Below are 72,089 nucleotides of genomic sequence, written 5' to 3' on the forward strand. Positions count from 1 at the left end.
TGCAAGGGGGTGAGGTGAAAGACTGATGGACATCGGCTGCAGGTGCCAACTGTGGTCTTTCAGCAGGAGACTGGGTGGGAGACAATGTGAAGGAACTGGATCCACTGTCAGCAACCCAATCTACTATCGCCTGTACTTGTTCAGGCCTCACCATTCGTAGAGCAGCATTAGGCCCGACCAAATACCGCTGCAGGTTTTGTCGCCTACTCGCACCTGAGGAAGGGGTTTCACTTGTGCGTGTAGCTGGCACAGATCGACCACGTCCTCTCCCTGCAACAGGAGCTCCACCAGCAGCGCCACGACCTGGGCCACGTCCCTTATTTGACGTTCTCCTCATATTTTTCCTAAATGGGTGTTTAATTAATAGTAGAATAGAATGACAGTATGTAAAGGGTATATCTCACATGGCCTGAACCAGACTAGGCCTCAATTGAAGATTTCTTTCCCCAAAATGTCTGTATTTCAAATGCCTGAATCAAACCCCTGTATGTAGAGGGTGTATCTCACACCGCCTGAACCAGTGTAGTCCTGAAGTAAATATATCTTTGCACTAAATGGCTGTATTTCAAATCACTAAATCGAACCCCTGTATATATAGGGGGTATCTCACATGGTCTGAACAAGTGTAGGCCTGAATTAAAGAATTCTTTCCCCAAAATGGCTGTATTTTAAAAGCCTGAATCAAACCCCTGTATGTAGAGGGTGTATCTCACATGGCCTGAACCAGTGTAGGCCTGAATTAAAGATTTCTTTGCACAAAATGGCTGTATTTCAAATGCCTGAATAAAACCCCTGTATGTAGAGGGTGTATCTCACATGGCATGAACCAGTGTAGGCCTGAATTAAAGATTTCTTTGCACAAAATGGCTGTATTTCAAATGCCTGAATCAAACTCCTGTATGTAGAGGGTGTATCTCACATGGCCTGAACCAGTGTAGGCCTGAATTAAAGATTTCTTTGCACAAAATTGCTGTATTTCAAATGCCTGAATCAAACCCCTGTATGTAGAGGGTGTATCTCACACGGCCTGAATCAGTGTAGGCCTGAATTCAATATTGGTACACCAAATGGCGGTATTTCAAATCTCTGAATCTAACCTAAATGTATTAAGGGTGTATCTCACAATGACATCTGCATCAAAGGCTGTCAACAATATTTTTTTTGCCCAAACGAGTGTTTGTTTAACAACTGAATTTGACAGCAGTATATAAGCCTGTAATTTCACACGTGCTGATGCTGCAAGGCCTGAAAATAGTGGTTTTTGTAAAAAAAGTGTGTTTTTAAAACCCCAGAAAATGATGTGTGTATTTCAAGCTTAAATTGCACACTGACTAATTCAGATGTTGTAAATTTCCAAAAAAGTGTTTTTTTTGGTAACAGAATATGAAAGCTGTATATATTAAACTTGAATTTAACACTAGCAGATCAGGAAAATACAGTTTTTTGGCAAAAAAGTGTGTTTTTAAAACCCCAGAAAATGATGGGTGTATTTCTAGCTTAAATTACACACGGACTAATCCAGATGTTGTAGATTGCCAAAAAAATTGTGATTTGCAATGTCCCAGAAGCTCAGATGCAGTGCTGGTGCACTGAGCTTGCATAAAATGGCCGCCGCCACCGCCCACCTAATTAACAGAATTATAAAAGTTATTTTTTTTTTGGTCAATGGGCTCAGGGCAGGGCAAAACAATTATGCCCTGCACCCACATTACTATTTCTATGTAGATCGCTGAGTTAGATTCTCTCCTATTCTCTCCCTGAAATCACAAGTCCAGCAGCATCCGCTCCCTACACTTGCAACAGCAGAGTGACGTGCAGCGTTATGTGACTCAAGCTTATATAGAGCCTGGGTCCCATGCTGCTCTGGCCAATCACAGCCATGCCATTAGTAGGCATGGCTGTGATGGCTTCTAAGGTCAGACAGTTAACCGCTTGTTGATTGGCTGCTCTGCAGCCTTTCAAAAAGCTCCAAGAAAGAGCCGAACACCGAACCCGAACTTTTACTGAAATGTTCGGGTCCGGGGTCCAAAAATTCTAAAGTTCGGTACGAACCCGAACTTTACAGTTCGGGTTCGCTCAACCCTAGTCAGAAGCTTATTGATGGTTATAGGAAGCGACTGATTTCAGTTATTTTTTCCAAAGGGTGTGCAACCAAATATTAAGTTAAGGGTGCCAATAATTTTGTCCAGCCCATTTTTGGAGTTTGATGTGACATTATGTCCAATTTGCTTTTTTTCCTCCCTTTTTTGATTTTGTTCCAATACACACAAAGGTAATAAACATGTGTATAGCAAAACATGTGTTACTGCAATACTTTTCTGTGAGAAATACTTCATTTTTTTGAAAAATTTCAGGGGTGCCAACATTTACGGCTATGACTGTGTGTGTGTGTGTATGTATATGTGTATATATATATATATATATATATATATATATATATATAGTGATAGTGTGTACAGTATAACAGTATAGTGCTGGAATGCATGTATATCGGACCCAGATACCTCAGCTGGGTGAGATAACTGAAATCCAGAAAGCTGCAGTGGTTTCAGCAAAGTGTAGTTTGCTGAGACAGGTTTGTCTAGATTCTGTTCTGGGCTGGATTTTATTTGGACTGGTGGGTAGGTTTGGTAGTGGAATCTGCCAGTCCACACCCTTCCAGTACAAATATTTCCATTAGCTGAGGAGATTACAGGTGAGGCCTGATGAGATAATCACGGAGGGATAAAGCAACCCTACGTGTCTAAGGGCTCATGCACACGACCGTGTGCTGTGGACCTCAAATTGCGCTCCGCAATGCACAGGCACCGACCGTGGGGCAGCTGCATGCGGATTGTGGACCCATTTACTTGAATGGGGACCACGATCCGCATACGACTGTCCTCACTGCAAAAAAGTAGTGCATGTACTACTTTTTTGCGGTGCGGAGGCACGGCCAGAAACACCCCTGAAGTACTCCGTAGTGCTTCCGTGGGGTTCTAATCCATGCTTCCATTCCACATCTCCGGGTTTACGGACCCATTCAAGTGAACGGGTCCGCATCCGTGATGCGGGGTGCACACAGCTGGTGCCTCGTGCACTGGGGAACCGCTGTATGCGGGCTGCAATACGGCCACTGTGGTCAACGGCCGTGTGCATGAGCCATAACTGTGAGACGGCGAGCAAGTGATCCTAGAGAGGGTGAAGCCTGTGAGGTTTGGTGTGTTCCGAGCCAGGGGGGCTAGGGGGCCACGAGGCTATGTGAAGCCAGCTCTCTCCCCTGGTGTGGGACTTACGCCTATTGAGCTGACCTGCTGAGTGTCGGAACCTGATACCCTGTGTGTGAACTGTGCTCTATAGGTGAGGTAGAGACGACCTATGTATTAGCTAGAGCCCAGATGGGCATGTGTTTATTATTGATTTATGTTTGTGCTGGTGCTGAAGTGCCAAAATAAAGCACCACTTGGACTTTAACCCCTTGTCTGAGGAGAAATCTGTCATCGCCGCCCTGCTTGAGAGAGCGATCCCTTACAATATATATCCCTTACAATATATATATACATGTCATTTTGATCTACGTCTATCGAAGAATTATAGATGTCAACAGACTAGCGCGAACTTTGACTTTAAAAAAACATTTCTAGACCATGAATAATTCTTTCGATAATGTTTTGGATGTCAGTACACAGTATATTACAAATACATCTATTTCTTCCTTAGATTTCAGGGAATTTGTACAAATAGCTTCTCTGCAGGAAATGCGCCAAGAGCAGGATGAGACTCACAAACAAAATACATCAAAAAATTTTAAAACATCAAAAACTGTGATTTTTATCCATTACAATCGAGATCTCCTGCTCTGGGTAGTTTCCACGGATCTAGTGGGAAAAGATTTGTGTGCTACATAAAAAAATATTACTGAGAAAGGAAAGGGTGGGGTTTCAACATATCTATGGATGAACACAATGCACTAAATGAATTAATAAAGAGATCGGATATAGTAATTAACCCTTTCATGACCAAGGGTCATTGATGCCCCAATGTTGATGCCCCCAGTGCCCCATGTGTCACTTTATGTGGTAATAGCTTTGGAACACTTTTATTTATCCAAGCCATTCTGAGACTGTTTTCTCGTGACACATTGTACTTCATAATAGTCATAAATTTGAGTCAATATATTTCACCTTTATTTATGAAAAAATCCCAAATTTAGAAAAATTCACAATTTTCTAAATTTCTATTTCTCTGCCTCTAAAACAGAAAGTGATGCCTCATAAAATATTTATTACTTAACATTCCCCATATGTCTACTTTATGTTGGCATCATTTTGGAAATGTCATTTTATTATTTTAGGACGTTAGAAGCCTTAGAAGTTTAGAAGCAATTCTTAAAGTTCTTAAGAAAATTTCCAAAACCCACTTTTTAAGGACCAGTTCAGGTCTGAAGTCACTTTGTGGGGCTTACATAGTGGATACCCCCATAAATGACCCCATTGTAGAAACTACACCCCTCAAGTTACTCAAAACTGATTTTACAAACTTTGTTAACCCTTTAGATGTTCCACAAGAATTAAAGGAAAATGGAGATGAAATTGCTAAATTTCACTTTTTTGGCAGATTTTCCATTTTATAAAAAGAAATTTCTTTAACATATTGAGGGTTAACAGCCAAACAAAGCTCAATATTTACTACCCTGATTCTGCGCTTTACAGAAACACCCCACAAGTGGTCGTAAGCTGATGTAAGGGCGCACAGCAGGGTACAGATGGAAAGGAGCGCCAAATGGTTTTTGGAAGGCAGATTTTGCTGGACTGGTTTTTAGATGCCATGTCTCATTTTAAGCCCCCCGATGCACCCTACAGTAGAAACTCCCAAAAAGTGACCCCATTTTGGAAACTAGGGGATAAGGTGCCAGTTTTATTGGTATTATTTTGGGGTACATATGATTTTTAATTGCTCTATATTACGTTTTTTTGTGAGTCAAGGTAACAAAAAAATGGGTGTTTTGGCACCGTTTTGTTATTTTACATTTTTTACAAGATTCATCTGACAGGGTGGATAATGTGCTATTTTTATAGAGCAGCTTGTTACGGACGCAATGATATCAAATATGTCTACTTTGTTTGTTTGTTTGTTTCAGTTTTACATAATAAAGCATTTTTGAATAAGAAATTATGTTTTTGTGTGTCCATTTTCTGAACGCCATATGTTTTTTATTTTTCTGCTGATCGTCTTGTGCAGGGGCTCGTTTTATGCAGAAAGAGTTGAGGTTTATATTGGTACCATTTTTGGGAAAATATGATTTTTTGATCATTCATTACACTTTGGAACAGTTTTTATTTATTTATTTTTACAGCGTTCACCTGAGGGGTTAGGTCATGTGAGAGTTTTATAGAGCAAGACGATACGGACGTGGCAATACCTAATATGTATACTTTTTCTTATTTATTTAAGTTTTACACAATAATAGCATTTCTGAAAAAAAAAAAAAGATGTTTTAGTGTCTCCATAGTCTGAGAGCCATAGCTTTTTTATTTTTTGGGCGATTGTCTTAAATAGGGTGACGGTTTGATTGGTACTATTTTGGGGGGCTTACGCCTTTTTGATCGTTTGTTGTTGCACTTTTTGTTATGTAAGGTGACAAAAATGGCTTTTTTTTACACAGTTTTTTAAAAAAAATTTTATGGTGTTTATCGGACGGGGTCGATCATGTGATATATTTATAGAGACAGTCGTTATGGATACGGTGATACCTAATATGTGTCGTTTTTTTTTCTTTTCATTTTTTATAGGAAAAGGCAATTTAGGAATGGAGCCACCGCCATGAAACACAGCAGGGGGACCACATCGGGGGCAGCGCTGGAAAGGAGGGGAATGGCCAGCATTGAGGGGGCACAGATGGGGGCAGGATGAATGCATGGGGGTGGGGAGGGGGCGGACCGCATCAGGGGCAGGATACATGGATATGGATGGGGCGGGGGGGAACTGCATCAGGGGCGGGGGGAATGGCAATTGGAGGCGCACAGGGGGGGGGCATAGATCGGGGGGCACCAGGACACATTACCTGATTTCAGGCTCTGATCTGCAGGGGCAGATTAGAGCCTGAAACAGGCACTTTTTCACTGCCGCGATCCGATTGGTTAGACTGCACAGACTAACCAATCGTGTCGATCTCCGGCAAGGGACCACTCTGATTGGTCCCTTGCCGGCATTACTGCACTGTATGCTGTCCGTAACAGCAGCAGGGCAGGGGCAGAAGCTTTAATCCAAGCGTTTTGCAGCGCTTGGATTAAAGAACTGCCTGACGTCTATACGCGTCCTAGCTGCACGGGGCATGTGTAATTAGCACGTATATAGATGGATTGCAGTCGGGAAGGGGTTAAAGAAGCTGATATGGGTGGAGCAGTTGTTCTAATAGATAGTTATGTGTATAAATCACAAATTTAGAAAATGTTGGGAGATTTAGCAACTTACTCCTTACTGAAGAGCAATCCTCTCTCCTGCTATCAGAAAAAATTGCAGGATTTGGTGCAGTGTGGTTTTGCCATTGGTATTTTGAGGCAAAAAGAAATTGAATATATATATGTAGAACATCCTATCGTTTCTATCTTTCATGCTTTACCTAAGATACATAAAGGAGAGTTTCCACCCCATGAGACCAATAGTTGCTGGTATTGGTTCATAGGGCTTGTTCACACGACTGTTGCCCCTCCGTTGCCGTATTGCAGCCCGCATATGGCGGGTCTGCAATACACGGGGCACCGGCCGTGTGAATTCCGCATCACGTATGCGGACCCATTCACTTGAATGGGTCGGCAAATTCGGAGATGCGGTGTGGAACGGAACGGACGGAACCCTACGTAAACACTACGGAATGCTTTCGTGGGTTCCGTGCAGTCGCACCGCAAAAAGATAGAACTTGCTCTTACTTTTTTGCGGAATGGACGGATCGCGGACCCCATTCAGGTGAATGGGGTCGCGATCTGCATGCAGCAGCCCCACGGCTGGTGCCCGTGCATTGTGGTCTGCGGGCACTGAGGGGCAACGGTCGTGTGAACAAGCCCTTAGTATCACGAGTTGGAGGTCCCAGGAGAGACCTCTGCGTCGTAAAGCAAAAACATACAGCAATATGGTACAGTCACAACAGAGTTTATTGCACAAACAGAATCCAAGGAGGGAAACACAGGGAAATTGAGAGCTCTATGTACCGTCCGCACAGTGGGAGAAAACCCCCCACTGCGCCACTGTCTAGTAATACTCCAGAGGGGCGTGACTAAGCAACTCCTGGTATTCACTAGGGCCCCAGATAGTAGGGTTAGGCTTTGCCGCAGGGAGTTGCCAGGGTCCACTCTGGAGCGTGAACTAGACAGTGACAACAGGAGCAAACGGACAACAGGTACCAGAAGGTACCGACGGTACATAGGCAAACATAACAAACAGGCAAATACAAGCAGGCAACTAAAAACACAAGCAGGAGTTCACGCAAGGGAACAGGAGTGGCAATGAGCAGAGAAGGACTAGCTCCACCAGTGGTATACTGCGTGGCCTTGCCCATAGCACTCTGCAGCAAGGGCTTGCTGAACAGAGACATATGCATAAACACAAGGTGACTCAAACATAACTGGCAGAACAGATAACAGAAACACAGGAAAGAGGACAGCAATGAACAAGTAGGAAACCCGCAGAGCACAGACAGACACGGATCCCATTGGTCAGCAGCATGGGAGAGTGAGTACAAACAAGGAGCAGGTCAAGACAACACACACCAGAAGAGCTGACCCAGAACTGAGGAAACCTCAGCCTTAGGCCTCATGCACACGACCGTTGTTGTGTTCCGTTCCGCAAAATGGGGTTCCGTTGTTCCGTGATCCGTTTCCGTTTTTGTTTCCGTGTGTCTTCCTTTATTTTTGGAGGATCACCAGACATAAAGGAAAGTAAAAAAAAATCTAAGACAGGTTTGCCATGCAAATGATAGGAAAAAAACGGTTTTCCGCGAAAATAATAGGACAGATTATATTTTTTTGACGGACTGGAACCATGGATCACGGACCGGGATGACAAACGGTGCATTAGCCGAGTTTTCAATGGACCCATTGAAAGTCAATGGGTCCGCAGAAAATCACGAAAAACGGCACAACGGACACGGAATAAAACATCGGTCGTGTGCATGAGGCCTTATATACAGGCTCCATGGGTGCAGCAGAGAGGCCACACCCATGGAGCAGACAGAGAGGATTAACTCCAGATAGGAACACAGGGGAGTTAGCCCATAAAGAATCACAAAGAACACACAGAAACGAAACTGCAGCGAGGAGCGCCGAACGAGCAAGGACGGAAGGTCACAGCCAGAGATCTCTGGCTGTGACACTTAGGCCTCATGCACACGACCGTTTTTTTTTTGCGGACCGCAAAACGGATTTCCGTTGTTCCGTGATCCGTAACCGTTTTTTCTTCCGTGGGTCTTCCTTGATTTTTGGAGGATCCACGGACATGAAAAGTGAAAAAAAAAACTAAGTCAAGTTTGCATTGAAAATGATAGGAAAAACGGACATGGATCACGGACACGGATCACGGACGCGGATGACTATCTTGTGTGCATCCGTGATTTTTCACGGACCCATTGACTTGAATGGGTCCGTGAACCATTGTCCGTGAAAAAAATAGGACAGGTCATATTTTTTTCACGGACTGGAAAAACGGATCACGGACGCGGAAGCCAAACTGTGCATTTTCCGATTTTTCTACGGACCCATTGAAAGTCAATGGGTCTGCGAAAAAAAAAACGGAAAATCGGAACAACAGCCGCGGATGCACACAACTGTCGTGTGCAAGAGGCCTTAGTCTGAGAAATTATCAGAAGTGGTGGATTCTCTCCTGCAACCTTTGGTACTGCTAATTTCCGGATATTTGAAAGATTCATGTACTGTATTGCAAGCTTGCGACAGTTTAGAGTCGAATGCTAATTATGAATGGATAACAGCAGATGTGGTATCGCTATATACCAATATTCCCCATCAATTAGCAAATACAAGCTTTACAGTGGTTTTTGGTTTCCTATAGTGATTATACCACACAGCTCCAAGATTATATTTGAGAAGTTATGCAATTTTTACTCAAGCATAATTTTTTCAATGTTTAATGAAGAGTATTATTTGTTAATGGCAGGAGTCTCTATTCCGGCGAAATTCTCGCCTTCCATAACTACGTTTTTCATGGCTTGGTGGGAAAGACAGTTTTTATTTACGGAAGCTAACCCTTTTTTAGATAATATCAAGTGGTATGGATGCTACATAGACGATCTGTTGATTATATGGGTCGGCGATGTGGCGGACATTCCAGCTTTAGGTGAATACTTCAATGAGGGTATAGATACGATCAAATTTAGCATCCATCATGATCCGAAATCTATTTATTTATATTTCTGGACCTGCATTTATATGGTGATGCCGCCAATTCAGTAATTTCAACATCAACCCATAGAAAAAAGACGGCTGGCAATACTACCCTTTAAGCTACTTCATGTCACCCACCTCATGTGACAAGGAACATACCAAGGGGCGAAATGTTGCGAGCAAGACGAAACTGTTTGGATAGTACTGCATTTATGAGGGAAGCAGATAATATCGGTAGCATATTGCTTGCGAGAAATGATGCTACACGGTCTATAAAGGAGGCCAAAAAAATGGGCTTTCTCTTGACAGAAAGAAATAGGGCAGTTTTGAATAGGAAAATAACAAAAAGGATAAAAAAGGGAAGCCAGCAACTTTTGTGACAGGTTACATTAAGGAATACACTGAGATTTGTAATATCATACAGCAACATCTCCTTGTATTAAAATTTGACCAGGAGTGGAAAGGGATAGTCAATGAGGGGGTTAAATGTGTGGCCCGCAGAGCCACAACCATAGGACAAAAAATCAGCCCCAGTTTTTTCCAGGAACGATCATCAACTCCACCCATGTGGCTCACCTATAAAGGGAGCTACAAATGTGGTAGTAACAGATGTATCTCTTGTAAATACAATACATGTCAGTGTGTCAAAATGTGATATCTACTGCGAATGGCAAGAATTACACCATAAAACAATATTTGAACTGTAAGGCCTCTTTCACATGGGCGAGATTTCCGCGCGGGTGCAATGCGTGAGGTGAATGCATTGCACCCGCACTGAATCCGGACCCATTCATTTCTATGGGGCTGTGCACATGAGCGGTGATTTTTTACGCATCACTTGTGCGTTGCGTGAAAATCGCAGCATGCTCTATTTTGTGCATTTTTCACGCAACGCAGGCCCCATAGAAGTGAATGGGGCTGTGTGAAAATCGCAAGTATCCGCAAGCAAGTGCGGATGCGGTGCGATTTTCACGCATGGTTGCTAGGAGACGATCGGGATGGGGACCTGATCATTATTATTTTCCCTTATAACATGGTTATAAGTGAAAATAATAGCATTCTTAATACAGAATGCTTAGTAAAATAGGGCTGAAGGGGTTAAAAAAAATTTAAAAATTATTTAACTCACCTCATCCACTTGTTCGTGCCGCCCGGCTTCTCTTATGTCTTCTTCTTTGCTGTGCAGGAGGAAAAGGACCTGTGGTGACGTCACTGCGCTCATCACATGGGCCATCACATGATCACCACCATGGTGATGGATCATGTGACGGACCATGTGATGAGCGCAGTGATGTCACCACAGGTCCTTTTCCTCAAAGAAGAAGAAAGAAGAGAAGCCGGGCTGCGCGAACAAGTGGATTAAGGTGAGTTAATTTATTATTATTTTTTTTTAACCCCTTCAGCCCTATTTTACTAAGCATTCTGTATTAAGAATGCTAATAATAAAATCTACACAACACCTGACCCAAACCCGAACTTTTGTTGAAGAAGTTCGGATTTGGGTACCAAACATGCCGATTTTTCTCACGCACGTGCAATTAAAATGTTTTGCACTCACGCGGACAAATTGCGCATTTTCCCGTGAGGCACCCGTATCTTATCCGGCCTAAATCCATGACACCCATGTGAAACCAGCCTAACCCAGATTATTAGTGATGAGCGAGCATGCTCGACCGAATACTTGTTCGGCTCGAGCATTGCTATGCTCGGCACATGGTGGTACTCGGTCAAGTACCGCATGTGCTCGAGCGCCATGCTCGAGTCTCCTGCCCGCATGTTTAGCGGCTGCTAAAAAAACGTGCAGGTAAGTGCTGCCATCACTGTAATGCCATTAGCCATCTTGGCTGCTGGCATTACAGTGATTGGCTGGCCAGAACGCGTCATCGGGTGCTATATAGAATACACGTGCTCGGATCAGTCATAGTCAGGGAGAGCAGAGCGTAGGAAGGGAAAGACAGTGTAGGGAGTGAAATTCACAGTTATTATTCTAAGAAAGTTTTTCAAAGACCCCAAAGTCCTTTTAAGGACTACTGTGTGTGTGTTTGACAGCAGCAAGATATTTTTCTTTAATACCTATTAGTGACATACAGTAGAGACCAAAAGTTTGGACACACCTTCTCATTCAAAGAGTTTTCTTTATTTTCATGACTATGAACGCATCAAAACTATGAATTAACACATGTGGAATTATATACATAACAAACAAGTGTGAAACAACTGAAAATATGTCATATTCTAGGTTCTTCAAAGTAGCCACCTTTTGCTTTGATTACTGCTTTGGCATTCTCTTGATGAGCTTCAAGAGGTAGTCACCTGAAATGGTGTTCCAACAGTGTTGAAGGAGTTCCCAGAGATGCTTAGCACTTGTTGGCCCTTTTGCCTTCACTCTGCGGTCCAGCTCACCCCAAACCATCTCGATTGGGTTCAGGTCCGGTGACTGTGGAGGCCAGGTCATCTGGCGCAGCACCCCATCATTCTCCTTCATGGTCAAATAGCCCTTACTTTCAAAGTTTTCCCAATTTTCCGGCTGACTGACTGACCTTATGAGTTTTTGACCCCTCCTTCCCATTTGTTATTTGTTCAGGATTGCTCCCATCCTGAGGTGTCTTCCAGGAGTTTCATGGGATTATCATACCCTCCTCCTGTGACTGCCAGAAGTGCATGGAGAAGTGCTTATGGAGAAGCTAATACCTCCCCTTCTGTGCCTTTGCCTAAGGTATGGCGCCTCAACCTTAGAGCCACTTTTAGTTACCCATAGTCACCATAGTGATCGTGCTATAAGCCTTGCTTATAATCGTGCTTATATTTTGACTTTGGTGCAGGGAAGGGAAAACAGGATAAATCCACCCTTCCATTTGCGGGCATTTCATTACATAATGGTGGGACTACAGAGTAAAGACACCCCCATGCTTTCTTTGGTATCAGTGGACAATACTTCAAAGTCAGTAGTGAATGCTTAGTGCAGACCTTTGGTTCACTGGGTTTACCGAGAGGGAAACTGTTACTTAGGATCTTTTTTTCCAGCAGGATTTTACATAATTGACATTCTATTGTATCAGGATACTTATTTCTAGATATATAGATCTGGGGATATTCCCCCAATACCTCGTCTAAGACAGGGTCCATTTTAAGGATCTCCCAATGACGTTGGACAAATTAGTAACAATTCATAACACGTTGACATCTGGGCTACAAGTTTGATTAGGGGTCAGGAGGGAAGATCTCGGTCGGGACAAAGCTGCCTTAAATGCGGATCTGAGGACATGGTCAGGGTATCCCTTTTGCTGAAACCTCGTCCTCAGGTCAGCTGCCTGGGTGACAAATTCTTGCTTATTAGAATAATTCCGCCTCAACCGGAGATATTGTCCCCTTGGAATCCCCCTCCTGAGTGGGAGGGGATGACTACTCTCCCATCTCAGGACGGAATTGATGGAGTTTGGTTTCCTGTGGATGGAAGTGTCTAATTCACCCCTGGTATTTTTGGTGATCCTGATATCCAGAAATGGTAGACTGACAGGGTGCGACTCACAAGTGAAATGCATCCCAATGTCATTCCGATTGAGATGCGACACAAAGGACTCAAACCCGGTTGTGTCACCATTCCATAAAATAAAGATATCATCAATATATCGTGCCCACAGACCAATTTTGGATATATCCTCTGACTCCTCATCCCTGAATACCAGTCTCCTCCCACCAGCCCAGGAATAGATTTGCATATGATGGGGCACAAGGACTCCCCATCGCAGTACCCCTGAGCTGGTGGTAAATTTTGTTGTCAAACGAGAAATTTCTGGTCAGGGTAAATTCAAGGATAAGGAGGATAAATTGGCTGTGGGCGCAATATTGACAACCACGGGACTTGAGGAAATGTTCAACAGCTGTCAAACCAAGCTTGTGAGGTATGGAGGAATACAAAGCCTCCACATCAACACTTGATAGGAGGCAAGTCTCCTCCAGTACCAGACCCTCCAGACGTTTAAGAAGGTCTGTAGTGTCCCTAATATGGGATGGCAATGCGGTCACAAAGGGTGCCAAAACACGGTCAATATATATCCCCAAATTTTGACTTAGATTGCCTACACCCGAGACAATTGGTCTCCCTTTTAGGGGGGACACCCCTTTGTGGATTTTAGGGAGACAGTAGAAGGTTGATCTGCGGGGATGCGCAGGGTAGAGGAAAGCATACTCCTTAGATGTGATGATTTGAGAGGCCTTGGCGTCATCAAGGATAGCTCTCAATTCCAGTTTATACGCATCCGTGGGGTCTCTATCAAGAATTTCATAGGTCCCTTTGTCAGACAATAGGTTTTTACACACATTCCTATAGTGCACTGAGTTCATGACCACAATATTGCCCCCCTTGTCAGCTGGTTTAATGATGACATGGGGGTCATCAGCTAATGTAGAAATGGCGGTGGCCTCCGACTCAGTGCAGTTGGAATGATGTGTGTAGAGACTCTGAGGTCCTCCAAGTCTTTTATGACCATATTAAGGAAGACATCAATCCAAGATAATTCTCTTGAAGTGGGTGGCATCTTAGTGCTTTTTAACTTTAAATTAGTAAAGGGACCTGTGCCAGGGGTGGCATCCTCTTCCATATCTAAAGAATGTAAAAGTTGTACATCCCCCAGTAATTCCATAGGAATCCCTATGCATTGACGCCTATCCATTTGTTTGAAATGCTTATGCCACCTAAGTTTCCGAATGAATAAGTTGAGATCCTTGACTATAGTAAATCTATCAAATCTGGGGGTGGGTACAAAGGATAGGCCTAGTTCCAAGGTGTTAATCTCGTCCTGGCTAAGGAGGCTTGAGGATAAGTTGACTACCTGGGGTCCTGAAATTATACTGGGGGTTGCTGTGTGCGACTGCACAATGGGTATTCCAGGATCTGATTTGATTGCCCTAAAAAACGATTATCGCGTCCCCTATAGGGACCCCGAAATCGACCCCTTCTAGAGTTGCCCCTATTGGGGTACTTATTAGTTTTGGGACCTGTATCTTTTTCAGAGTCTGAAAGGTCGGTTTCAGTGGAAGATCGTTCCGAATTACTCAATTTGGTATCTCTCTTAATACTATTCAATGAGTAGATACGATTTTCCTTGAAGTCAGAGAGGTCCCTAATGAACTTTCGGTGTTTTCTTTATTTGAGGTGGTATTGATACTTCTCCAGGGTCAGTTGTAACTGTTTTTCTTTATTTGAGAATTCTGCCTCCTGAGAGAAGGTCTGTACCACCTTAGTATATTCAGTCAATTTTTGGTTATGGATAGCTAATGTACTTTTTTCCTCCTGTAGCAGCAGCTTCATTAATCTGAGGGAGCTATTGGTAGCTTCTTGCTCCCATTTGCTTAAAAAACTTGGATGTCGTGAACGAGCCGCTGGCAGAAGGGAAATACGTAATCCCCTAGGGACAATATTGTTTTTGACGTAATTGTCCAAACTTTGGACCTCCCACCAGGACGTAATTTGTTCCTTGTATACCTGTTTTAAATCTACAAAAGCTGTATGGAAGGAAGGTAGGTATTTTTTCTGAGGAAACTGATTATCAGAGAATATATCTTTGGCCTCATGTAACCAGCTCTCTGCATCAAACCCAGTTGCCAAGCATCCCGCCATGCCGGGAAACACAAATCAACGAAAATACAGCACAATTGAAGGTCCAAAGTGTAGGGGCTTCACTGATATTCCAAGGTTCAACACCAAAGGGCCCACTCAGAGGGGGAATATACTTAATAAAATATAACTTTTAATTCAATGTGCAGATAAAACACACCACAAAGATGCATCATCATAACAAACATAAAAAAGGGGGGTCCAAGCCAGGTACCCCAATGCTGGTAGAAAAGAGAGGAAATCTGCTCCACCTGTGAGGGTGCAAGTAGTCTTACCAGACCAAACAAGCTAGTGGGATCAGCACGGAGGGTCTATCCACTTCAGACAGGTGTAAGTCGGAGTGAAGTTCATCCGGTGGGTGTGGCGTCTGTACAGGCGATGTAAAGCTGTACCTTATGTAGCCCTAATAGAAGGTGAAGGGGGCTGTTTCCATTCTGCCTATCTATAAAGAGCACCCGCCCCGAAAAGTGCGACCCCGTCCGGATACCTGTCCCTATCCAGGACCTGATCCCTAGTGCTAGAAATTAACAAATGTTGCCAGTTACAGTTCCTTAAAGGGTTTCTATCACTTGGTATGACATAATTAGCTGTCAGACACTAGCGATCTGCTAGTGTCTGCTCTGGCCAACCATCCTACTATAATCACTTGTGGGGCAGCGGTTTTGCTAAAAAACTAACTTTTATAAATATGCTAATGAGCCTCTAGGTGCTATGTGGGCGTCATTAGCACCTAGAGGCTCCGTCTACCTTCATACACAGCCGCCGCCCAGCGCGTCCCTCCAGCCCGCCCATGTCCTCCTCCGTGTGACGCAGCGGACGAGTTCTCGCGCATGCGCCGTGCGCGGCTGTATTCGGCGCATTTGAGATCTCAGCTCGGAGCGGTCAGACATTCAATGCGCATGCGCGGCTGTATTCGGCGCATGCGCATTGAATGTCTGACCGCTCCGAGCTGAGATCTCAAATGCGCCGAATACAGCCGCGCACGGCGCATGCGCGAGAACTCGTCCGCTGCGTCACACGGAGGAGGACATGGGCGGGCTGGAGGGACGCGCTGGGCGGCGGCTGTGTATGAAGGTAGACGGAGCCTCTAGGTGCTAATGACGCCCACATAGCACCTAGAGGCTCATTAGCATATTTATAAAAGTTAGTTTTTTAGCAAAACCGCTGCCCCACAAGTGATTATAGTAGGATGGTTGGCCAGAGCAGACACTAGCAGATCGCTAGTGTCTGACAGCTAATTATGTCATACCAAGTGATAGAAACCCTTTAAGACCTCCCGACGTGGCATGTTTCTGTCGGTGTCGCCTCTTCAGGGGGAAAAAAAGACCACAGGCAGAAAACCTGCAGCAATAACTGGTAAAAGACTCAGTGCACTATAGGAATGTGTGTAAAAACCTATTGTCTGACAAAGGGACCTATGAAATCCTTGATAGAGACCCCACGGATACGTATAAACGGGAATTGAGAGCTATCCTTGATGACGCCAAGGCCTCTCAAATCATCACATCTGAGGAGTATGCTTTCCTCTACCCTGCGCATCCCCGCAGATCAACCTTCTACTGTTTCCCTAAAATCCACAAAGGGGTGTCCCCCCTAAAAGGGAGACCAATTGTCTCAGGTGTAGGCAATCTAAATCAAAATTTGGGGATAAATATCCGTGTTTTGGCACCCTTTGTGACGCAATTGCCATCCCATATTAGGGACACTACAGACCTTCTTAAACGTCTGGAGGGTCTGGTACTGGAGGAGACTTGCCTCCTATCAAGTGTTGATGTGGAGGCTTTGTATTCCTCCATACCTCACAAGCTTGGTTTGACAGCTGTTGAACATTTCCTCAAGTCCCGTGGTTGTCAATATCGCGCCCACAGCCATTTGCTCTGACCAGAAATTTCTTCTCGTTTGACAACAAAATTTACCATTAGCTCAGGGGTACTGCGATGGGGAGTCCTTGTGCCCCATCATATGCAAATCTATTCCTGGGCTGGTGGGAGGAGACTGGTATTCAGGGATGAGGAGTCAGAGAATATATCCAAAATTAATCTGTGGGCGCGATATATTGATGATATCTTTATTTTATGGAATGGTGACACAACCGGGTTTGAGTCCTTTGTGTCGCATCTCAATCGAAATGACATTGGGATTCATTTCACTTGTGAGTCGCACCCCGTCAGTCTACCATTTCTGGATATCAGGATCACCGAAAATACCAGGGGTAAATTAGACACTTCACCAATTCCCTCCTGAGATGGGAGAGTAGTCATCCCCTCCCACTCAGGAGGGGGATTCCAAGGGGACAATATCTCCGGTTGAGGCGGAATTGTTCTAATAAGCAATAATTTGTCACCCAGGCAGCTGACCTGAGGACGAGGTTTCAGCAAAGAGGATACCCTGACCACGTCCTCAGATCTGCATTTAAGGCAGCTTTGTCCCGAATGAGATCTTCCCTCCTGACCCCTAATCAAACTTGTAGCCCAGATGTCAAGGTGTTACGAATTGTTACTAATTTCGATAGGGGATCTAAACAGGTGAAACAAATTGTCCAACGTCATTGGGAGATCCTTAAAATGGACCCTGACTTAGACGAGGTTTTGGGGGAAAACACTCAGATCACCTATAGACGGGACGTAATTTGCGTGACAAGCTTGTGCATAGCCATTTTTGCTCTAACGTAATGCAATCCACCTGGTTGCGGTCTAGCCTTGTGGGGAGCCACAAATGCGGCAATTGTGTGGCGTGCAAACACATACAGACAACCAAATCTTTCATTAGTTCAGTTACAGGCAAACAGTACTCCATCTCACAATTCATTAATTGCAAGTCAAGGGAAGTGATTTACAGCATCCAGTGTGAATGTGGGATGGAGTACATTGGTAAAACTATACGTGAGTTCAGAAGGAGGGTAGGCGAACACCTGGGTGACATCTCGCACAAAAGAGATACCCTGGTGTCAAAACATATACATACAGTCCATAATGGTAGAGCCCAAATGATGTTTATGGGTATTGATTTAGTCAAATCCCCATTTAGCGGAGGGTACTGGGACAAGTGTCTTCTCCAGCGCGAATCACGTTGGATATTCTCCCTCAAGACATCTGCCCCCTTGGGCCTCAATGAGAAACTTGATTATGGCTGTTTCATTTGAATATATCTGTGTTACACTCTCAATGTTTTATTAATGGGGTTGTGGAACAGTAGTTATCTAATTCCTCTACATCCAATTTAGGTGGTGCGTCTTATTATGCATTCAGATCTCTCTTCGGGGAGACCTGTTCCTAGTTGTCCTGCAAGAAATGCCAATGTAGCTATGCTGCGACTCTATTTGCAGCGTTACCATGGACGTGCTAGACCCAGCGCGTCCTGTATGGTTTCCTACCTACCGGTCTCTAGGCAACCACTTGAGCCGCCTCCCCGCATCTGAGATTGGCCGCCCGTACCATGTGATCGGGCGCCTGGGTCTGACGTCGCACGCGGTGCTCGTGTGTGATGTCAGACGCCGGAGCCGAGGATGGAAGGGCGGTCCCTCTAGGAAAGGCGCGCACAAGTATTATTTAAATCCCACAGATGAATGGATCATCGCGGCTGGTAGTATGTCATGTTATCTCCCCATACTATAGGGACACTACCTATTTGAGGATTATCATACCCTCATAGACTGACTAGCATTAGAGTATCACCCCCTCTGCATCCCAACACCATGGGGTGACAATATAGAAGATTTTTTACTTGTACCAGTTATTGCTGCAGGTTTTCTGCCTGCGGTCTTCTGTTTTATTTTTTTATTTTTGCACTGTCCTTTTTTCCCTCTGAAGAGTCGACACGGACAGAAACGTGCCACGTCGGGAGGTCTTAAGGAACTGTAATTGGCAACATTTGTTATTTTCTAGCACTAGGGATCAGGTCCTGGATAGGAACAGGTATCCGGACAGGGTCGCCCTTTTCGAGGCGGGTGCTCTGTATAGATAGGCAGAATGGAAACAGCCCCCTTCACCTTCTATTAGGCTTAGATAGGGTACAGCTTTACATCGCCTGTACAGACGCCACCCCCACTGGACGACCTCCACTCCGACTTACACCTGTCTGAAGCGGATAGACCCTCCGTGCTGATCCTAGTAGCTTGTTCGGTCTGGTAAGACTGCTTGCACCCTCACAGGTGGAGCAGATTTCCTCTCTTTCTACCAGCATTGGGGTACCTGGCTTGGACCCCCCTTTTTTTAAATGTTTGTTATGATGATGCATCTTTGTGGTGTGTTTTATCTGCACATTGAATTAAAAGTTATATTTTATTAAGTATATTCTCCCTCTCAGTGGGCCCTTTGGTGTTGAACCTTGGAATATCAGTGAAGCTCCTACACTTTGGACCTTCAAATGTGTTGTATTTTCCTTGAAATAATTTCAGCAAATTCCTTGTCAGAGCATAAAAGTGCTTCCCTCGCAGCCCTTTAAAAAGGCTTTCAGAAGGTACTTTTTGGTTGTGTACCTCTTGGTGAGAGATTGTTGACTGCTAGACATGCCTTTGCAATGCACTTGAAGACATTTTACCCAATTCAAAGACTTTGAGAGGGACCCTAGCTTTGGCAACCTATCAGTGTGCAGGATTTGCAGATCCTACTGCAACATCTATGGGCAAATGACCCACAGGATTCAATATGAAGCATGTATACCCCCATGCCCAACTGTATCTCATCTTGTATCCAGGCTATAGGTGGCCCAACAGGATACAAAAGCCTTCTTTCAATTGTACAGTTTTCTCTAATAAACTAATTCTTTCACTCTAGTATTGCAATAACTTACTTGTATCATCATTACATCCACGGATAGAAAGTTTTATTTGATTCCAACTCCTTCCTGACATCATGAACTTACAAACAAATGCAGGAACAAATAAACCTTTTAAACCCCTTCTACAAAATCAGATCTTAATTGGTTGTAGAGGATCTGCATGCTCACTTCAAATCTGCTTTGATATTACAAAAGTAAAGATTGCCCTTGGTGACTCAGACAGATAATTTGCCATCTGCTCCCTCTTATCATGGAGAAAGCGAAGGCAGCTAACAAAGATGATACCTTCATGACTAGCTCATGATATATAAAATTAATAACCATATCATATAGGAAATTCTTTTTGTTCTCTCGTTCTACTATAAAATTAGAGTAGACAGGTGCACTTAATATTTAAATAAAATTTGAAATGCAAATTAGGTGAATGACAATGCTGCCCAAATAGCACATGAATCACAAAGCTGTATCGATTATTAAACAGTATAAAAGTAGTACGCAGTACTAATTCTCAAACAATTAGTAAAAACTGTAGTCTTGTAAATCAATCATGGTACAATCTTAAAGTGGAACTTCACTTTAAACTGATAGCAGCACCAATTTTTTAAAATAAAGAAACAGCTTATAGCTGTGTAACAGAAGCCCTCTGTTTGTCTGTTGAGATATTTGTTTAATTATGTTGAATCCCCGAACGAGATTTATGGACAAAATAAAGTTGCAAACTGTTAAAGAGGACCTTTCACTACTGTACAAACTAAAAACTAACTATATCAGTGGGCAGAGCGGCGCCCAGGGGTCCCCCTGCACTTACTAGTATGTCTGGGCACCGCTCCATTCGCCCGGTATAGGCTCCGGTGTCTGCGCTCCCTCTGACTGATTTTTTGTATGAGGCGTGTCCCTTGCTGCAGCGCTGGCCAATCGCAGCGCACAGCTATAGCCTGGCTATGAGTACAGTATCTGACCTAATTATCTGACCTAATTATCTCCCAGGCAGAGGGGAGGCATTGTGTGGGAATGTCCCGGATTGTATGGTTATTTCCATTGTTCTGTGTGTTTGTCACCCAGTTCTCCATCAGGTCCAGAGGGGAGGCCCCCTTACATGGGGACTTGTATATAAGGCCAAATGTGGCACCAATAATGGCTGATCTTCTTACCCTCAACTTGCAGCCTCGTCTCGTATTTTAGGGAATAGCTATATCACTACTAGATCTTGTAAGAGCTGCACAGCTACTGGAAATCACAACTCAGCTTGGAAGTCTCTGGAGCAACTCTACAGCGCCACTCTGACTAGGGGAGAAGGACGTCGCCAAGCTGTATTTTGCTTCTTTTTTTTTTTTTCATAAATGGGTTTGTTTTATGGCTATAATTTGTAAAGTCACTCCATGTAGTCTACTTTTTGCCCTGACTCTTAACATCCTCCTTTATTTGATGTTTTAGCACAACAAATAGACTTGCTTGACTTTCTCACTGCTGCCTTGTAGCACTGGGATCCTAGGCTCAAATCCCACCAAGGACATCTACATGTAACTTGTATGTTCTCCACCTATTTGGGTTTCCTCCAGATACTCTGGTTTCCTTCCACACCCCAAAAACATACTGATAGGGAATTTAGATTGTGAGCCCCATTGGAGACACAGAGTGATGATAATGTCTGTAAAATGCTGTGGAACGTGTTGGTGATATATGAGTAAGATGGCGCTGTCATCCCAATTCTGCTATTATACTAGCGGATAAGACCCCCTCACACCAGCAGAAACTTACACTGGCTTCCCTATCTATGTAGAAGTTTTATCTCTCTGTGCTGACTGCTACAGAAGGCCAATATTTTGTATTTAAAGGGGTTTTCTGAGATTTTAATACTGATGACCTATTCTCTGGATAGGTCATCAGTATCTGATCGGTTGGGGTCTGACACCCGGGAACCCTGCCGATCAGCTGTTTGAGAAGCGACTGGTGCTCCTGTGAGTTTCAGGCCTTCTCTCAGATTTTCCTAGGACTAGTGATGTCATGTTCATCAGTCACAAGGCCTTGAATGGGGCTGAGCTGCGATACCAAGCACAGCCGCTATACAATGTACACCACTGTGCTTGGTAAGCACAGTGAGGGCCACAGGAGCACCAGTGCCTTCTCAAACAGCTAATTGGCAGGGGTCCTGGGCATCAGACCCCACCGATCGTAGGATAGGTCATCAATAATAAAGTCTCTGAAAACTCTTTAAATTTTTAATGGCAAAGTGCCATTGGAAGGGTCGGCAACTTCAGGCAAAGTGGAGGAGTGCACCTGTCGGCAAGATGGAATGGTAATTATTCTTTCCACCTCGCACAGCTCTCCCCTCTGCAGAGACTCCACAATGATTGCATAGATATATTATAAACCACAGCACATTATCAAAATCATGCATTCCCAGGAGAATGAATGATTATTCATAAAGCCCATTATCACCAATGACTCTATATAACATATAATGCTGGGCCACCAAAGCATCAGAGCACAGATGCAAGAAGACAGGCCAATATGCCTGGTTTAATAGGGTTGATGATGCTGACAGAGGATCTTTAACTATTTTTAATCTTAGTAAATAGAAATACTTTATTCATATCTCCTATAAGTACATATAGAGGTAATTGGGGATGTCCCTTAACTAGGAACCCCCTAATTATAGTAAGTACAATGTGTACTTGCCAGGGATGTTTCTCTAGCAATAACAGTTGATAGTGGAGGAAGTAGGATTCTGGACAGTTCAAGCAGACCCCAATCAGCTAGGTTCAGGGGAGATCCACATTTCCACATTAAAAAACATGGACAAACGCTATACTTTTCAAGAAGAAGAAAGCTGTAGTGCCACCCAGTGGATGTAGCTACCCTATAGTTGATGTCTGACCCTTTAACAGGTCTTGCAACATGACTAAGGATATTAGCAAAATAGTCTTCTTCTAATGGAAACAGAGAAATTGTACCCTTTATACCTACGTCATAGGTCTCTCACCTACCCAACCAAGCACTCTACTCTGTACAAGAACCCTGAAACAGATGAATCTCCTTTTACTTTTGGAGAAGGCTTTGGTTGAGCTGATCTTAACACCATTTAGAAAGCATTAAGAAAATGGTTTTACAGAAGTCACATGGACCATAGACACAATGGACTGGAGTGTACCCCATTGACTTCTATAAGAGAGTTTTCTAGGCATGCTCTGGGAATGACAGATAAGAAGATAACTGCAGTAAAGTGATCTGTACAGACCAAGAAGGGGCGCCTATTATTAGGCTTAGTGGCCAGTGCGAAAACTGCAGGATTTTATGTTTTTTGTTTAATTATAGATGTTGACATGTAAAATTAAAAATAACATTATCAAAAATTATTTTAAAATGTGTTAAACATGATTTAAACCGGGCCCTGGAAGATTGTTTGCAGGGCCGCGGCAAAAGGGCCCATCACCGACATCCCGATTGCGATTTCGCCACAGTAATAGAAAATTACAGATTTGCAGCAGCAGCACTTTTCTTACCGGGTTGGTCCCGCCCCCATCAGTGCCGTGTTGGAAGAGAGGAGGACTCCATGACTCGGTCACTCACTTCAGGCAGCTCCGCCTCCTCCGGCACAGAAGACGAAGCTGCAGTGCTTTATCCCCACCATCGCTGATGTGTCCGCCCCCAGCCAAGCATGTGCAGGAGCCAGGGAACAACTATGTGAACCGATCAGTCAAGAGTTGCAGCCGTACAAAAAAGGGCATGTGCAGGAGCCAGAGAATCCAAAGGGAGAGCCTATCGTTTGTTTAAAAACATCTTCAGAAAGGAGTTCCAGAAGCCAAGACCAAAACTCTGAGAGTAAAGAAAAAATAAAGGCAATGTTTTGATAAAATAAAGAAACAAAGAGAGCAGAGAACAAAGGGAAAACTTTAAGTAATGCGGATGCCTTGTCACGAGCATCCTAGTTCACCCCCACAGGTTTGAACAGAGGAGGGGGGTACGTGAGGCAGTGACAGGCCTCATACAGGATAGACATGTAGGGGGGGTGGATAGTTCAGTCCACACACAGGTGAGGCCTGCCGGGTGTAATCACTGGGGGATAAACCAGCCCTCAGTGTAGGAGTCCAAGGGGGAACTTGGAGAAGGAAGTCAGCAGCGGCTCTGTGTGGTTCCAGCAAGGAGGGCTGGGGGCCACTAGGCTGTGTGAAAGCTAGGAGGCTGCTAGATCTCATGGCTGAGGGAAGCTGTAGTCCTGTGTGAACTGCGCTCTAAAGGTGAGGTAGAGACGGCCTCTGTATTAGCTAGGGCCTGGACGGACAGGTGTTTATTTTGTTTATGTTTTTGTTTTGTGCGGGTGCTGAAGAGCAAAAATAAAGCACCATTTGGACTTGAACCCCGTTGTCAAAGGAGAAATCTGTGATTGCGACCCCCCCCCCCCCCCGTGAGAGAGCGATCCCTTACACCACTAATACTCCCCAAAAAAGAATTTAAAGCATATAACTACACAGATGAATGGCAAATAAGCCCTTATTTTTTTTCCACTAATACTGATGAATCTCCTTTTACTTTTGGAGAAGGCTTTGGTTGAGCTGATCTTAACACCATTTAGAAAGCATTAAGAAAAACCACACCACACCGAACACCACACCGAAAATAGAAGGGAAAGTGGTGAGGGAATAAGGCCTGGAACCTAGGGAAAAGAGATGGACACCTCCTAGTAAAACCCTAATCAAAGTCCTGACTAACTACCAGTATGAACAGACCCTAAACATAAGTGAGTTCATATACAGGAATACCTAATGTCCTAACTCACCCTATAGGACCCTGCTACTACAGGGAGTGCAGAATTATTAGGCAAGTTGTATTTTTGAGGATTAATTTTATTATTGAACAACAACCATGTTCTCAATAAACCCAAAAAACTCATTAATATCAAAGCTGAATATTTTTGGAAGTAGTTTTTAGTTTGTTTTTAGTTTTAGCTATTTTAGGGGGATATCTGTGTGTGCAGGTGACTATTACTGTGCATAATTATTAGGCAACTTAACAAAAAACAAATATATACCCATTTCAATTATTTATTTTTACCAGTGAAACCAATATAGCATCTCAACATTCACAAATATACATTTCTGACATTCAAAAACAAAACAAAAACAAATCAGTGACCAATATAGCCACCTTTCTTTGCAAGGACACTCAAAAGCCTGCCATCCATGGATTCTGTCAGTGTTTTGATCTGTTCACCATCAACATTGCGTGCAGCAGCAACCACAGCCTCCCAGACACTGTTCAGAGAGGTGTACTGTTTTCCCTCCTTGTAAATCTCACATTTGATGATGGACCAGAGGTTCTCAATGGGGTTCAGATCAGGTGAACAAGGAGGCCATGTCATTAGATTTTCTTCTTTTATACCCTTTCTTGCCAGCCACACTGTGGAGTACTTGGATGCGTGTGATGGAGCATTGTCCTGCATGAAAATCATGTTTTTCTTGAAGGATGCAGACTTCTTCCTGTACCACTGCTTGAAGAAGGTGTCTTCCAGAAACTGGCAGTAGGACTGGGAGTTGAGCTTGACTCCATCCTCAACCCAAAAAGGCCCCACAAGCTCATCTTTGATGATACCAGCCCAAACCAGTACTCCACCTCCACCTTGCTGGCGTCTGAGTCGGACTGGAGCTCTCTGCCCTTTACCAATCCAGCCACGGGCCCATCCATCTGGCCCATTAAGACTCACTCTCATTTCATCAGTCCATAAAACCTTAGAAAAATCAGTCTTGAGATATTTCTTGGCCCAGTCTTGACGTTTCAGCTTGTGTGTCTTGTTCAGTGGTGGTCGTCTTTCAGCCTTTCTTACCTTGGCCATGTCTCTGAGTATTGCACACCTTGTGCTTTTGGGCACTCCAGTGATGTTGCAGCTCTGAAATATGGCCAAACTGGTGGCAAGTGGCATCTTGGCAGCTGCACGCTTGACTTTTCTCAGTTCATGTGCAGTTATTTTGTGCCTTGGTTTTTCCACACGCTTCTTGCGACCCTGTTGACTATTTTGAATGAAACGCTTGATTGTTCGATGATCACGCTTCAGAAGCTTTGCAATTTTAAGAGTGCTGCATCCCTCTGCAAGATATCTCACTATTTTTGACTTTTCTGAGCCTGTCAAGTCCTTCTTTTGACCCATTTTGCCAAAGGAAAGGAAGTTGCCTAATAATTATGCACACCTAATATAGGGTGTTGATGTCATTAGACCACACCCCTTCTCATTACAGAGATGCACATCACCTAATATGCTTAATTGGTAGTAGGCTTTCGAGCCTATACAGCTTGGAGTAAGACAACATGCATAAAGAGGATGATGTGGTCAAAATACTCATTTGCCTAATAATTCTGCACTCCCTGTAATGTCAGGACTGAGACAACCCGTTCCTCAAAAGTAAGGACGAATAGGAGTCTCCCTCAGGCCTTAATACAAATGACAGGGAAATGCAACACACAAAATAACCCAAACAAAATACAAAAGGGAAAGAAAACACTTAACTTCAAGTGGCTATGGCCGCACCAGAAACTCAGCCGAGATTTACACACCAGCTATCCACAACTCAAACTGAAGCTATAAACCGCATAGTATAGTGGGAGAAACCACAATAAATAGAAAAGGTTTAATGACCATAATAGCCACACCTGGGGAAAGAAGGTATGGCAAGCACCAGAAACAACACAGACATCACTTGATCCAAACGGAAAACATGTCAGATCAAACCACTTGTTGCCAGTCTCACCGATCTCCTGCCACCTGTCATGGGAACGTCCGTGACAAATACACCCCAAAAAAGGCTTTAGAACATATAACTACACCGCTGAATGGCAAATAATGCATTTTTTTCCCACTAATACAACCCAAAAAAAGGCTGTAATTTTCTCACTTCACCACACAATGGCTAATAAGTCTTTTTTTTGTTTGCACTAATCCACACCAAAAAAGACTTTAGAACATATAACTGCACCGCTGAACGGCAAATAAGCCCTTTTTTTTTTCACTTACACACTCCAAAAAAGGCTTTAGAACATATAATTGCACAGCATAAGGGCTAATAAGACGTAGAAATATTTCCTAGTAATACGCTACGGAATAAATACGAAATAATTCCTCCTCATCCTTTCCCTACACTTCTAATGATCTTTCCCTGAACTTCTATTCAGCAAGTGGAGTTAAAAAAAAGGAGTTCTAGTTCTGATTGTGATTTTGTGGGAGTGATTGCAGGTGGCTGAGTGTGGCTTGAAGCAGAGATCCTTGAAAGTTAAGTTTTTGCATTTTAGTACTGCCATTTAAAACTTTTTTTTTCCTCTGCTGGGTGTTGCCATTTAAACCCTTTTTTTTTTTTCTCTGCTTGATTAAGGGGAGTGGCCTGGGCAACCAGGTGCTATAAATTAAACCACTAAACTCCTTGAGCTTGCTCTTCCTGAGGCTTGCTCTACTAAGTGGGCTTCTTATTAAGTGGAGTTTAAGAAAAGGAGTTGGAAACTAAGGTTGGATATATTTTCCTTGTGTGTTGGCCTAATTCTAGGTAGTCCTTCAACTACAGCAGACAGGGTCTAATTCTAAATCATATTTACTGTTTTACTTTTTTACTATTGTAATCCCCATTTAGTATGTGTTGCACAATTGACAACGCAGTCCGGTGCACATCTTGCATGATGTATGCAGTCTTGGAACAGCCGTTCAAGGGTGTATATCTTTGTTCAAGATGTGAGCAAATTACCCGTCTGGAATTGCAAATTGAGTCTCTTAACGGGCAAGTTGCAACACTGAGAGGCATTGACAATTTGCAAAAGAGTTTGCTTCTCACCGAGCAAGCACTCTTTGGGGTAGATGAGGGGGAGGGTGACAGAGAGGAGGCTGAGGAAAGTGAGGTAGCTAGCTGGGTAACAGTTAGAAAGCGGGGTCGAGGGAAGAGTGCCAGGGAGGCTAGCCCTGATCTGACACACCCCAACAAGTTTGCACGTTTGGCAGATGAGGGGGATGTCAGTCCAGGGACGGCACTGCTGCAGCCGGACACTTCCTCTGCCAGTCAGGGGAATGTCAGCTCCAGTAAGCAGGGAACCAGAAGAGCAGGGCAGGCCAGACAGGTGCTGGTAGTGGGAGACTCCATTATTAGGGGAACAGATAGGGAAATCTGTCACAAAGACCGTGATCGCCGAACAGTGTGCTGTCTTCCTGGCGCTAGAGTTCGACACATCGCGGATCGGGCTGACATTACTGAGAGGGGCTGGAGAAGATCCAGTGGTCATGGTCCTTATCGGAACCAATGACAAAGTTAGAGGTAGGTGGAGAGTCCTTAAAAATGATTTCAGGGATTTAGGTCAAAAGCTTAGGGCAAGGACCTCAAAGGTAGTATTTTCCGAAATACTGCCTGTACCACGAGCAACACAAGAAAGGCAGTGGGAGATTAGGGAGATTAACAAGTGGCTCAAGAACTGGTGTAGGAAGGAGGGATTTGGGTTCCTGGAGAACTGGGCCGACTTCTCTATCAGCTACAAGCTCTATCGTAGGGACGGGCTGCACCTGTCACGAGGGTGTCAAGAACCACGCCTGACTCCGTTATACCCGGGGTCAGGAAGTCGCAGCGGTTGGCTGCGCGCTCTATGTAAGATAGGGCTGTTTCTTATGGTAGCTTTCTGGGTTTGCTTTGCAAACCCTTTTGGCTCACTCAGGGATCCGTAGCTCCTTCTCCTCAGCTGTTCCTTGTCCAGCACTCCCAACCTCCTTATATTCCCCTTTCACACTTCTCTGGTTGCCAGATATAGAGCTTCCTGCCTGGACATCTATTCTGACCCTCTGGAGCTGTGTTGCTGCGTTCTCTGGTTGTTGGTCCAGAACGCTACCCTCCGGATCCCTGTTGGACCTTTGTGGTCTGCTGTGGTCGCCCACCTGGGTGTATGTGTTTGTCTGTATTGTCTGTCCTCTCCCTGGTGTTTCCCTCTTAGCGTCAGTGGTGCGGACTAGCGATCCCACCGGCCCGTTCACTATCTAGGGCTCATTTTAGGGAAAGCCAGGGTTTAGGCACGTGATCGCCGCACGGGTGAGGAACCCGTCTAGGGACGTCAGGTGCCAGCCGCAAGGTGAGTCAGGGGTCACCACCTTACCCTCTCCCTTGGGCAGGGCTTTCCATTTTCCCTCCCTGTGCGTGACGCCGGTCATTACATTATATCTGGCCCTTATTTTGTGTAGGTAAAAAAAATATATATTTTTTTTTACCTACTTAGAATCCAGTATGGATCAAATTGCTGCTCTGTCCAAACAATTTCATGGCCTGTCTTTGGAGGTGGCAGGATTGAAGGCGTCGGTCAACCAGCAACAGCAGCAATTATAACAGACCGCAAGCCCAGCGGTTGCTACTGGTAACCAGGTTGTTGCGGAACCCAAGGTCCCTCTCCCTGACAGATTTTCTGGGGGAAGGGACAAGTTTTTGACATTCCGTGAGGCCTGTAAATTATACTTTAAACTGCGCCCTTACTCCTCTGGTAATGAAGAACAGCGGGTGGGGGTTGTTATTTCCCTGCTGCAGGGGGACCCGCAGTCCTGGGCATTCTCTTTAACTCCTGATTCCCAGGCTCTTCGGTCAGTGGATGAGTTTTTCGGGGCCTTGGGTCTCATATATGACGACCCTGACCGAGTCGCACTGGCTGAATCAAGATTACGGAGATTCCTACAAGGAGAGCTGCTGGTAGAGGAGTATTGCTCTGACTTCCGTAGGTGGGCTACGGATACCCAATGGAACGACCCGGCTCTCAGGAGTCAGTTCTGCTCTAGGTTATCTGAAAGGGGTAAGGATGCGCTTGCATTACATGAGACCCCCTTTTCCCTTGATGCGGTTATGTCCCTTTCTATCCGAATAGATAGATGCCTTAGGGACAGGTTGAAAAAACCGGATCCATTGGTAACCCCTCCCAAGCAGCAGTTAGTCTGTACGGACTTAGACGAGCCTATGCAGCTAGGAGGAACTACTCATCAGGTCTGTCCTCCTGAGGCCTGCCGTAGGCGTGGGTTTTTTTTTTTTTGAGGGGAGAGGGGTCATTTCATTAATGTCTGTCCTTTTTTCCTCAGAAACAAAAGACCGTCGGAAAACTACTAACCCCAGGCTGTGTGGAGGATGTCAGCCGGGGGGTATACGTTTCCTCCATACGTACATTGCAATTTGTGTTGCCAGCGGTTATTGTTTTTGGTGATAAGACGGAGACTATTTCTTTCTTTCTAGACAGTGGAGCAGGGGTAAATTTAATAGATGCCCATTTTGCCCGCACTATGGGTTTGTCTCTCTGTACGCTACAGAGACCTATTCCCATATTCGCTATTGATTCTGCTCCTCTGTCTCAGAGAAACCTCACCCACATTGTTCATAATTTACACCTTCGGGTAGGGGACCACCATAACGAGATGCTTTCATGTTATGTTCTGGAGGGGCTTCCCACTCCGGTAGTGCTGGGTCTTCCCTGGTTGGTAGCGCACAATCCAGTGGTGGATTGGCAGGCCAGGGAGATATTGGAGTGGAGTGAGCAGTGCAGAGAAAATTGCTTAAATAGCAATTGCTTAGTCGCCTCCATAACTACCCTACCTACATTTGTTTCGGATTTTGAGGACGTTTTTTCTGAAAAGGGTTGTCAGAAGTTACCACCTCATCGTCCTTATGATTGCCCGGTTAACCTTATTCTCGGCGCAAAATTACCCAAGACCAGGTTATATAATCTTTCAGGTCCGGAGAGACAAGCCATGAAAGATTATATCTCCGAGAGCTTGGGTAAGGGACACATCAGACCCTCTTCTTCACTCGTGGCTGCAGGGTTTTTCTTCGTTAAAAAGAAAGATGGGGGCCTGCGTCCTTGCCTAGATTTTCGCGAATTAAATCGGATAACAATCCGAGACCCATACCCTCTTCCTCTCATTCCTGACCTGTTTAACCAGATTGCGGGTGCTAGGTGGTTCTCCAAACTTGATCTTAGGGGGGCCTACAATCTGATTCGTATTAAGGAGGGGGATGAGTGGAAGACAGCTTTTAACACCCCTGAGGGGCATTATGAAAATCTAGTTATGCCTTTCGGTTTGACCAATGCTCCTGCCGTCTTTCAACATTTCGTTAATGACATTTTTAGTCATCTAATCGGCAGGTTTGTGGTAATATACCTAGATGATATTTTAATTTATTCGTCTGATCTGAGAACACATGAGGTGCATGTCAGACAAGTACTGCAGGTCCTACAGACGAATAAATGATATGCTAAAATTGAAAAATGTGTCTTCGCCGTTCAGGAGATACAATTCCTAGGTTATTTTTTATCTGCTTCAGGTTTCCGTATGGATCCTAGGAAGGTCCAGGCAATTTTAGATTGGGATCTTCCTGAGAACCTCAAAGCACTACAACGGTTCTTGGGCTTCGCGAATTTCTATAGGAAATTCATCAAAAATTATTCACTTATTGTAAAACCCCTTACTGACATGACTAGGAAGGGGACTGATTTTTCTAAATGGTCTGACGCCGCTAAAGTTGCTTTTTCCTCTCTAAAAGAGAGGTTTACCTCAGCACCTGTACTAGTCCAACCTGATGTCTCTCAGCCTTTTATTGTTGAAGTCGATGCGTCAGAGGTGGGAGTGGGGGTGGTGCTGTCTCAGGGTCCGTCTCCTGGCAAATGGTGTCCTTGTGCTTTCTTTTCTAAAAAACTATCTGCAGCAGAAAAGAACTACGATATTGGCAATAGGGAACTATTAGCTATTAAACTTGCGTTTGAGGAGTGGCGTCACTTTTTAGAGGGGGCAGTCCACCCCGTCACTGTGATTACGGACCACAAAAATCTTCTGTACCTCGAATCAGCTAAGCGTCTCACCCCTAGACAGGCTAGGTGGTCGCTATTTTTTTTACCAGGTTTAACTTTGTGATTACCTATCGTCCTGGGGCAAAGAATACCAAGGCTGATGAACTATCTCGTTGTTTCCCTGGAGGGGGTAATGTGAGTGATCCGGTGCCCATTCTTCAAAGAGGAGTGGTTGTTTCTGCGGTACACTCTGTTCTGGAGGGGAAGGTGTTAGAAGCCCAGGGGGACGCCCCGGTCTCTTGCCCCTCAGAGAAATTGTTTGTACCGTTGAACCTACGTTTCGAATTATTAAAGGAACATCATAATTCGGCACTTGCTGGGCACCCGGGTAGTAAAGCAACCTTGCAGCTATTGTCTCGTCGTTTTTGGTGGCCAAGGTTGCGTCAGGATGTATTGGATTTTGTGTCTTCTTGTTCTACCTGTGCGCGCGCAAAAGTTTCACATACACGTCCTGCAGAGTCTCTATTACCACTCGTCATTCCCAATAGACCATGGACACATCTGTCAATGGATTTTATCACTGACTTACCTTTGTCTGCGGGTAAAACAGTTATTTTGGTAGTAGTGGACAGGTTTAGCAAAATGGTACACTTCATTGCGTTACCCGCATGTCACGGCTGAGGATGGGGGAAATCCTCAGCCGTGTAGAGCCAGGTGATGTTATGGCCTACTCGGCCAGGAGAACAGGATAGGGAGCAGGTCACCTCCTAACAGCGTCCCTACCCTGACCCTAACTCCTAACTGCATGGGCCGACCTTAAAGGTAGGAGGACCCATGCGCAGGAACCTTGGATCCCTAACTCACCCTCCGTCCGGTCCCTGCGCTAGGAGTCAGGGTAAGACGACCTACTCCTCCTAGGCACGGAGGAGCAGGAGTCTCAACGGCCAAGCTGTTGGGAAAAAGGGGAAACATAAACAGACTAATGGAAATGGCAGGTGAACTCAGTAGCTCAACCAACCTGCCACAGCCTTGCTGACTGGATCCCTGACACAGAGAATCCAGAACCATTAGCTGCACAAACCAACATAGGAAAATCCCAACAGACCATCACCCAGACATGACACATACAGGTAAGCATAAACTTAAAAAGACATAAAACCTGAACTTAAACCTATGACCACAGTGGTGGCTCTCACAGAGGAATGGAAAGCACAGGAGACTGCTTCAGCTAGCAAGACTGAAGCAGCCAACTGAGCCCTGCTAGAGAGAGGGTTTATATAGGCCAAAGTGGCCACACCCAAAGGTAAGACACACCCAGTGACAACACACACACACTGGGAAGGAAGTTAACCCTTCCAATGCCACAGAAGGGAAACACACAAACATAAAGGAAAGTGCACACAATAACATACAACACAGTGCACACAACACACACACCTAACAAAAAGGTTGCTAGGTGTGACCGCATGCCAGGGCAGCAAGCTACCTAGCGACGCTCAGGCTGCTCTGCTGCTAAAAACCACACTGGTTGCCCGCGGCAACCACAAGTGAGGCCACAGACAAGCGGCCCTCACCCGTGGTTGAACGCCCATACAAAACCGCAGGCAACCGCATGCGGTAAAGGAGTCACGGTCATGGGCATGGCCGTGACACTCCCACCCCTCAAAGCCCCCCCACCAAAAAAAAGGAAACTGGTGAGAGACTCGCACAAGGGGATAGGAGAAGGGAACGTCCACTCTCAGGACATGGTTCCCAGAAAGTCGCTGTCAGCTGCATCCTCTCCCAGCACACAACACAGCCAGTCCGACGAGGCCTGCAGCCCGCACCAGCGACACGGAAATGGAACCACTGAGAGTGGACGAGGGGACTCTCCACACACGTCCCCACTCCAGTCGCTGCCAGCAGACACTCCTAACCAGCATACAGCCGGACCACTTACGGAGTGCTGCCAGCAGACGACCAGAGATGGGAACATGGAGAGGGACGAGGGATCCCCAACACGGACACGGAAGGTAAGGTGGCGGGGAATAAGCCACCAACCGTGCCGTTAACGGAGAACCCCCAGGGACGCTCTCCCTCCGGAGAACGCGCATGCAGGCCACAAGGGGATGGCACTGCATGCTGCACCCTCTTCCGAAGGCGTGCAGACCGCACACCAAACAAACACCACGTGTTCTAAAAATCTCAGGGGACGCCAAACGAACACGGTGAGGAAGTGGCGGGGAAAAGCCACTCACCGTGTCGTCAGCGGCGAAACCCCCAAAACGCTCTCCCTCCGAAGAGCGCGCATGTACCCCTCAACAGACGGCAGTACATGCTACACCCTCTTACGAGGGAACATACTCCCACCCCTCAAAGCCCCTCCCAACATAAAAAGGGGAAAGTTGGTGAGGCATAAGAAACAATGGGAGGGGGGGAGGGGAAAGACAAACAAAAGGGGACACCAACACGGACAACGGTGAGCTAGGAATGGCGGGGAATGCCACTCACCGCGCCGTAAATGGTGAAAGCCCCATAACGCTCTCCCTCCGGAGAACGCGCATGCACCCCATCCGCAGATAGCGGTGCATGCTTTACCCTCTTTCGAGGGAAACGCCACGCGAGAAGCCGCTGTGGTCATATTGTCACGGCTGAGGATGGGGGAAATCCTCAGCCGTGTAGAGCCAGGTGATGTTATGGCCTACTCGGCCAGGAGAACAGGATAGGGAGCAGGTCACCTCCTAACAGCGTCCCTACCCTGACCCTAACTCCTAACTGCATGGGCCGACCTTAAAGGTAGGAGGACCCATGCGCAGGAACCTCGGATCCATAACTCACCCTCCGTCCGGTCCCTGCGCTAGGAGTCAGGGTAAGACGACCTACTCCTCCTAGGCACGGAGGAGCAGGAGTCTCAACGGCCAAGCTGTTGGGAAAAAGGGGAAACATAAACAGACTAATGGAAATGGCAGGTGAACTCAGTAGCTCAACCAACCTGCCACAGCCTTGCTGACTGGATCCCTGACACAGAGAATCCAGAACCATTAGCTGCACAAACCAACATAGGAAAATCCCAACAGACCATCACCCAGACATGACACATACAGGTAAGCATAAACTTAAAAAGACATAAAACCTGAACTTAAACCTATGACCACAGTGGTGGCTCTCACAGAGGAATGGAAAGCACAGGAGACTGCTTCAGCTAGCAAGACTGAAGCAGCCAACTGAGCCCTGCTAGAGAGAGGGTTTATATAGGCCAAAGTGGCCACACCCAAAGGTAAGACACACCCAGTGACAACACACACACACTGGGAAGGAAGTTAACCCTTCCAATGCCACAGAAGGGAAACACACATACATAAAGGAAAGTGCACACAATAACATACAACACAGTGCACACAACACACACACACCTAACAAAAAGGTTGCTAGGTGTGACCGCATGCCAGGGCAGCAAGCTACCTAGCGACGCTCAGGCTGCTCTGCTGCTAAAAACCACACTGGTTGCCCGCGGCAACCACAAGTGAGGCCACAGACAAGCGGCCCTCACCCGTGGTTGAACGCCCATACAAAACCGCAGGCAACCGCATGCGGTAAAGGAGTCACGGTCATGGACATGGCCGTGACACCGCACTACCTAATGCTAAGACTCTTGCTCAGGTATTCGTCAGTGAAATCGTGAAGCTTCACGGGTTCCCCTCCGATGTTGTTTCGGATCGGGGTACCCAGTTTATTTCTAAATTTTGGAAAGCTTTTTGTTCCCGTTTGGGGGTACACTTGTCCTTTTCCTCAGCTTTCCATCCTCAGTCGAATGGACAGACTGAGCGTACCAACCAAAACCTGGAGACATATCTAAGATGTTTTGTGTCTTAAAACCAAGAGTTGTGGTCATCATATTTACCGTTAGCTGAGTTTGCCATAAATAATCGTCGTCAGGAATCCACTGGCAAGTCACCATTTCTTGGTGCATATGGTTTTCATCCCCAATTCTGTACTTTCAAAGAGGAGGGGTCTTCTGGGGTTCCCAAAGAGGAAAGGTTTTCGTCATCTCTTTCATCGGTATGGCAGAAGGTGCAAGTTAACTTGAAAAATACGGGAGGTAAATACAAATGCATGGCTGATAAGAGACGGTCGCCAGGTCCGGACCTAGGAGTGAATGACTATGTGTGGTTGTCTACTAGGAATATTAAATTGAAGGTTCCCTCTTGGAAACTGGGTCCTAGGTTTATTGGTCCTTACAAAATTGTAGCCATCATCAACCCCGTGGCTTTTCGCCTGGAGTTACCTCAGACTTTTAAAATCCATAATGTCTTTCATAAGTCGTTACTCAAAAAATATGTTCCACCTCTAGAACCGTCACCGCTGCCACCCCTTCCTGTTGTCGTGGATGGTAATCGAGAACTTCAGATATCCAAAATTGTTAATTCTCGTCGGGTCCGCCGCTCTCTTTAATATCTGGTGCATTGGAGAGGTTACGGTCCCGAGGAAAGAATGTGGGTTCCTGCGTTTGAGGTAAACGCCGACAGGCTAGTTCGGGTTTTTCATGCCTCTCATCTTGAGAGACCTGGTCCTGAGTGTCCGGAGGCCCCTCGTAGAGAGGGGGGTACTGTCACGAGGGTGTCAAGAACCACGCCTGACTCCGTTATACCCGGGGTCAGGAAGTCGCAGCAGTTGGCTGCGCGCTCTATGTAAGATAGGGCTGTTTCCTTATGGTAGCTTTCTGGGTTTGCTTTGCAAACCCTTTTGGCTCACTCAGGGATCCGTAGCTCCTTCTCCTCAGCTGTTCCTTGTCCAGCACTCCCAACCTCCTTATATTCCCCTCTCACACTTCTCTGGTTGCCAGATATAGAGCTTCCTGCCTGGACATCTATTCTGACCCTCTGGAGCTGTGTTGCTGCGTTCTCTGGTTGTTGGTCCAGAACGCTACCCTCCGGATCCCTGTTGGACCTTTGTGGTCTGCTGTGGTCGCCCACCTGAGTGTATGTGTTTGTCTGTATTGTCTGTCCTCTCCCTGGTGTTTCCCTCTTAGTGTCAGTGGTGCGGACTAGCGATCCCACCGGCCCGTTCACTATCTAGGGCTCATTTTAGGGAAAGCCAGGGTTTAGGCACGTGATCGCCGCACGGGTGAGGAACCCGTCTAGGGACGTCAGGTGCCAGCCGCAAGGTGAGTCAGGGGTCACCACCTTACCCTCTCCCTTGGGCAGGGCTTTCCCTTTTCCCTCCCTGTGTGTGACGCCGGTCATTACAGCACCTCAATGGGGAAGGGGCAGCTGTGCTGGGGAGAAAGATGGCTAGAAGGTTGGAGGAGTGTTTAAACTAGGGACTGGGGGGGGAGGGAAATTACACTATAGGAGGGGAAGATAGTGCAGATAGAGACCGGGGGCAAGGTAGTGGGACTGTGGGAGGAATGGAAGAAGGGACTAGAACAGTTCAGAAGGAAAGGTGTAGTGTAAAAAATATACATAAACCTCTCAAATGTATGTATACTAATGCCAGAAGCCTGACTAATAAAAGTGGGGAGCTGGAATTAGTGATGTGTGAGGAGGACTATGACATAGTGGGAATAACTGAGACATGGCTGTATGATAGCTATGACTGGGCAGTTAATGTACAAGGTTACAGTCTGTTTAGAAAGGATCATCAAAACCGGAGATGTAAAGTCCTGTCTAAAGCCCACACTCCGGGAATATATAAGTGAGGGACATGAACATGTGGAGTCACTGTGGGTAGAGATACATGGAGCTAAAAACAACAATAAATTACTAATAGGAGTTTACTATAAACCACCTAATATACCAGTGTCCACAGAAAATCTACTACTAAACGAGATAGACCAGGCAGCAAATCATAGTGAGGTGGTTATTATTAGGGATTTCAACTACCCAGATATAGACAGGTTCTTGGCAATAACCAAATACAATTTCCCAACTGGTTCAGGACCCGACTAGAGGAAAGTCCATACTGGACTTAGTATTAACCAATAGACCTGACAGAAGTGCAGGTTGGGGGACACCTGGGAAATAGTGACCATAAAGTAATAACCTTCAAATTATCATTCAAAAGAGTGCTTCTTCAGGGAGGAACAAAAATGCCAAACTTCAAAAAAGCTAAATTTAGCCAACTAAGAGAGGCAATAGGCCTAACTAACTGGGAAAAAGTCCTCAAAAATAAAAATACAGCCACAAAATTGAATATTTTTAAAAGCATCATAAAATCTAATTATGTGTCACGATGGGGAGTGGGGGAAACCCCCCACCGTGCGGTGTCAAAGGGTAAAAAGGGATCAGCCTGGCCAAAAGGAGTAATAAGAGAGCAGGTCACCTCCTACAGCGTCCCTAATTATCTCCCTGACTCCTCACCGTATGAGCGCACCCCAATGGTAGGATGACTCATACTCAGGATTCCTAGAGACCCTGTCGCCCTGGTAATCCCTCACCAAGGAGCATGGAAGAGACGACCTGTTCATCCCAGTCATGGAGGAACAGGAGTCTCTATCTGAGGCCAGGCTGCAAGGAGAGGGGAACACATACAACTTAAGGAGATGGCAGGTAAGCGAAACCAATAGCACACTTACCTGCTACAGACACACTGACTGGAACCCGTGCACAAGTGCTGCTGTCCACACCAACATTAAAGGACACAGCACACACCACAAAACACACAGGAACCCAGGACCCCCATAGCTGCAATAAACATGAGACAGGGGAAGGTCTATCAAACATGACACCAAACACCACCAGACATGAAACACCAAACTAGACATACAAACACCCTGAACATAGCCCACTCCATACAAATAGGGACAGGAAGGGAAGGAGACACCGGGATAACATTGATGACCACAAGGGTGGCCCTCACTGGACAGATGGAACACCCTGGACTGGAGCAGAGCTCCAGCACCAACCACAGCTGAAGTACAACTCACTCCAGCCAGGAAACCACAGACGATAAGCCAAGTGACCACACCCAGTCAGGGAGTTAACCCTTACAGCACCAGACAGAGGGAGGCTACAACTTAAAAGGGAAGTGCACACACAAGCATACCAAACACATAACCACCGGCTACAGCATGCGTGGCAACCATGTCACGGTAATCACCCAGAAGGCCGAGACACTGCCACCGCATGCTCTCACAGCAACACATTGCCGCGGGCAACCGCAAGTGTGGAAACAGTGTCACAGTGTACACCATAGGCTGTGACAATTATGAGAGGTACATACCATATGGGACTAAAAGGTTAAGGATCAAGAAAAAACCAATGTGGATACATAGAACTCCAAAGAAAGCAATAAATGACAAAAAGAAAGCATTTAAATCACTAAAACAGGAGGGTAGTGAGGAAGCACTGAAAAACTATAAGGAAAAAAATAGAATATGTAAAAAACAAATAAAAAGCAGCCAAACTAGATTTATTGCCAAAGAGAGCAGAACTAACCCTAAAATGTTTTTCAATTATATAAATGGTACAAAGTATAAATCTGAAGGTTTCGGCCCTCTACAAAGTGATGAGGGGGGCAGAGAGCAATGAGGAGAAAACAAAGCTATCAAATATTTTTGTCTCCACTGTATTCACTGAGGAAAATAAACTGTCAGATGAAATGCAGAATGTAAAAGTTAATTCCCCATTAAAAGTCCCCTGTCTGACCCAGGAAGAAAATGGCCAAGGAGAGAAAAAGGCGCTCATAGGGTAAATAAGTTAAAAGCCGAGCCTTCAAAGTAACAGGAAGAGTGGTACTGCTCACCTGTTGTTGTTGCACCTATTGTTCGGTGCAACTGAGCTGGAGGTGAATAGGAGTGATTACGTCTCACTGGTTGATGCTGCCGATTCTGTCCGTTTTCCCCTTTGGCGGGGGCCAAGCCGCCGTCTGGGTCGATGAATAGGGTACATTTTCACTGGACCGGGGGTCGAGTGGAGGGGTGGACCATAGGCGCAAAAACGCAACCAGAGTATTTTTATAAACCAAGTTTTTTTTTATTGTTACAGTGACAACGCGTTTCGGGGTTCTGCGGCCACCTTTTTCAAGTCTAAAACAACATATACAAAAAAACACACAAATTAGAAGCACTCTGGTGTGCCTCAGGTGACAGAAATGTCCGGTAAGAAAAAGGATATAATACTGAATAAAAAGTAGTGGTAACATGACCGTCACGAGTAATGGTAGTAATAAAAGTGATAACATGACCGTCATGAGTCATGAAGTCATCATTGAATAAAAGGGTACATACATACATAGGTTCAAGGCAGTTAATGCTATAAGAAGTCAATAAATAAAGATTGAGAACTAGGTATGAATTGTAAAGATAAAACATAACAAATAAAAAGATATATAAAAAAAAATATATATATAATATAATACAAAATAAAATGAAATGTATATAGGCATATAAGTATAAATATCTAAACATATGCACACATATATAGAAATGGGCGCCGGTTGGAATTAAGGTAGAATATTAGGATTAGGCGGCGTAATCGCGGGTACTATATATTGGATGGTAGACGGCTGATTTTTATATGGCGCGTCTGGGCGTGAATCCTGTTGGAAATGTCTAATGCCAATCAATAGGTAGTATCATGGTTGGTTAAGAAGTAAATTGTGCCAAAAATACGATTTAGACATAGGATCAGGGTGCAATATAGCTGCAGCGTCCACCGTACAAGTTTTTTAGTGGTGGTAAGGGTTGGGTGAATTGATACAGACTGGTAGTGTTATACATGATAAGAGGAACAAGCATGAACTGGGGTATGGTACTAGTAATAAGAGCTGGGGGCAAGTGGCATGAAGAAGTTAAAATTACAGAGGGATGCGAGCGGAGGGAGAAGACAGGTGCTGGTGGTCTTACCGGTGAATGGAACCGCTGGTGGAGAGAGCGCTGCTTCCAGCTCCAGGCACATGTGGCGTCCAGGGGCTGTATGTTGTGGAGCGCGCGCTGGGCCGGCTATAAGGGGGCGGACTGGGCGGGGACAGGGCCGGTCTGGGCGGGGAGCGATGGCGGGACCGCCCTAAAGAGGCGGGGATGGTTACTAGCCAATTGATGGTGGGAGAGTGGGTGTGTGCGTAGGCGGGGCCTGATGCCGTAATGGAACGGCTTATGTGAGATTCCGGCGTGTGGATAGAGGGGAGGGGGTGGGCGGTACTAAGTTATGCAATGGGGGCGGGGGGCGAGAGTGTTGGGTTGTATATAGGGGCAATGATATAGCGGCAATTGTATATGGGGGCAATGATACCGAGAGTGCTGAGTTGTATATGGGGGCAATGATACCGCGGCAATGTTGAGGGATGGTGGGGAGTTACGGACCGTGTGTGATTGAGAAGGACAGATGGAAGGGACAGCTGGGAGTGACAGAATGAGGGGACGGTGTTGGAAAGGGCGGGGCCAGTGTCTCGGGTAGGGAGGTTGGGCCAAAAGGGAATGCGGTGGGGCTGGGAATGTAGGTGGCTGTGGAGAGGGGTGGATATAAAGGGGAGGGGTGGGGAGTGAGCAATGGTTGGGAAACGACATGATGAGGGGAAAGCTGCTGATGGGAAGAGGGGCATTGATGAGGGAGGAAGGCAGTGGAGGTGGGCGGGGACGATGTCTATAGTCTGTGGATGGGGTGGAGATAATGCTGGGGATGGCGGGGGGCTGAGGCTTTCAGATGCTGAGATCGAGGTTGGGAATGGGGGGTGGCGGACTGCGGCTATCGGATGCTGAGATGGAATTTGGGAAAGGGGGGGGCAGGGGGTGGAGGCAAGGAGGAGGAATGAGAATGAAGCTTTGCTGGGCAGGGTGTGATTAGATGAGGGGATACAATGGATATGGATCCGAGGGTGGAGGGCGTGATGGGAAGGTAGTCCAGGGATTAGAAACATTTGTTTTCAAGGCTTTCGTTGAGGCCGTAAGGTTCCAATGTTTGGAGTTTGTATATCCAAAACATTTCTCTCCGTTGTAAGGTTCTGAACCTGTCGGAACAACCGTCAGAGATGTGTTCGATGGGCGTGATGGTTAGTTGGGTAGGGGTCATTGTCATGAGTGGCCAGGAAATGTCTGGACACACTGTGTTGAAGGTAGCCTTGCTTGATCTTCCATCTATGATTCTTTAGGCGTTCTCTGAGGGTCTGGGTGGTACGACCTACGTATTGCTGTCCGCAGGCGCATTCTAAGAGGTAGATCACAAAACTTGAGGAGCAATTCATGAGGCTTTTAATAGTGAATTCTTCTCCTGTGGTGTTGCTCCTGAAGGTCGTCAAACAATTATTGATGTTATCGCAACACTTACATAGTTTGTGGCTGCATTTGTAGCTCCCTTTAGGGTCAGAGAACCATTCGGATGTGGTCAAGGTAGCGCGTTTTATTCTTTTTAATTTGCTTGGGGCTAGTGCACTCTTTAGTGTGCGGGCCCTCCTGAATGTGAAGTGGGGCTTGGAGGGAATGGCTTCTTTAAGATAGGGATCGGCCCTCAGGATAAGCCAGTGTTTGGTTATGATTTCCCTCAGTGTTCCATGGTTCGGATTGAAGGTGGTGATAAAGGAAGATTTGAATTTTGTCCGGTCTGTCATTGTATTAGCCTTCTTTTTTGCTGTGAGGCACTCCTCTTGGCTCTTCTGGTATGCTCGCCTGAAGGCTCCTTCGATTATGCCTCTTGGGTAGTTTTTATTCTGGAATCTAGAGTGTATAGTCTGGCTTTGTGTGATAAAATCATTCGTAGATGAGCAATTCCTCCTGATCCGTTTAAACTGACTAAAAGGGATGTTCTCTTTCCATTTTTTGTAGTGCGCGCTCTTGTAATCTAGGTAGCTGTTACCGTCCACTTTCTTGAAAAAAGTTTTTGTCAGTATTCTATTGCATTCAGAATACAAAACCAGGTCAAGGTATTCGATTGAGGTCCTTGAACTTGTGAAAGTAAAGTTGAGGTTCCAATTATTGTTATTTAAATAGGACACAAATGTCTGGGCTTCTTCTTCGCTCCCCTTCCAAATAAAAATCAGGTCATCGATGTACCTTTTGTAGAGCACAATCGATTCCGTCCAGTTGTGATTGTCGCTGAGAAATGCCTCTTCAAATCGGCCCATGTAGAGATTGGCGAAGATTGGCGCGAATCGCGTACCCATCGCGGTCCCTTTGCGTTGTTTGTAGATTTTACCCTCAAATTCAAAGACATTGTGTTTCAGAATAAATCGGATTGCATCAAGGATGGCACACCAGAGTGCTTCTAATTTGTGTGTTTTTTGTATATGTTGTTTTAGACTTGAAAAAGGGGTTCGCAGAACCCCGAAACGCGTTGTCACTGTAACAATAATAAAAAACTATTGGTTTATAAAAATACTCTGGTTGCGTTTTTGCGCCTACGGTCCACCCCTCCACTCGACCCCCGGTCCAGTGGAAATATACCCTACTGACCCAGGAAGAAGTACAGTGGCGTCTTAAAAAGATTAAAATAGACAAATCGCCAGAACCAGATGGCATACACCCCCATATCCTAAGAGAATTAAGTAATGTCATAGCCAGACCCTTATTTCTGATATTTAAGGACTCTATACTGACAGGGAGTGTTCCACAGGATTGGCGCATAGCAAATCTAGTGTGAATATTCAAAAAGGGTCCAAAAACAGAGTCCGGAAACTGTAAGTTTAACATCTGTCGTGGGTAAACTGTTTGAAGGTTTTCTAAGAGATGCTATCTTGGAGTACCTCAAGGAAAATAAGCAAATAACGCCATATCAGCATGGCTTCGTAAAGGGATCGGTCATGTCAAACTAATTTAATAATTTTCTATGAGGAGGTAAGTTCTACACTTGACAGCGTCGAATCAATGGCTGTCGTATATCTGGACTTCCATAAAGCATTTGACACTGTACCGCATAAAAGATTAGTATATAAAATGAGAATGCTTGGACTGGGAGAAAATGTCTGTATGTGGGTAAGTAACTGGCTTAGTAATAGAAAACAGAGGGTGGTTTTTAATGGTACACACTCAGATTGGGTCACTGTCACTAGTGGAGTACCTCAGGGGTCAGTATTGGGCCCTATTCTATTCAATATATTTATTAATGATCTTGTAGAAGGCTTGCAATGTAAAATATCAATTTTTGCAGATGACACTAAACTGTGTAACAGTATACTGCTACAGATGGATCTAGATAGATTGGAGGCTTGGGCAGATAAGTGTCAGATGAGGTTTAACACTGACAAATGTAAGGTTATGCATATGGTAAAAAATAATGCAAGTGGAAAAGGACCTAGGAATTTCAGTGAACAGAAAACTAAGCTGTAAAAACCAGTGTTAGGCAGCTGCTGCCAAGGCCAATAAGATAATGGGTTGCATCAAAAGGGGCATAGATGCCCATGAGGAGAACATAGTCCTACCACTTTACAAATCACTAGTCAGACCACACATGGAGTACTGTGTACAGTTCTGGGCTCCTGTGAACAAGGCAGACATAGCAGAGCTGGAGAGGGTACAGAGGAGGGCAACTAAAGTAATAACTGTAATGGGGGGACTACAGTGCCCTGAAAGATTATCAACATTAGGGTTATTCACTTTAGAAAAAAGACTACTGAGGGGAGATCTAATTACTATGTATAACTATATTAGAGGTCAGTACAGAGATCTCTCCCATCATCTATTTATCCCCAGGACTGTAACTGTAATAAGGGGACATCCTCTGTGTCTGGAGGAAAGAAGGTTTGTACAGAAACACAGAAGAGGATTTTTTACTGTAAGAGCAGTGAGACTATGGAACTCTCTGCCTGAGAAGGTGGTGATGGTGAGTTCACTAAAAGAGTTCAAGAGGGGCCTGGATGTATTTCTGGAGTGTAATAATATTACAGGCTATAGCTACTAGAGATGGGTCGTTGATCTAGGGAGTTATTCTGATTGCCTGATTGGAGTTGGGAAGTAATTTTTTTCCCCTAAAGTGGGGAAAATTGGCTTCTACCTCAAAGTTTTTTTTTGCCTTCCTCTCTGGATCAACTTGCAGAATAACAGGCCGAACTGGATGGACAAATGTCTTTTTTTCAGCCTTATATACTATGTTACTATGCTACACTTTGACTTTTTACAATGAATAGAGGAAACCATACAGAGAAGAGCTCACTTATCCCAAAAGGTATATATTTAAGAATATATGTATTGTGGTGTTAGTATAATGAATATAGAGATCGCATCTGCATCCTGTGTCCTGGTGTTTGAGGGGGCGTCAATGCCCCTCTATCCAATAAAAGAACAGATTTGTTTTATGAAAATTGCACAATAATAAATGTAGACAAAATTATTTCTCTACAGAAATGAATATATCATGTAATTCATGAATGTACTACTATACAGTGTGAATATGGGCCTAAAGTGGTTTTCCTTTCTTATCTCAAAAATATCATGCATCAAACTCTCTGTCGTATAGCTATCACAGAAATTTCATAGGAAAGACATTACAAGACTTAAAGCCTTAGGCATTGCCGTGAGCATGGACCCTAGGGTACCTTTGGTATTGTGGCAGTGCAGCTACCAGAGGGCCATATGAGGGCCATTAAAATGGTGTATCTCATCCAGAGGAAGCTGGGTGAGAACAAGAAAGGCTTGGAAAATAGCGTCTTTCCTCTTTGTGCATCAGCCAGGCTGTTAATCAAAGGTAATTAGCAGCCAGCTGAGGAGCTCAGGTAAAGGTGGGCTGGGCTCCTCAATCAGGGCTACCCCTCTGGGGAAGGAGCAGGCTGTGCCAAGGCCTGTGGGAACCGTAACCATCTAACCCTGTGTAGGGTAAGCACTGAGTTGTGTTTTGGGGAGCTGGGTGGTAGACCCAGATCCTGATAGAGAGGGAAAACTACGGTGTAGTTAGTGACAAGATGGCTTAGGATTTATGTTTATGGGTTATGTTTTGATGCCTGTAAATGTGACAATTAAGCTGGTGGAGGCCAGTTTGCCCCCAAATCCGCAGTGTTGGAGTGGCTTCTTGTGGTGTGCCAACCGTCTAAGGTGAGAAGATGGCGACCCCAAGTTGTCACAGTATATATTATTAACCAAAGTTGTGTCATTTGGTGCCCCTGTGAATCATATGAGCAATGCTTTCTTTGAAGAATAGGTGAATAGCTCCTTGAAGTGATCCTCCATTTTTAGAACACAAAATTCCACATGAACTAGGGATTGAACACCTAGTTATATAACACATAGTAGGTATAAAAGATTGCTTTGTGATTATTCCATGACACTCGCAACAATGAAGGTGCAGTGAACAAAACCTCCTGGTACCTCCCGTCAGATCGACATGTTTCGAACCATATGGTTCCTACTCATGATCTGATGACTGAGTTTGAGTACCTTTATGGAGATCCACCCCAATCAGGTGCGTAGGGAAGGGGGAAAAGGGGGAGGGAAAGGGAGGAAACACACACCAGTGAAAGAAGGTGAAAAACCAAAAGCGCCCGAAGCCAAAACAGTCACCACGTTACATATATATGTATATAAAATCACCATCACATAATAATCTCCAGTGCAATTAAAATCTACATTGGAGAACATACACAAAGAAACCAACATTAAACATGTATTAGATAATAAGATGACAGCCAGGCTATGTAACATAACATCAGACTGGAAATTATATAAACCGCACAATGTGTATGTAGTTCAATGAGATAACTTGCCAAACATGAAAACGAGGGAAAAACCGCACGCGGGGGGGAAAGCATGAGGGAAATCTCTCATGCATATTTTATCTAATCACCCAGACAAACAACTACTATATAAATATAGATATATTCCACAGCATCAATAAAAGTGCATTAACTCTTTTTTGAGATTTAATCCATATGGGATTCTGGTATTAAGGATTTTCTTTTTAATATCACCACCTCTTGCAGGGGACATGACCTTCTTGATGGTAAATGTACATAAACTATCAATATTGCGATTATGTGACACAATAAAATGATTAGCTACATTAAATAAATTAGTAGCTCGCGGGTTTGCTATATAGTTGAGATGTTCACGGAATCTTGTTTTGACTCGCGCTTCCCACATACATTAGATCACATGAGGTGCATCTAATAACATAGATATCACCGCATGTGTTACAATCGATGTCATTTTAAAAGGAGAAAATATCTGTATGTGAGGAATTTTCAAACTTAGTAGTCTGTACTGCAAATTTACACGTGTTAACACCACATTTGGTGAAACCAATAAACTTGAGCCAAAAGAGAAAAAAATGAAGGAGACAAGATATCAGCCAATACCTTAGGTCTCCTGGACACTATGCAACAACCATGTTTCAAGATGTCAAACAAAATACTGTCGTCATGCAATATTGGAAGGCATCTTTTAATTGCCTGCTGAATTTCTGAAAACTGACGACTATATGTCAAAAATGTAGGTATGTCAGTTTCTTTACCTTTGATTTCATCTTCATTTTTTTAATCTTTTTCGTTTGTTATTTTTTTGTCATAGCTATTATAAGCGTCCTGTTTGATGTTACCTTTAATTTTAAATAACAAAGCCTCTCTTTCCTTAGCACTAGCAATATTGTACGCTCTCCGCAACATCCAGGAAGAATATCTCCTAATTTTGAGGCGATTCTGGATGGTCGTACACTCCATAAGAAACGCAGCATCGGTGCTGCAATTCCGGGCGTGCACGGATGAACTCACCAACCGGAATGGCCTTGATGGTATGTAAAGGGTGATGACTGGAGGCTTTAAGTATGGTGTTTCCTGATGTTTCTTTGCAAATTGTTTGTGTACATATATTTGAACCATATATGCCAGTTAAACTGAGATTAAGGTAAGAGATGATATGAGAATCTGTAGAATGTGTAAATCTGAGATTGGGGGGTTGTTATTAACATATTCCACAAAATCAGGTAAGCCAGGTACATCGGCACACCAAGTGAGGAGCAAATCATTGATGTATCTGCCATACCAAGCCACACCCCCAACGAAGGGGTTTTCAGCAGAGAAAATGCAGCGCTTCTTCCAATACGCCACCACAATGTTTGAAAGGGAGGGTGAGTATTTAGCCCCCATAGATACACCCTTCATTTGCAGGAAAAATGTGCTGTCAAATAAAAAATAGTTGTGAGTCAAAAGAAAAATGGTGACTTCAGAGACATAATCCACAAAGTTAGGTGTATAAGTGGTGTATATATGGAGATTATACTCAAGAGCCCAGATGGCCACCCGATGTGGAATGGAGGGATAGAGCGAGACCACATCCAAAGTGAGCCAGGAATATTCTTTACACCATTTTTTTATCATAAAAAGCCCTCAATACATCTGTGGTATCTCTAATATAACCCAGGAGTCTCCTGACAAGAGGCTGGAGAAGTGAATCGAGCCACTCCCCCAGTCGTTCCGTCAGGGACCCAATGCCAGTGACAATGGGGCGAAGAGGAGGTGGATTTAAATTTATGTGAATCTTTGGCAGCGCATGTATGGTCGGTGTTACCGGCGACTCCACACACAGGAAACCATACTCCTCACTACTGAGGAAACCCCTGTCTTTAACTTTGTCTATAATGGACATATATATTTTTTGAATATTGGTAAGGGGTTAGCATGTTAGCAAGTTTTCTATAGGTGGAGTCGTCCGACAACATGTCACACATTTGCTGACCATAAACATCTTTCTCCATGACCACCACTGAGCCTCCCTTATCTGCCATTTTAATAATTAAGTTGGAAAATTAGCTTAAGAGCATTCTGTTGCTTTACATAAAAACTCTGATGTTTATATTTACTAGACCAATTCCTATTGCTCACATAAATAGATGTAAGCTCCCTTTCCAGGGCTTCCTGTAAAATATCCATACTACGTGTTCGTGACTGTACTGGATAGTACTTTGGATTGCTGGTTTTAAATACATGTTTTTTAACATCTCTCTGGGGGCCTACACTCGATGTTTGTAAATCTATCAAGTTAACTAGAGAGACCTGTTCATAAAAAGATAAATTAGCGAATTCATGGTGTCATAAACTCCATTGTAACCAATTTAACCACTTACTTACAATAAATACAACACTCAAAGTAGTATTAATCAATTTATTTTATTTTCTTTCTTTTATTTGTTGGATAAAAATTGGCCACGGTGTTACTTACGTTACTTAAAAGATATTTAAACAGAATTAAATCTGATAAACCAATTCAATAAATATTAACTCCACCTAGTCCACTCAAAGAGTGACTATTACTCCATATAAATGCTTAAAATCCACCTAGTCCACTCAAAGAGTGACTATTACCCCAAAGCTAACAGCGTGACATAAATTTAAAAAGGGGATGGGGGGAGGGGGTTTCTTCGCTTGCTGCTCACCAACTGACGATTAACCGTGCGATCCTTTTCTTCTATAGGTACTCACGTGCAGACCGTTGAACCATTCTCCAATCAAGAAGAAGATATTCCTTCAAGTCCAGATCGCACGAGGCATCTGTTACAGCAAAGACACAGATCGCAATATCATCTGTTACCAGGTAAGAATATAATTATTATTAATTGCACATGCATTTAAAGGTGCCATGACACCATGTCACTCCCAATTGCATGCACAATTAGGTCTGTCCATGGTGTCATAAACTCCATTGTAACCAATTTAACCACTTACTTACAATAAATACAACACTCAAAGTAGTATTAATCAATTTATTTTATTTTCTTTCTTTTATTTGTTGGATAAAAATTGGCCACAGTGTTACTTACGTTACTTAAAAGATATTTAAACATAATTAAATCTGATAAACCAATTCAATAAATATTAACTCCACCTAGTCCACTCAAAGAGTGACTATTACTCCATATAAATACTTAAAATCCACCTAGTCCACTCAAAGAGTGACTATTACCCCACACCGCCAAATAGCGAAGCTAGATGGCTAATGAACACCGCAGCCGTTCTCCACCAAATTTTGCAATCCAACATTGAAAATGTCTAATCCTAAATCAGATAATGAATTGTTTTCTATATTATATAATCCTGCTGTGAACCCTTCTAATTCAATATGTCTATAAGACAACTTATTATGTAACCCCATGAACTTTCCAATATTCCTATTGATTCTTATTCTTATTTTTTCCATAAAAGATAATTGGGATGAATTTCAATCCCAATTTAGAATAATTTCAGAGAATGCTATTTTTGAGTATGGTAATAATGTTTGAATTTTACAAATTGTATCCTGTAAATCTTTTAATAATATATGTGTGCTTATTCTGCCCCAGTCATTAGTACCTATATGAAAAATAATCAAATCGGGCGTAGGCCAAGTTAAAGAAAAAGAGCAACATAAAGAGTAAATTTCCTGAATTCTGATACCATAAATACCTCTCCAAAACACAATCACTTTATTTCCCAAACCTAAATTATCGGATTTAACCACCTCAGCCCCCAGTGCTTAAACACCCTGAAAGACCAGGCCACTTTTTACACTTCTGACCTACACTACTTTCACCGTTTATTGCTCGGTCATGCAACTTACCACCCAAATGAATTTTACCTCCTTTTCTTCTCACTAATAGAGCTTTCATTTGGTGGTATTTCATTGCTGCTGACATTTTTACTTTTTTTGTTATTAATCGAAATTTAACGATTTTTTTGCAAAAAAATGACATTTTTCACTTTCAGTTGTAAAATTTTGCAAAAAAAACGACATCCATATATAAATTTTGCTCTAAATTTATTGTTCTACATGTCTTTGATTAAAAAAAATGTTTGGGTAAAAAAAAAATGGTTTGGGTAAAAGTTATAGCGTTTACAAACTATGGTACAAAAATGTGAATTTCCTCTTTTTGAAGCAGCTCTGACTTTCTGAGCACCTGTCATGTTTCCTGAGGTTCTACAATGGCCAGACAGTACAAACACCCCACAAATGACCCCATTTCGGAAAATACACACCCTAAGGTATTCGCTGATGGGCATAGTGAGTTCATAGAACTTTTTATTTTTTGTCACAAGTTAGCGGAAAATGATGATTTTTTTCTTTTTTTTTTTTTTTCTTACAAAGTCTCATATTCCACTAACTTGTGACAAAAAATAAAAACTTCCATGAACTCACTATGCCCATCAGCGAATACCCTGGGGTCTCTTCTTTCCAAAATGGGGTCACTTGTGGGGTAGTTATACTGCCCTGGCATTCTAGGGGCCCAAATGTGTGGTAAGGAGTTTGAAATCAAATTCTGTAAAAAATGACGAGTGAAATCCGAAAGGTGCTCTTTGGAATGTGGGCCCCTTTGCCACCTAGGCTGCAAAAAAGTGTCACACATCTGGTATCTCCGTATTCAGTAGAAGTTGGGGAATGTGTTTTGGGGTGTCTTTTTACATATACCCATGCTGGGTGAGATAAATATCTTGGTCAATGCCAACTTTGTATAAAAAAATGGGAAAAGTTGTCTTTTGCCAAGATATTTCTCTCACCCAGCATGGGTATATGTAAATAATGACACCCCAAAACACATTCCCCACCTTCTCCTGAGTACGGAGATACCAGATGTGTGACACTTTTTTGCAGCCTAGGTGGGCAAAGGGGCCCATATTCCAAAGAGCACCTTTCGGATTTCACTCGTCATTTTTTAGAGAATTTGATTTCAAACTCCTTACCACACATTTGGGCCCCTAGAATGCCAGGGCAGTTATAACTACCCCACAAGTGACCCCATTTTGGAAAGAAGAGACCCCAGGGTTATACGCTGATGGGCCAGTAGTGAGTTCATGGAAGGTTTTATTTTTTGTCACAAGTTAGTGGAATATGAGACTTTGTATGAAAAAAAAAAAAATAAAAAATCATCATTTTCCACTAACTTGTACAAAAAATAAAAAATTCTAGGAACTCGCCATGCCCCTCACGGAATACCTTGGGGTGTCTTCTTTCCAAAATGGGGTCACTTGTGGGGTAGTTATAACTGCCCTGGCATTTTCCAGGGGCCGATAATGTGTGGTAAGTAGGTAAATGACCAGTGAAATCCGAAAGGTGCTCTTTGGAATGTGGGCCCCTTTGCCCACCTAGGCTGCAAAAAAGTGTCACACATCTGGTATCGCCGTATTCAGGAGACGTTGGGGGAATGTGTTTTGGGGTGTCTTTTACATATACCCATGCTGGGTGAGATAAATATCTTGGTCAAATGCCAACTTTGTTTAAAAAAATGGGAAAAGTTGTCTTTTGCCAAGATATTTCTCTCACCCAGCATGGGTATAATGTAAAATGACACCCCAAAACTCATTCCCCAACTTCTCCTGAGTACGGAGATACCAGATGTGTGACACTTTTTTTGCAGCCTAGGTGGGCAAAGGGGCCCATATTCCAAAGAGCACCTTTCGGATTTCACTCGTCATTTTTTACAGAATTTGATTTCAAACTCCTTACCACACATTTGGGCCCTAGAATGCCAGGGCAGTATAAACTACCCCACAAGTGACCCCATTTTGGAAAGAAGAGACCCCAGGGTATTCGCTGATGGGCATAGTGAGTTCATGGAAGTTTTATTTTTTGTCACAAGTTAGTGGAATATGAGACTTTGTATGAAAAAAAAATAAAAAAAAAAAAATAATCATTTTCCACTAACTTGTGACAAAAAATAAAAAATTCTAGGAACTCGCCATGCCCCTCACGGAATACCTTGGGGTGTCTTCTTTCCAAAATGGGGTCACTTGTGGGGTAGTTATACTGCCCTGGCATTTTCCAGGGGCCCTAATGTGTGGTAAGTAGGTAAATGACCAGTGAAATCCGAAAGGTGCTCTTTGGAATGTGGGCCCCTTTGCCCACCTAGGGCTGCAAAAAAGTGTCACACATCTGGTATCGCCGTATTCAGGAGACGTTGGGGAATGTGTTTTGGGGTGTCTTTTTACATATACCCATGCTGGGTGAGAGAAATATCTGGCAAAAGACAACTTTTTCATTTTTTTTTTATACAAAGTTGGCATTTGACCAAGATATTATCTCACCCAGCATGGGTATATGTAAAATGACACCCCAAAACACATTGCCCAACTTCTCCTGAGTACGGCGATACCAGATGTGTGACACTTTTTTGCAGCCTAGATGCGCAAAGGTGCCCAAATTCCTTTTAGGAGGGCATTTTTAGACATTTGGATACCAGACTTCTTCTCACGCTTTGGGGCCCCTAGAATGCCAGGGCAGTATAAATACCCCACATGTGACCCCATTTTGGAAAGAAGACACCCCAAGGTATTCAATGAGGGGCATGGCGAGTTCATAGAAATTTTTTTTTTTGGCACAAGTTAGCGGAAATTGATATTTTTTATTTTTTTCTCACAAAGTCTCCCGTTCCGCTAACTTGGGACAAAAATTTCAATCTTTCATGGACTCAATATGCCCCTCACGGAATACCTGGGGGTGTCTTCTTTCCGAAATGGGGTCACATGTGGGGTATTTATACTGCCCTGGCATTCTAGGGGCCCTAAAGCGTGAGAAGAAGTCTGGAATATAAATGTCTAAAAAATTTTACGCATTTGGATTCCGTGAGGGGTATGGTGAGTTCATGTGAGATTTTATTTTTTGTCACAAGTTAGTGGAATATGTGACTTTGTAAGAAAAAAAAAAAAAATCCGCTAACTTGGGGCCAAAAAAAAGACTGAATGCAGCCTTACAGAGGGTGGGGGATCAATGACAGGGGGGGTGATCAATGACAGGGGGGGTGATCAGGAGTCTATATGGGGTGATCACCACAGTCATTTGATCACTCCCCCTGTAAGGCTGCATTCAGACGTCCGTATGATTTTTACGGATCCGATCAGTCTATCAGTGGATCCGTAAAAATCATGCGGACATCTGAATGGAGCTTTACAGGGGGGTGATCATGACAGAGGGGTAATCAATGACAGGGGGGGTGATCAGGGAGGTCTATATGGGGTGATCACCACAGTCATTGATCACTCCCCTGTAAGGCTGCATTCAGACGTCCGTATGATTTTTACGGATCCGATCAGTCTATCAGTGGATCCTAAAAATCATGCGGACATCTGAATGGAGCTTTAACAGGGGGTGATCAATGACAGAGGGGTAAACAATGACAGGGGGGTGATCAGGGAGTCTATATGGGGTGATCACCACAGTCATTGATCACTCCCCTGTAAGGCTGCATTCAGACGTCCGTAAGGATTTTTACGGAATCCGATCAGTCTATCAGTGGAGTCCGTAAAAATCATGCGGACATTCTGAATGGAGCTTTACAGGGGGGGTGATCAATGACAGAGGGGTGATCAATGACAGGGGGGTGATCAGGAGTCTATATGGGGTGATCACCTCCGTCATTGATCACTCCCCTGTAAGGCTGCATTCAGACGTCCGTATGATTTTTACGGATCCGATCAGTCTATCAGTGGATCCGTAAAAATTATGCGGACATCTGAATGGAGCTTTACAGGGGGGTGATCAATGACAGAGGGGTAATCAATGACAGGGGGGTGATCAGGGAGTCTATATGGGGTGATCACCACAGTCATTGATCACTCCCCTGTAAGGCTGCATTCAGACGTCCGTATGATTTTTACGGATCCGATCAGTCTATCAGTGGATCCGTAAAAATCATGCGGACATCTGAATGGAGCTTTACAGGGGGGTGATCAATGACAGAGGGGTAATCAATGACAGGGGGGTGATCAGGGAGTCTATATGGGGTGATCACCTCCGTCATTGATCACTCCCCTGTAAGGCTGCATTCAGACGTCCGTATGATTTTTACGGATCCGATCAGTCTATCAGTGGATCCGTAAAAATCATGCGGACATCTGAATGGAGCTTTACAGGGGGGTGATCAATGACAGAGGGGTAATCAATGACAGGGGGTGATCAGGGATTCTATATGGGGTGATCACCACAGTCATTGATCACTCCCCTGTAAGGCTGCATTCAGACGTCCGTATGATTTTTTACGGATCCGATCAGTCTATCAGTGGATCCGTAAAATGCATAGCGGACATCTGAATGGAGCTTTACAGGGGGGGTGATCAATGACAGGGGGGGTAATCATGACAGGGGTGATCAGGGAGTCTATATGGGGTGATCACCACAGTCATTGTCACTCCCCTGTAAGGCTCCATTCAGACGTCCGTATGATTTTTACGGATCCGATCAGTCTATCAGTGATCCGTAAAAATCATGCGAGCATCTGAATGGAGCTTTACAGGGGGGTGATCAATGACAGGGGGGTAATCAATGACAGGGGGGTGATCAGGGAGTCTATATGGGGTGATCAGGGGTTGAATCAAGGGCTAATAAGGGGTTAATAAGTGACGGGGGGTGGGTGTAGTGTAGTGGTGCTTGGTGCAACATATTACTGAGCTGCCTGTGTCCTCTGGTGGTCGATCCAAACAAAGGGGACCACCAGAGGACCAGGTAGCAGGTATATTAGACGCTGTTATCAAAACAGCGTCTAATATACCTGTTAGGGGTTAAAAAAATCACATCTCCAGCCTGCCAGCGAACGATCGCCGCTGGCAGGCTGGAGATCCACTCGCTTACCTTCCGATCCTGTGAACGCGCGCGCCTGTGTGCGCGCGTTCACAGGAAATCTCGCGTCTCGCGAGAGGACGCACCGGCGCGTCCACCCAGAACAACAGGACCGCCGCAAAGACGCAATCCTGCGTACGGCGGTCCTGAGGAGGTTAAAACGCATCGTTGAACGATCACGTGCCAAAGAAATAAGCTGGTTTCCTATGATCCATACGATCTTTAAATCTGAAAAATATTAAAATAATAATTCAGGTCTAATATATAGTTGATATCTGTTGGATTTCCATCTTCCAATTTGTTTTATTACTTTTTCCTTAAGTCCTAAAGAATGAGCATAAGTGGCTGCCCCTACACGAAATGAATGACCAGATATTTTTTCCTGCTCTAATTGTAATTGAGTCTTACATTTTGATAATATAAAATTAAATTGAAATTTCGTTAGTGGGGATTTGTCAACATGCATGAATAATGGACCAGGAATTACCCCTCTAGTTTGTAACCAATCCTTCATGGCTAAGACTGGGCATAATTCTGGAAAAGGGTATTTATTTAACATGCACCAGTCGCCTTTACCCAACTGATCTGTTTTGGATTTTTTAATAAATATTTTTATTTTATTTTCATATAGGCATATATCCTTGAGAAGCAGCGGGGCCTCTGAAATTCTGTTTACTGCCGTTATTTCACTGATTCGGAAAGCTCCGAAAAAAGTCAGCAAGAATACAGCTTTAAATAGAACATTTTCATAATGAGAAGAACAAATTTTTGGTAAGTATAATATAACATTTTCTAGATTTTTTATAGATAAAGGTTTTGTTCTAACTGTAGTATTTTTTACACGTTTAATTCCTTTTATTATCTGTTTTACTAAAAAATTATTTGAAAAAGGAGGAATATTAAGAACTTTTTGAAAGAACGAATACCGTAAATCATTTTTTAATATATCCCCTTTTTTATCTTCCTTAAATAATTTTTGAATAAATAATAATAATTGGCATATAATCTTCTCAGTTTTCTTCAAAATTATTGACCGAGCAAAAATGCCGCCAATTAGCCCATGCAGCTGAATATGCAGCCCATGTAGGTGCTTGCTACGGAATTTTTTAGGAGCTTGTCTATAAATTCCGCATCATGTCCCAAAGTTGTGTTGGACATTCTATTCCTTCTTTGTCCGCATCTGATTTGGAGATCCTGAAAAGTGTCATGGTTCTGTCGGGACAAAGCGGTCGGCAATAATATTTATCCTACCTTCAATATATCTAGCTTAAGCCAAATATTATTTGCAAACATGTTAAAACGATTAATCTAAGTAAACCGATAACAAAGGTAGAATGTGCGGATAGACAATTTATAGCGAATACTACACTTTGTTATCTGAAAATAATAAAATTTGTCTGTTTTTAAAATGTTCACTCAAATAGATAAGAGCAATCCAAAACAGGACAAGCTCTAAAAAATTTATGTTTTTCATGAATGGCTTTTCATGCCATTCTAATGGCCAACTACTGGCAGACCAGTGTGTACCATAACAGGCTCCATAACCTACTGACATAGCTGCGTCAGTAAATAAAAGGAGAGAATCCGAATCTACAAATTCATATTGCCAAACCGTACGTCCATTAAAATTTTCAAGAAAGCTTATCCACATGCGAATATCCTCTTTCAATTGATAGGATAATCGTATGTGATCGTATGGGTTTTTAACACCAGCCGTGGCAGCGTATAGTCTTTTAGAAAATATTCTGCCCATAGGAATAACTCTGGAAATAAAATTCAAAGAACCTAATACTGATTGCAATCGCTTGAGTGTAATTTTTTTTGCTGATAACATATTAATAAGCTGAACCCTTGTGGCTAATAATTTTTCCTCTGGAATTTTAAATTCCATTTTTTCTGAATCGATAAAGATTCCAAGGAATTTAATGTTTGTTGTTGGCAATACGGTTTTTTCTTTAGCTAACGGAATATTAAAATATTCTGCTATTCCACAAAAAGTATTCAGCAGATTAATGCATTCATCTGTTCCTTCCTTGCCGATGAATAAAAAATCATCCAGATAATGAATTGTATATCCAGAGTTATAATACTTTTCTACCATCCATTGTAAGAAGGTAGAAAAGGCTTCAAAATAATTGCAAGAAAGAGAGAACCCCATTGGAAGAGCTTTATCAAAATAAAATTTACCGTTGAAATGGAAACCTAGTGAATTGTAACCAGCTGGATTGATAGGTAATAGTCTAAATGCTGACTTAATATCAGTTTTAGCCATCTGAGCATTTCTGCCTGCCTTACGTAACAGAGATAAGGCCATATCAAAGGATGCATAATGCACTGTAGACCATTCCTTATCAATCGTATCATTCAAAGATCCATCCTTAGGGAAAGACAGATTATGAATCAGACGAAATGAATTATTTTCTTTTTTCGGTACTAGACCAAGTGGAGAAATTCTAAAATTCTGAAAAGGGGGAGAATAAAAAGGACCCGCAATTCTATTATCTGAAATTTCTTTATCTATTTTATCTTGAACAATGAATTTATTTAAATCAACAGATTTAGCATTTTTAACAACAGTACAACCTGTACCTAAAAAAGTTGGTACATAAAAACCTTTTGAAAAACCATTAATTAGAAGATGGGCCTTCTGTTTGTCTGGGTAATGTTTTAAATAATGTAACAGCTTTGGTAGTATTAAAGGAGTCACCTGTTCTATTAGTGTCTTTGTTACTACCCTGCGATCCATGTTTTTTAAAACACTTGGATGCGGAATGGTTTCCTGAACAAAAGCTGCATTCGTGTTTGTATTTGCAATTGTTTTGCCATCGACATACGGATTCGTTAAACGCGAAACACAATCCTTTTTTATTTTGTTGGTTACGAAAAAGAAAATTCCTTTGTGGTAACATTAAATTGAGCCATAAGCCCACGTCTTTTGTCCCCCAACCTAACTTAGGGTATACTGCTAATTTTTGCCTATAGGATTCATCGTAATTAATCCATGCTGTGCCTCCAAAATTTCTGTAAGGCTACTTTCACACTAGCGTTCGGGGCTCCGCTTGTGAGTTCCGTTTGAAGGCTCTCACAAGCGTCCCCGAACGGATCCGTCCAGTCCTAATGCATTCTGAGTGGATGCGGATCCGCTCAGAATGCATCAGTCTGGCACCGTTTGTCCTCCGCTCTGCTCAGCAGGCGGACCCCTGAACGCAGCTTGCAGCGTTCGGGTGTCCGCCTGGCCGTGCGGAGGCAAACGGATCAGTCCAGACTTACAATGTAAGTCAATGGGGACGGATCCTTTTGAAGTTGACACTATATGGCTCAATTTTCAAACGGATCCGTCCCCCATTGACTTTCAATGTAAAGTCAAAACAGATCCGTTTGCATTATCATGAACAAAAAAAAAAAAAAAGCGTTTGCATTATAGGTGCGGATCCGTCTGTGCAGATACCAGACGGATCCGCACCTAACGCAGGTGTGAAAGTAGCCTAAGCCTCCAAAATACTATCTAAGTAATAAAATAAATCACAGCAATGTAAAGGCTGTTTTTCCCCTAATACTGCTGCGTAGATACAGAATGATTGTACCCAATTTAAAAAGGATTTCTGTATATTGCGCTTTCTATCTTCTTCTTCCTTCTTATCACTTTTTATATCTTTTGAAGAAGGGAGTAAAGAGAATAAATCAACATATTCTCTTTTCCATATTTTTTCTTTAATTTGATGGGATAGATGGAAGCCCAGAGGAGACATTTGGCAAGGCATGGTGTCTTTTAATGAAGTTTCTTTAATACCTGTACTGTTATCTAAATATGGAATTAACTGAGGGCCTAACCTGTCCTCTGGCTTTGTAATGTTTCTATGTTTGATAATGTATAGGAATTTCAACTACTGAATCATTTTCTTGTATTGACCAAACAGATTCCTCGTTAGTCTGTGATTAGTGTTTTTTTTTTTGATAAAAAGAAACAAAGTCCGTAAATCGCTGTATTTTTTCTCTATCAAAATTTTTCATCTGAAAATGTGACTATATCCTTGTTCTTGTATAGTGCCCTGTAATATACAGTCACTATTTATTGTTTGTGTGAAATTTTATCTCACCATTAGATGAATCTCGAGTCGTTGTTGCTGTCACTGGGCTTGACAGTTGTAGATCTTGCAGTGGAGTTGACCGTTGGCTGTAGTGGCTGTTGATACCGCTTGCGATGCTTGTCGGATGCTCTCGTGCCTTGTTGCGCAGCAGATAATTTAATCCTGCGTTTCGAAGATTGTCTAGACGGTGAAAATCTTTTCTTTTCTTTCCTTGGTCTTTTAGCTGGAACTGGATGAGGTGTAAATACTTCTTCTTCTTGATGTCGCCTGGGAATGACGTCAAGCGTTGTCGGCTCTGCGCTCCTAAGGGGAAAGGCAGCGCAGACCGAATTAGAAAAGGACCTATCCGGATGTACTTGCGATCCAGCTGCATCGTCTTGTAAGCATTTTCTTAGCCAATCTTCACCCCCAGAAGATGCTGCCTTCGAAATTAACTGTTTAAGTAAATCTTCCATGTTGGAGACTTCTTTATCAGGTCCGGTTTCTTCGCTTGCTGCTCACCAACTGACGATTAACCGTGCGATCCTTTTCTTTTATAGGTACTCACGTGCAGACCATTGAACCATTCTCCAATCAAGAAGAAGATATTCCTTCAAGTCCAGATCGCACGAGGCATCTGTTACAGCAAAGACCCAGATCGCAATATCATCTGTTACAGGTAAGAATATAATTATTATTAATTGCACATGCATTTAAAGGTGCCATGACACCATGTCACTCCCAATTGCATGCACAATTAGGTCTGTCTATTCTCAATAGTGGGAGGCTCAGAATGAGCTGTGCTCTGTACATGTGTCATATCAGAAAAATGTCTTATCAATGTTAAATTCCTGATAAATTTGTTAATATCCAATATAGTACTAAACAAGTCAAAATCATTGGAAGGCGCAAAATTCAAGCGCAATGACAAGACCTTCATTTCATCATCTGTAAATACAGTATCCGTTAAATTAATAACGTCCAATGATTTGCCAGGTGAAACAGGAGCACCTATACCTTGTAAAGTCTGGTGGTCATGGAAGGAGTTTTGTTTACGTCCACCACGCCTTGTTCGTTTTTTGTAGAGTCGCCATATGTGGCTTTGTTTTTGGGCTTTTTATAGTATGAAGGGAATGAACACAACACTTACATGATGCCCTTCTTTTTAGCTAAAGATCTATTTCCAGACTCTTCAATTGCCACTTCTCAGACTACCTGATGCATACTGTAGTCCAAGACACTTCCTATTGTCCTCAGATTGGCCAGTGCAGGTCACATCATCAGTGCAGGCCAATCTGGGGGTAGGACTGAATAAGCAGGCAGTGTCTTGGACTAATGGTTCACAGTGTGCACCTGGTAGTTTGAGAAGCCATGTAGCCACCTTGGATGACCATAGAGGAGTCCAGGAATCAGTGGATCTGCAGTGGAAGAGATTAAAAAAAGGGCACCATGTAAGTGTCCTGTCCGTTTCCAGGTAATGTTATTTTTATTTCTTGAAACAGAGAGCTTTAATATAACATGTGTTGGAGCCTAGCATAATGATGTTTTTTACTTTCATTCAAACTGTGAGAAGGAAAACTCATGTACAGTGGTACGGATTATATATCCATACAACCTGGCCATGTAAAGAGGCCTTTAGAGTGAATCTAAAATTAGCTCTATTATTCCCAAGCATAATGAATCAATAATTCTGTTTCTCTACTTAATAGATTGGTAAGAAGTTTGACCAGTTGAAGAAAACTTATATTGATGTCCGGCCTAGTGTAAAAATGCACAAACAGCTAATCAATGAAACATATCAATTTTTCATCAGCATAAATGTACTTTAACTATTGAATGTGAATATTATTATTTGATCCCGTGGAGACCATATTTAGAGGAAAGCTGAAACAGGTTTTTAGGTGGTTTTGAAAATAAATTCCAGGCTGTTTGAGAGTCAGTGGGACAGCAAAGACCAGCTAGCCTGTTAAAGTTGCAGATGCAAAATATTGTGTATCTTTACCACCTCAGCCCCAGTGCTTAAAACACCCTGAAAGACCAGGCCACTTTTTACAACTTCTGACCTACACTACTTTCAACACCGTTTATTTGCTCGGATCATGCAACTTACCACCCAAATGAATTTTACCCTCCTTTTCTTCTCACTAATAGAGCTTTCATTTGGTGGTATTTTATTGCTGCTGACATTTTACTTTTTTTGTTATTAAATCGAAATTTATCGATTTTTTTTTTTGCAAAAAAATGACATTTTTCACTTTCAGTTGTAAAATTTTGCAAAAAAAAAAAAAAAACGAGATCCATATAGAAATTTTGCTCTAAATTTATAGTTCTACATGTCTTTGATAAAAAGAAAAAATGTTTGGGTAAAAAAAAAAAATGGTTTGGGTAAAAGTTATAGCGTTTTACAAACTATGGTACAAAAATGTGAATTTCCGCTTTTTGAGAGCAGCTCTGACTTTCTGAGCACCTGTCATGTTTCCTGAGGTTCTATAATGCCTCAGACAGTACAAACACCCCACAAATGACCCCATTTCTGAAAGTAGACACCCTAAGGTATTCACTGATGGGCATAGTGAGTTCATAGACTTTTTATTTTTTTGTCACAAGTTAGCGGAAAATGATGATTTTTATTTTATTTTTATTTTTTCTTACGAAGTCTCCTATTCCACTAACTTGTGACAAAAAATAAAAAGTTCTATGAACTCACTATGCCCATCCAGCTAATACCTTGGGGTCTCTTCTTTCCAAAAATGGGGTCACTTGTGGGGTATTTACACTGCCCTGGCATTCTAGGGGCCCAAATGTGTGGTAAGGAGTTTGAAATCAAATTCTGTAAAAAATGACCTGTGAAATCCGAAAGGTGCTCTTTGGAATATGGGCCCCTTTGCCCACCTAGGCTGCAAAAAAGTGTCACACATCTGGTATCTCCGTACTCAGGAGAAGGTGGGGAATGTGTTTTGGGGTGTCATTTTATATATACCCATGCTGGGTGAGAGAAATATCTTGGCAAAAGACAACTTTTCCCATTTTTTTATACAAAGTTGTCATTTGACCAATATATTTATCTCACCCAGCATGGGTATATGTAAAAAGACACCCCAAAACACATTCCTCAACTTCTCCTGAGTACGGGGATACCAGATGTGTGACACTTTTTTGCAGCCTAGGTGGGCAAAGGGGCCCATATTCCAAAGAGCACCTTTCGGATTTCACAGGTCATTTTTTACAGAATTTGATTTCAAACTCCTTACCACACATTTGGGCCCCTAGAATGCCAGGGCAGTATAAACTACCCCACAAGTGACCCCATTTTGGAAAGAAGAGACCCCAAGGTATTCGCTGATGGGCATAGTGAGTTCATGGAAGTTTTTATTTTTTGTCACAAGTTTGTGGAATATGAGACTTTGTATGAAAAAAAAAAAAAAAAAAATTCATCATTTTCCACTAACTTGTGACAAAAAATAAAAAATTCTAGGAATCGCCATGCCCCTCACGGAATACCTTGGGGTGTCTTCTTTTCCAAAATGGGGTCACTTGTGGGGTAGTTATACTGCCCTGGTATTCTTAGGGGCCCAAATGTGTGGGTAAGGAGTTTGAAATCAAATTCTGTAAAAAATGACCTGTGAAATCCGAAAGGTGCTCTTTGGAATATGGGCCCCTTTGCCCACCCTAGGCTGCAAAAAGGTGTCACACATCTGGTAATCCCCGTACTCAGGAGAAGTTAGGAATGTTTTTTGGGGTGTCTTTTTACATATACCCATGCTGGGTGAGATAAATATCTTGGTCAAATGACAACTTTGTATAAAAAAAATGGGAAAAGTTGTCTTTTTGCCAAGATATTTCTCTCACCCAGCATGGGTATATATAAAATGACACCCCAAAACACATTCCCCACCTTCTCCTGAGTACAGAGATACCAGATGTGTGACACTTTTTTTGCAGCCTAGGTGGGCAAAGGGGCCCATATTCCAAAGAGCACCTTCGGATTTCACTCGTCATTTTTTACAGAATTTGATTTCAAACTCCTTACCACACATTTGGGCCCCCTAGAATGCCAGGGCAGTATAACTACCCCCACAAGTGACCCCATTTGGAAAGAAGAGACCCCAAGGTATTCGCTGATGGGCATAGTGAGTTCATGGAAATTTTTTTTTTTTGGTCACAAGTTAGTGGAATAGGAGACTTTGTATGGAAAAAAAAAAAAAAAAAAAATCATCATTTTCCACTAACTGGTGACAAAAAATAAAAAATTCTAGGAACTTTGCCATTGCCCCTCACGGAATCCTTGGGGTGTCTTTCTTTCCAAAATGGGGTCACTTGTGGGGTAGTTATACTGCCCTGGCATTTTTCCAGGGGGCCCTAATGTGTGGTAAGTAGGTAATGACCTGTGAAATCCGAAAGGTGCTCTTTGGAATGTGGGCCCCTTTGCCCACCTAGGCTGCAAAAAAGTGTCACACATCTGGTATCTCCGTACTCAGGAGAAGGTGGGGAATGTGTTTTGGGGTGTCATTTTATCTATATACCCATGCTGGGTAGAGAAATATCTTGGCAAAAGACCAACTTTTCCCATTTTTTTTATACAAAGTTGGCATTTGACCAGAGATTTATCTCACCCAGCATGGGTATATGTAAAATGACACCCCAAAACATATTCCCCAACTTCTGCTGAAATACGGAGATACCACATGTGTGACACTTTTTTTGCAGCCTAGGTGGGCAAAGGTGCCCAAATTCCTTTTAGGAGGGCATTTTTAGACATTTGGATACCAGACTTCTTCTCACGCTTTGGGGCCCCTAAAATGCCGGGCAGTATAAATACCCCACATGTGACCCCATTTTGGAAAGAAGACACCCCAAGGTATTCAATGAGGGGCATGGCGAGTTCATAAAAAAAAAAAAAATTTGGCACAAGTTAGCGGAAATTGATTTTTTGGATTTTGTTCTCACAAAGTCTCCCTTTCCGCTAACTTGTGACAAAAATTTCAATCTTTCATGGACTCAATATGCCCCTCAGCGAATACCTTGGGGTGTCTTCTTTCCAAAATGGTGTTATTTGTGGGGTGTTTGTACTGCCCTGGCATTTGAGGGTCTCACGCAATCATTACATGTATGCCCAGCATTAGGAGTTTCTGCTATTCTCCTTATATGAGCATACAGGTAATGAGATTTTTTTTTTCCGTTCAGGCCTCTGGGCTGAAAGAAAAAAATGAACGGCACAGATTTCTTCATTCGCAGTCGATCAATGTGGATGAAAAAATCTCTGCCAAAAAAAGAAAAAGGAGGGGAAAGGCGGTCTGCCAGGACATAGGAGCTCCGCCCAACATCCATACCCACTTCAGCTCGTATGCCCTGGCAAACCCGATTTTCTCCATTCACATCAATCGATGTGGATGAATTAAATCATTGCCGGGGATTTTTTTTTTTTATATATACAAAGTGTTTGCCAAAGTATATGAACACCGCCACCTCCTCAGCTCATATGCCTCGGCAAACTATCTTTTAACTGCAGAGGAGAAATCTCGTCTTGCAGCGCCGCATACACCGACTTGCGTGTAATCTGACAGCAGCGCAATGCTTCTGTCCGAATGCACATCAGTGCTGCAGCTAGTCGATCGGTTTGGTCCACCTGGAAGGTAAAAAAAAACAAAACAAAAAAAGAAAAAATCCCAGGCTGCAAAGCCAATAACTTTATTAACTTTAGAACAGAACATATTAACTTTTTTAAACTTTTTAACTTTTTACTTACGTAATTTTTTTTTTGTTTAGTTTTTTTTACCTTTATAGAACAAACCTCTCCTTCCCCATGGGACAATGTGCAAAGCGCAAATCGCCCAAAGATGTGGCGAAGTACGTTATGCACTTTATACCCAGGTGAAAGGAGAGGTTTGCAGCAGCTGAGAGTAAAAGGGCCCTAATAGCCCTGTGTGCCTGTCCTGTGAGATGCAATTTCCCTATGCTAGGTGTACCTGTGTGTGGTACTTCCGGAAACACTCTCCATAGCATAGGGCAGGGTGGTCCGGACAGTCAGGACAGAATAGCGGGTGTCACGCCTTATTCCACTCCTGCTACAGACACGACATCTTTTTCGGGGTGACGGTTGGGTTGAGGTACCAGAACGACACGGGAAATGTCGCTCGTGTAGACGGCTAACTACACTGGGGGATGGGGCCACGGAACCTCCTGGGTAAAGGAGGTTCTCGATGATCTCTTCCTGGAATTTGAGGAAAGATCGTGTTCTCCCAGCCTTACTGTAGAGAACAAAACTATTGTAGAGCGCCAATTGAATTAAATATACAGACACCTTCTTATACCAGCGTCTGGTTCTGCGGGAAACTAAATACGGAGACAAACATCTGGTCATTGAAGTCCACCCCTCCCATGAAGCGCATTATAGTCGTGGACACAGAGGGGCTTTTCAATGACACGGGTTTGCTCGCTCAATTTGGATTGTCGTGTCTGCGTGAATGGAGGAGAGCATGTAAACGTCACGCTTGTCCTCTCCATTTCACCGCGAGGCAGTTCTTCGTTACACAAGGGCAGCCCTCTCCCCCCTTGCAAGACGGGTGGTTACAAGCCGTTGGGGGAAGCCCACGCGACTAGTTCGCGCGGTGCCACAGGCGCAAATCCGTTTCTAGAAACAAATGCCTAAAGAGGGCCACACTTGTGTAAAAATTGTCCACATAAAGATGGTACCCCTTGCCGAATAAGGGTGACACCAAGTCCCAGACTGTCTTCCCACTGCTCCCCAGGTAGTCAGGGCAACCGACCGGCTCCAGGGTCTGATCTTTTCCCTCATAGATCCGAAATTTGTGGGTATAGCCTGTGGCCCTTTCACAGAGCTTATACAATTTGACCCCATACCGGGCACGCTTGCTTGGGAATGTACTGTTTTAAAAGCCAAGGCGGCCCGGTAAAATGTATTAGGGACTCGTCTTCGCAGATGTTGTGCTCGGGGGGTATACAAATCTGCAAATTTCTGGTTGAAATGGTCTATGAGGGGCCGAATTTTGTTGGAGCCGGTCAAAAGCTGGGTGGCCTCTGGGACGGGAGGTGGTGTTGTCGCTAAAAATGCAGGAAACGGAGGATGGCCTCAAATCGTGCCCTGGACATAGCAGCAGAGAACATGGGCATGTGATGAATCGGGTGCGTTGACCAATATGACCGCAATTCATGCTTTTTTGTCAGGCCCATGTTGAGGAGAAGGCCCAAAAAAAATTTAATTCGGAAACTTGGACTGGTTTCCACCGGAAAGGCTGGGGCATATAAGCTTCCCGGGTTGGCGGATATAAATTGTGTGGCATACTGGTTGGTCTCTGCCACGACTAAGGTCCAAGAGCTCCGCAGTCAAGAACCAGCTCAAAAAATCCCAGGGCCGAACCGATTTGAGCCATCTCAACCCGAACTCCAGACTGGGCGGTGAAAGGGGGAACTACAGGTGCGGCTGAAGTTGGTGACTGCCAATCAGGTTTGCCAGCACCTCAGGGATTCTAGGGGCTCTACGGGCCTGTCTGTGTGCGGTGGCTGCGACGGGTAACTACTGCACGTGCCACCGTACCAGCTTCAAAAACTGCCCTTCTGGTGCTCGCCACGTCACCATGTTGTACGGCAGTGCTGGTACTAGGTCCAGGGAGGGCTGCGCTGCTGGTGTATGCCTCACCACGTGATCCGGCAGCGACAGCCCCACTCTGCTGCTCTTGAAAGCGGATCCCTGCATAACCTGTGGTCTAGCGACACGGGGCCGGGTACGCCTGGTGCTGCCAGGGGACCTCCACCTCCTCGTCCGAACTTTGGGGTCAAGAGAGCCACTGCTTTCCACAGGTTCATATTCTGACCCGCTAGATTCATCAGATGAGGGTTCCCACTCCTCATCGACTGGGGTCAGAATCCTGTAGGCCTCTTCAGAAGAATATCCCCTGTTTGACATTTGGACTACTAAAATTTAGGGGTATTCCCTGAGACTACCCAAGAAAAATAGCAAACCTGTCTTACAAAGGGGAGGCTAGCGAAGTACCAGAGGCCGCTGCGGTTGATAAAAAATATCAAAACTGATTTTTTTATCGCCGCAGTGCGTGTAAAATGAATGTGCAGTGATCAAAAAATATATATTTTTTGTCACTGCGGTGGGGCGGGCGTGGGTGAACGCACGTGTGGGCGACCGATCAGGCCTGATCGGGCAAACACTGCGTTTTGGGTGGAGGGCGAACTAAAGTGACACTAATACTATTATAGATCTGACCGTGATCAGTTTTGATCACTTACAGATACTATAAAAGTACAAATGCTGATTAGCGATACGCTATTCAGCGAATAAAAGTGACTGCGGTGCGGTGGAGTGGGCGCTAACTGACGCTAACTACCTAACCAAGGGGCCTAAACTATCCCTAAAACCTAACAGCCAATACTAGTGAAAAAAAAAAAGTGACAGTTTACACTGATCACTTTTTTTCCTTTCACTGGTGATTGACAGGGGCGATCAAAGGGGTGATCAAAGGGTTAATTGGGGTGCAGGGGGGTGATCAGGGGCTACAGTGAAGTGTTTGGTGTACTCACAGTGATGTCTGCTTCTCTGCTGGATCCAACCGACGAAAAGGACCAGCAGAGGAGCAGAGAAGCCATATAACAGATCATATTTACTAATATGATCTGTTATATGGCTTGTGATTGGATTTTTTAAAAATCGCCAGCCTGCCAGCCAATGATCATTGCTGGCAGGCTGGTGACGAACTTGTTCTTTAACTTTTGCCGGCCCGCGATGCGCATGCGCGGGCCGGCTTGGAGCGAATCTCGCGTCTCGCGAGATGACGCGTATATGCGTGACTGTGCGCAGCGCTGCCACCTCCGGAACGCGAATCTGCGTACAGCGGTCCGGAGGTGGTTAAAGGGAACCTGTCACCAAAAAATCGCCTATTAAGCTGTTAAGAGTACCTTATAGTGCTACATAGTTGTGTCCTATAGCACTTTTTCGTCCTTTTCCTGCATTTATCGTCACTGAGAAATCGATGTTTTAATCAGCCGCTGCCCCGTGTTTCAAGTCAGGCTTGAAGTCAAGGGGGCAGCAGCCTAGGCGTCTCCAATCCTGCTTTTCCGGCCTCTCGCCGCCTTGATTGACACGCCGCATCTCAGTGCCGGGACCGCACTCTCAGCCCGCATGCGCAGTAAAGGGCTGCTGTAGCGCGATCCCGGCTCCGGCTCGTACACTCAGCCGGCTTCAGTCTCACTACTGCGCATGCGCCCGCCAGCCTTACATACTCGCTCTCTGTATGCGCAGGAAGAGAAGATGCCGGGCGCAGATAGGATGTATATATCAAGTGGGCCGTTAGGAAGGGGTTAAGCTGCATATATACGTGATTACTGCAGCAATACCCAATCTACCTGTGCACCAAGCCTCAATCATCCATTGACTTATATTCAGTTCCCACACAGTTGCAATTTTTTTTTTTTTAGGATTGGAAGACTTTATTAAACGAGCATATATGTGACTACTACAGGACACAGGGTAGGGAAGCAATCTACCTGTGTGTATTAAAGGGGTTATCCCATGAAAATGAAAAATGAAAATCAGACATCATATAGGACATGACAATCTCTTTCTAACAAAATTATAACCAGCCCTGTACTTCTCCTGGATCCAGAGATCTCCCCATTCATAGCTCTGCTAGATTCATATCAAGCTGGCAGCTAAAGGGGAGTGTCCTTTCTACTGCAGCTAAGGGGGCATGTGCATGCTCTCCCTATCACAGCTCAGGAGGCAGTTGAAGGATAAAACTGAGCATGAGCGGCCTTCTCAGTGAGCAGGTCAAAAAAATAAGAAACAAACAGCAGGTGGCGCTATTCAGATACATTTTATTCATTAACCCTGTGGCTATGCAAAATTTTTAAAGTGTTCAGATCAAGGTGCTGGTTTGAAAACGGTAAAATATTTTTTCGTAGCACAACCTCTAAGGTGAAATTAAACGTGAAGTCTCAATCATCCGTTTACCTATATCAGTTTCTACATGTTTTTTTGGGGCGGGTTCATTTTAATTAAGCTGCATATATGCATCATTAATGCAGCAATACTGAAGGTGTGTCAGCAATCTACCTGTGTGTATTAAGGTGAAATTGAGTGTCAAGCTTAAATTGTCCGTTTATGTATATTCAGTTAGGCCTCTTTCACATGGGCGTCATGTTTTTTGCCCGGATAAGATATGGGTGCGTTGCTGGAAAATGCGCAATTTTTTTGCGCGAGTGCAAAACATTGTAATGCGTTTTGCACACGCGTGAGAAAAATCGGCATGTTTGGTACCCAAACCCAAACTTCTTCACAGAAGTTCGGGCTTGGGATCGGTGTTCTGTAGATTGTATTATTTTCCCTTATAACATGGTTATAAGGGAAAATAATAGCATTCTTAATACAGAATGTTTAGTAAAATAGGGCTGGAGGGGTTAAAAAAAAAAAAATAATATTTAACTCACCTTAATCCACTTGATCGGGCAGCCGGCATCTCTTCTGTCTTCTTCTTTGCTGTGCACAGGAATAGGACCTTTGATGACATCACTGTGCTCATCACATGGTCCAATCACATGGTTCATCACCATGGTGAGGGATAATGTGATTGGATCATGTGATGTGACGTCACCACAGGTCCTTAGCCGGCAGCTCAATATTACAGAAGAAGACAGAGATCCGCAACTACTCGATCAAGTGGACTCGGTGAGTTAATTTTTATTTTTATTTTTAACCCCTCCATCACTATTTTACTTTGCATTCTGTATTCAGAATGCTATTATTTTCCCTTATAACCATGTTATAAGGGAAAATAATACAGATCGTGTCCCCAGCCCGATCGTCACCTAGCAACCATGCGTGAAAATCGCACCGCATCCGCACTTGTTTGGAGATGCTTGCGATTTTCAAGCGGCCCCATTCACTTCTATGGGGCCTGCGTTGCGTGAAAAACGCAGAATATAGAGCTTGCTGCGATTTTCACGCAACGCACAAGTGATGCGTGAAAATCACAGCTCATGTGCACAGCCCCATAGAAATGAATGGGTCCGGATTCAGTGCGGGTGCAATGCGTTCAACTCACGCATTGCACCCGCGCGGAATACTCGCCCGTGTGAAAGGGGCCTTACAGCTTAACCCCTTAAGGACCAAGGACGTACCGGTACGCCCTATTTCCCGAGTCCTTAAGGACCCAGGACGTACCGGTACGTCCTGACTTAAAATCTGTATTCCGGCGCCCCAGGGGTTAATCGGAACGGGATTTCGGCTGAAATCATTCATCCGGCATCCCGTAACAATGCAGGGGGGGGGGTCATTTGACCCCCCCGTATCAGCGATCGCAGCAAACCGCAGGTCAATTCAGACCTGCGGTTTGCTGCGCTTTTTGCAGTTTCTGATCCCCGCGGTCCCTGACCGCGGGGATCAGAAACTTTAGAGTGGCTAAAATCAATATTTTTCACCCCCCCTGCACGATTTTATGCCGGCGGGTGGTGCGGGGGGGGGGGGGAGTTGTCGCAGGCGGTGGGGGCGTTGCGGGAGGCGGGGGGGTGCGGCAGGCGGGATCGCGATCCCCCGCCCGCCTCCCCATGAACGATCGTTGGCTTCTAGTGGGTATACCAGGGTGCCAGCACATTGCTGGCACCCTGGTATAAATGGCTGACATCTGTGCAGATGTCAGCCGTTTAACCCTTTCCATACCGCGGTCCGTACGGACCGCTGTATGGAAAAAGTTAACTGTCATCGGTCAGGGAGCTCCCTCCCTCTCCATCGGGGGGCTGCTGTGCCTTTGCAGCCCCCCGATGGAGAGGGAGAGAGCCCCCAGAGAGCCCCCCTCAGCCCTGTGCTTACCCTTCCCCGTCTGCGAAGTTCTGAGCAGACGGGGAAGGTTCCCATGGCAACAGGACGCCTGCTCAGGCGTCCTGCTGTCCATGGTGCTGAACAGATCTGTGCTAAAAGCATAGATCTGTTCAGTGTAAGTAAAATACAGTGCAGAACAATATATATTGTACTGTACTGTATTATACAGACATCAGACCCACTGGATCTTCAAGAACCAAGTGGGTCTGGGTCACAAAAATGTAAAAAAAAGTGAAAAAAGTTAAGATAAAAAAAAAAACATTTATCACTGAATAAAAATTAAAAAAAAAAAATACAATACACATATTAGGTATCGCCGCGTCCGTAACGACCTGATCTATAAAACGGTCATGTTACTTTCCCCGCACGGTGAACGCCATAAAAATAAAAAAATAAAAACTATGAGAAAATTTAAATTTTGCCCACCTTACTTCCCAAAAAAGGTAATAAAAGTGATCAAAAAAGTTGCATGTACGCCAAAATAGTACCAATCAAACCGTCATCTCACCCCGCAAAAATTATACCCTACTCAAGATAATCGCCCAAAAACTGAAAAAACTATGGCTCTTAGACTATGGAAACACTAAAACATGATTTTTTTTTGTTTCAAAAATGAAATCATTGTGTAAAACATACATAAATAAAAAAAAGTATACATATTAGGTATCGCCGCGTCCGTATCGACCGGCTCTATAAAAATATCACATGACCTAACTCCTCAGGTGACCACCGTAAAAAAATAAAAACAAAAACGGTGTAAAAAAAGCCATTTTTTGCCATCTTACATCACAAAAAGTGTAATAGCGAGCGATCAAAAAGTCATATGCACCCCAAAATAGTGCCAATCAAACCGTCATCTCATCCCGCAAAAAATGAGACCCTACTCAAGATAATCGCCCAAAAATTGAAAAAACTATGGCTCTTAGACTATGGAGACACTAAAACATTTTTTTGGTTTTAAAAATGAAGTTATTGTATAAAACTTACATAAATAAACAAAATAGTATACATATTAGGTATCGCCGCGTCCGTGACAACCTGCTCTATAAAATTACCACATAATAAAACCTGTCAGATGAATGTTGTAAATAACAAAAAAAAAAAACGTGCCAAAAAAGCTATTTCTTGTTACCTTGCTGCACAAAAAGTGTAATATAGAGCAACCAAAAATCATATGTACCCTAAACTAGTACCAACAAAACTTCCACCCTATCCCGTAGTTTCTAAAATGGAGTCA

This window comes from Bufo bufo, chromosome 4 (assembly GCF_905171765.1).
Source record: "Bufo bufo chromosome 4, aBufBuf1.1, whole genome shotgun sequence".
Taxonomy (NCBI): Eukaryota; Metazoa; Chordata; class Amphibia; order Anura; family Bufonidae; genus Bufo; species Bufo bufo.